Source organism: Heloderma suspectum, chromosome 7 (assembly GCF_057233095.1).
Source record: "Heloderma suspectum isolate Gila_16-S chromosome 7, 16-S_ref, whole genome shotgun sequence".
Taxonomy (NCBI): domain Eukaryota; kingdom Metazoa; phylum Chordata; class Lepidosauria; order Squamata; family Helodermatidae; genus Heloderma; species Heloderma suspectum.
The window spans coordinates 44,255,929-44,326,350 of NC_139464.1; the positions used below are offsets into that span (position 1 = coordinate 44,255,929).

At 44.2% G+C, this 70,422-nt stretch overlaps 4 protein-coding genes and 1 long non-coding RNA gene across 6 annotated transcripts; 3 read left to right on the forward strand and 2 right to left on the reverse strand.

Annotated features, from left to right (window-relative positions):
* The first annotated feature begins 13,646 nt into the window (after positions 1-13,646).
* MIURF (mitochondrial elongation factor 1 upstream open reading frame) lies at positions 13,647-15,825 on the forward strand. 2 transcript variants are annotated; one of them, XM_084809887.1, is made up of 2 exons: positions 13,647-13,777; positions 15,593-15,825. In XM_084809887.1, exon 2 carries the CDS (start codon positions 15,613-15,615, stop codon positions 15,823-15,825), a length of 213 nt encoding a protein of 70 aa, XP_084666013.1. In that variant the 5' UTR covers positions 13,647-13,777; positions 15,593-15,612. The 2 variants fall into 2 exon arrangements, with proteins under 2 accessions (XP_084666013.1, XP_084666011.1); XM_084809885.1 differs by having other exon boundaries at positions 13,647-13,727.
* Positions 15,826-17,068: 1,243 nt separating this feature from the next.
* On the forward strand, positions 17,069-23,395 carry MIEF1 (mitochondrial elongation factor 1). The gene is made up of 4 exons (XM_084809882.1): positions 17,069-17,212; positions 17,349-17,529; positions 19,149-19,411; positions 21,162-23,395. The coding sequence occupies exons 1-4, from the start codon at positions 17,069-17,071 to the stop codon at positions 21,966-21,968; spliced, it is 1,395 nt and encodes a 464-aa protein (XP_084666008.1). The 3' UTR covers positions 21,969-23,395.
* A 10,416-nt stretch (positions 23,396-33,811) lies between these two features.
* LOC146339656 (uncharacterized) lies at positions 33,812-41,803 on the reverse strand. The gene is made up of 3 exons (XR_014784293.1): positions 41,432-41,803; positions 38,556-38,616; positions 33,812-34,438 (listed from the first exon to the last, which is right to left on the reverse strand). It is a non-coding gene; the product is annotated as an uncharacterized LOC146339656 (long non-coding RNA).
* Positions 41,804-42,192: 389 nt separating this feature from the next.
* Positions 42,193-45,328, forward strand: ATF4 (activating transcription factor 4). Its single transcript, XM_084809883.1, has 3 exons — positions 42,193-42,405; positions 43,811-44,125; positions 44,378-45,328. Exons 2-3 carry the CDS (start codon positions 43,909-43,911, stop codon positions 45,232-45,234), a joined length of 1,074 nt encoding a protein of 357 aa, XP_084666009.1. The 5' UTR covers positions 42,193-42,405; positions 43,811-43,908; the 3' UTR covers positions 45,235-45,328.
* A 1,203-nt stretch (positions 45,329-46,531) lies between these two features.
* On the reverse strand, positions 46,532-55,704 carry RPS19BP1 (ribosomal protein S19 binding protein 1). The gene is made up of 4 exons (XM_084809884.1): positions 55,619-55,704; positions 55,102-55,245; positions 52,303-52,400; positions 46,532-50,115 (listed from the first exon to the last, which is right to left on the reverse strand). Exons 1-4 carry the CDS (start codon positions 55,668-55,670, stop codon positions 49,975-49,977), a joined length of 435 nt encoding a protein of 144 aa, XP_084666010.1. The 5' UTR covers positions 55,671-55,704; the 3' UTR covers positions 46,532-49,974.
* Between the last annotated feature and the right edge of the window lie 14,718 nt (positions 55,705-70,422).

Here is a 70,422-nt window from a genome sequence, read left to right on the forward strand (position 1 = left end):
TGACCAGGGGCATAGTTCTGCTCCCCTTCATGGATCACTGCCTTGTTGTGGTGAAGGGGCTTGCGTAACTCAGTGAAGCCATAAGCTATGCCGTGCAGGGCCACCCAAGACGGACAGGTCATGGCAGAGAGTTCTGACAAAATGTGGTCCACTGGAGAAGGAAATGGCAACCCACTCCAGTATTCTTGCCAAGAAAACCCCATGGAACGTATCACAAGGCTAAAAGATATGACGCCGGAAGATGAGCCCCTCAGGTCGGAAGGTGTCCAATATGCTACTGGGGAAGAGCAGAGGGTATTTCCAAGTAGCGCCAGAAAGAGTGAAGCGGCTGGGCCAAAGCCGAAAGGACACTCAGCTGTGGATGTGTCTGGTGGTGAAAAGAAAATCCGATGCTGTAAAGAACAATATTGTTTAGGAACCTGGAATGTCAGATCAATGAATCAAGGTAAGCTGGAGGTGGTCAAACATGAGATGGCAAGATTGAACATCGACATCTTGGGAATCAGCGAACTCAAATGGACAGGCATGGGCGAATTTAATTCAGGTGACCATCATATCTACTATTGTGGGCAAGAATCCCTTAGAAGAAATGGAGTAGCACTCATAGTCAACAAAAGGGTGGGAAAAGCAGTACTGGGGTACAATCTTAAAAATGATAGAATGATCTCAGTACGAATCCAAGGCAAACCATTCAACATCACAGTAATTCAAGTCTATGCCCCAACCACTGAGGCCGAAGAACCTGAGGTTGATCGGTTCTATGAAGACCTACAACACCTTCTAGAACTAACACCAAAAAAAGATGTCCTCTTCATCATAGGGGATTGGAATGCTAAAGTAGGAAGTCACGAAATCACCGGGATAACAGGCAGGCATGGCCTTGGTGTACAAAATGAAGCAGGACAAAAGCTAATAGAGTTTTGCCAAGAGAACACGCTGATCATAGCAAACACTCATTTCCAACAGCACAAGAGGCGACTCTACACATGGACGTCACCAGATGGTCAATATCGAAACCAGATTGATTATGTCCTTTGCAGCCAAAGATGGAGAAGCTCCATACAGTCAGTAAAAACAAGACCTGGAGCTGACTGTGGCTCAGATCATGAGCTGCTTCTTGCAAAATTTCGGCTTAAATTGAAGAACGTCGGGAAAACCACTAAACCATTCAGGTATGACCTAAATCATATCCCTGATGAATATACAGTGGAGGTGAGGAATAGATTTCAGGGATTAGACCGGATAGACAGAGTGCCTGAGGAACTATGGACGGAGGTCCGTAACATTGTTCAGGAGGCAGCAACGAAATCCATCCCAAAGAAAAAGAAATGCAAGAAAGCAAAGTGGCTGTCTGATGAGGCTTTACAAGTAGCTCACGAAAGAAGGGAAGCGAAAAGCAAGGGAGAAAGGGGAAGATATACCCAACTGAACGCAGAGTTCCAGAGAATAGCAAGGAGAGACAAGAAGGCCTTCTTAAATGAACAATGCAAAGAAATCGAGGAAAACAACAGAATGGGAAAGACTAGAGATCTCTTCAAGAAAATTGGAGATCTCAAGGGAACGTTTTGTGCAAAGACGGGCATGATAAAGGACAAAGAAGGCAGGGACCTAACAGAAGCAGATGAGATTAAGAAGAGGTGGCAAGAATACACAGAAGAACTATACAGGAAAGATCTGAATGTCCCTGATAGCCATGATAGTGCGGTCACTGAACTTGAGCCGGACATCCTCGAGAGTGAAGTCAAGTGGGCCTTAGGAAGCATTAGTAACAACAAAGCTAGCGGAGATGACAGTATTCCAGCCGAACTATTTAAAATCCTAAAAGATGATGCTGTTAAAGTGCTGCACTCAGTATGCCAACAAATCTGGAACACTCAACAGTGGCCACAAGACTGGAAAAGGTCAGTTTACATTCCAATTCCAAAGAAGGGCAACGCCAAAGAGTGTTCAAACTACCGCACAATTGCGCTCATTTCACATGCCAGCAAGGTGATGCTCAAAATCCTACAAGCTAGGCTTCAGCAGTATGCGAACCGAGAACTACCGGAAGTACAAGCTGGGTTTAGAAGAGGCAGAGGAACTAGAGATCAAATCGCCAACATTCGCTGCATCATGGAGAAAGCAAGAGAATTACAGAAAAATGTCTATTTCTGCTTCATTGACTACGCTAAAGCCTTTGATTGTGTGGATCACAACAAACTGTGGCAAATTCTTAAAGTGATGGGAGTACCAGACCACCTTACCTGTCTCCTGAGAAACCTGTACGAGGGTCAAGAAGCAACAGTAAGAACCAGACATGGAACAACCAATTGGTTCAAAATTGGGAAAGGAGTACGACAAGGCTGCATATTGTCACCCTGCTTATTTAACTTATATGCAGAGTACATCATGAGAAATGCCGGGTTGGATGAATCAGAGGTCGGAATTAAGATTGCTGGGAGAATTATCAACAACCTCCGATATGCAGACGATACCACCCTAATGGCAGAAAGCGAAGAGGATCTAAAGAGCCTCTTGTTGAGGGTGAAAGAGGAGAGTGCAAAAGCTGGTTTGAAACTCAACATTAAAAAAACTAAGATCATGGCATCTGGCCCCATCACTTCCTGGCATATCGAAGGGGAAGAAATGGAAGCAGTGACAGATTTTACTTTCTTGGGCTCCAAGATCACCGCAGACGGTGACTGTAGCCATGAAATTAAAAGACGCTTGCTCCTGGGGAGGAAAGCTATGGCCAACCTAGACAGCATAGTAAGAAGCAGAGACATCACCTTGCCGACAAAGGTCCGTCTAATCAAAGCTATGGTTTTCCCAGTAGTAATGTATGGCTGTGAGAGCTGGACTATAAGGAAGGCTGAGCGCCGAAGAATTGATGCTTTCGAACTGTGGTGCTGGAGAAGACTCTTACGAGTCCCCTGGACTGCAAGGAGGTCAAATCAGTCCATCCTAAAGGAAATCAACCCTGAGTGCTCATTGGAAGGACAGATAATGAAGCTGAAGCTCCAATATTTTGGCCACCTAATGCGAAGAGAAAACTCCCTGGAAAAGACCCTGATGCTGGGAAAGACTGAAGGCAAAAGGAGAAGGGGACGGCAGAGGATGAGATGGCTAGATAGCATCACGGATGCAATGAATATGAACTTGAGCACGCTCCGGGAGAGAGCGCAGGACAGGAAGGCCTGGCGTGCTATGGTCCATGGGGTCACGAAGAGTCGGACACGACTGAACGACTGAACAACAACAACAAATAGTTCTGCTACCCTGTAGTGTTCTGGAATTAGGAAGAGTTTAACTTCCAAAACTATGACAATGGCCCCCAAACATTTTAAAAATATTTAACTCTGATTTGCTTTCTTGAAGTTCCAGTCTTTGGGATTCCTGTTTTCAAGATATGAGAAAGGTCGATGGGTGGGGGAGAGAGAGAGAGAGAGAGAGATGGAGTGGAGTGGAGTGGAGTGGAGTGGGAGAAATGAGTCCCATACAACTATATGATTTCATCAACTGGGAACTTGAACATTCAAAACTATTTGATGGTTACTCCAGTTCCCTTAGCAGTTACCAGTAGTCAGACCTATTGAACTATAGAAATCAATGGTGATTGGATGTGGTGCTGACTTCACTGCTTCCTTGTGTTCCATAGGCTGAAGAAACGGATACATGCTAGCTAGATTGGCCACAATATTAATTTGACTTGATTTTGAATTTTTAAAATTTCTATATGTGACTTACAAAATAAATGTGCAAAGTTTGTAAAAATAAGAATCGCATTTGAATGCTTGCGTAGCTTTATGGTGCCTATCCCCCAGAATAATAACAAGGAAATAAATTATGAAGACTGCTTTAGCTACTGGGGTTCACCAGAAGGTAACTGAAACTGTGTGAGTAGGTGGATCATTTGACTACAACACTGGCTGTGGCAATAATGAGTCACAAGGAGATCTAAAAGGGGAGCTCCTTTTGTAAGGATTTGGTAAGTACTCTATTACAGATCTCTGAGCAGAAATTTCCTAGATTCCCACAGCAACCTTGAAGAAAATGGGAAGTTCAATCAGCCCTTCACCATTCAGAACCTAATTACAGATCTGGAGTACCAACAACAGGCACAAAGAAGGATGGAGGTAAACCTAAAAAACATTGTTATACAACAAGCCAGAAACAACTTGGCAATTTATTACTTCCCACAGTATTCCAGTTTGAGAAATCACATTTACTACACATGATCACAATGGCCACAGCACTTTGCAGTGATAAGTGTGACCATCTTTTGACTTTGCAGTCATTAATATCACATTAATATGGTAACTGACATTCTGGTTCATGACCCAGTCCAGCCAGCATGCTTCTATCTAAGCAAATTCCAGCCCAATGAACTCTTCAGTTTGTTGCCTTGGTTAAGTGCTACCAAGCTGTAGTTCTGTATTTAAGAAGCTCTGGGCTGCCAGTTAACTACCTATACTAAGTTAAACACTCTAGACAAAGAGTACAATGCAAATTAGCATATGTTGGGTTCAATCTTGGTACTGGCAAACAAGAAGATCTTTGGATCCTTTTTCAATTTTTATTAAATACCATATTCTTAATAAAACATGACATCAGAATACAGCAATGCAGGCTAAACAATAGTAATAAGAAATGCAGAAGCTTCCAAGATCTTGCTTGTGTATGATATTAGGAGGACAGCTCTCTAAATCCAAGTCTCTTACCCAGCTCTGAATAGGCTGTCCAGCTGATAGGCAGGCGCACAGCGTGGATGTTAAGAAGCGGATATCTCAAAACATCAGAGCGTATTTATACACTTTCTACAATATTATTTCCTTGTTTACTCTCTCTTGTGTCTGAACTCAGTCTCAACTCCTCAAAAATGTCAATGAGATTAAAACACAAAGAGGTTTAGCATGTGTCTTTCAGGCTAGACAAGATTGATTTTAAATCCTATCTTTGAGAAAACAACTCCCATCTCAAAAATTACTACTTAAAATCTAATTTATAAACTTTCCTAAAGACTTGATATTTCAGATTTGATAGTGTATACCTTATACAATATTTATTGATCATTGTTTATCGACCATTGGCTGATAAGTGAACTCTAAGCACACCTTTGACCTTGAGTAATAAACTAATAATGCCTTACAATACAATGCTTTTCATTTCTTGAATAACCCTTAACCGTGTGTGATGGGCATTAATTCTACATTCTTCCTTAGATATTACCAGATTACTTTGCCAATTAGTCCTTGATATCAGTTACCCATAATTCATTGTGGACCTACTTGTGTCTTTGTGTGTTTTCTCTTTAATGCAATCTCTATTCTTACTTGTTTACATGCCCAAATCCCTACTTAAGCCCCTGAACTCAGAGGCTTTCAAGTTTCCCATGCACAGCCGGGCTGAAGCTGGCAGGGCAGGACATCCTCCGATCTTCTTTATTTTCACTAGAAGGGCTTTTAAGCCTGTCTAGCAAGGGTGGTTCAGAGGGGGAGGGAAGGAGGCTGGAGGAGGCTCAGGATAACTCGTATCCTCCCCACGCTGCACAGAAATACAGGAGGATGAGCTTGGTAGCCCCATTGAGAGCATCTGGGATAAAATAAATGGAGCAAAGAATAAAAGGAACCTGGTGGTTGGAGTCTCCTACTGGCCACCCAATCAAGGAGGATGAAACTTTTGAAAAGCAAATTGCCAATGTTTCAAGGAAGCATGATGTAGTAGTAATGGGGGACTTCAATTTCCCCGATATTTGTTGGGAGACAAATTCTGCAAAACATGGCCCCTCCAGGAAATTCCTGACTTGTGTGGTGGATAACTTCCTCCTACAGAAAGTAGAGGAAGGAACTATCGAGGATCGGTTATCCTTGACTTGATCCTAACCAACAGAGATGACTTAGTGGGTAAAGTAGCAGTTACAGGAACTCTGGGGGAAAGCGACCATGTTATACTTGAGTTCATGGTTCTACAGGAAGCAAAAGCCAAGTGTTGCCAAACCCATACCCTGGATTTTAGGAAACCTGATTTTAATAAACTCAGAACAATGATCAGTAAGGTCCCATGGCAAGCGACTCTAACGAGAAAAGGAGTCCAAGATGGGTGGGAGCTTTAAAAAAAGGAAATTCTAAAGGCACAGTTACAAACAATTCCAACAAGAAAAATAGATGGAAGACAACAGAAGAAGCCAATGTGGCTTCACAAAAAGCTTAGAGATGACCTGAAAAAAGAAGAAAAAAGACAGATATAGGAAGTGGAAAGAAGGCCAAGCAACAAGGAAGAGTACAGGCAGGTAGCACAGAATTGCAGGGATGGCATCAGGAAGGCTAAAGCTGAGAATGAGCTGAGGTTAGCGAGGGATGCTAAAAGCAACAAAAAAGCTTTCTTCAGCTATGTGCACAGTCAAAGACAGAGGAAAGAATTAATAGAAGCTCCATTAATAGAAGCATAGCTTCCAAATCCCAGGAAGTACTAGTTCCCCTCTACTCAGCACTGGTTAGGTATAATCTGGAGTACTGTGTCCAGTTCTGGGCACCACACTTTAAGAAGGATGCAGACAAGCTGGAGAGGGTTTAGAGGAGGGCAACAAAGATGATCAGGGGACTGGAAACAAAGCCCGGTGAAGAGAAACTGAAAGAACTGGGCATGTTTAGCCTTGAGAAGAGGGGAGATATGATAGTGCTCTTCAAGTACTTGAGAGGTTGTTACAGAAAGGAAGGCCAGGATCTCTTCTCGATCCTCCCAGAGTGCAGGACACGGAATAATGGGCTCAAGTTACAGGAAGCCAGATTCCGGCTGAACATCAGGAGAAACTTCCTGACAGTTAGAGCAATACGACAATGGAATAAATTCCCTAGGGAGGTGGTGGGCTCGCCCGCACTGGAGGCATTCAAGACGAGGCTGGACAGCCATCCGTCGGGGATGCTCTGACTTGGATTCCTGCATTGAGCAGGGAGTTGGACTCAGTGGTATTGTAGGCCCCTTCCAACCCTACTATATTATGATTCTATGATTCACCCACAGGAACGCCCCCTTTCCTGAGGCTCCAAGGTTGCCTTTCCAATCTCGGAGAGGCAGCCAGCGCAATTATCTCTGCACCGGTTGCGAGGGGGAGGGGTCTGAGGTCGGATTTCTGACTCCCCCTTCTGAGGTCAGAGCACTGTTGGAGCAGGTTTTACGAGCCATACTATGATCCCCGTATGCTCTCCCAAGAACCATAGGATTGCTCTCTAAGTGTTGTGAAGCATTTGCTGTTGTTCTTCACCTGCCATTTTAAAGAATGAAACCTTAGATTGCTTTGAGAGAGGTGGGTTAGCAATTTTTCAGTAGCATTCCCAGCAATTCCAGTGCAGTTAAAATCAGCCCTTTCCTAGAGATACATCACAGGTTTAATCACATTGTAGCCAAGGGTGTGAATAGGATTGCCAACTAATGAAAAGGAAAGCGGTCTTCAGATGAAGCTTTTTCATGACATGGAAAAAAGTATTATCACCTGCTAAAGCAGCCTTCCTCAACCTGGTGTGCTACAGATGTGGGACTCTTAATTCCCAATGGCCAGGCTGGCTGGGAATTATGGGAGTTGCAGTCCAACACATCTGGAAGGCACCAGGTTGAGGAAGTCTGTGCTAATGTCCACCGATCAAGCCACTGTTAGAGGCCAGTAAAAACAAAAACACAAAAGTTGAGAACCCTCGCTGGAAAAAATGAATGTACCTGAACTGCAAACCTTCACCTCTTGGCCCGAACCTGCTTTTGTTGGTTTGTGATATGGCAATGCAAACATGGTTCAAACTACACACGAGGCAGGACTGTAGGCGACTTGAAAAATCAAACAAAAAGAGCCTGTATTTTTAGCTGTATGCAGTCAGTGTGGCACTGAGATACATAAAGAAAAGCTGCACCTCTTGCACATGCTTGGGAGGCACTTATGTGGGTCATGGTACAGGTATTGGATACTCTGTTTTGGAGGATCTGATCCCCGCAAGCTACACAGTATGCCTGCACTGAGCCAACACAGCCCTCACCCCCACCCCACTAGGCTACATTGCTGATGTGGACAATTACAAGTACAGTGCTTGCACATAAATTACTGATACTAGGAGCATCTCTACACCAGCCTAAAATCTCACATTTAAAATGGGGCTTTCTGCTTCCGTTTTAAATGCAGGATCACCACGGACTCCCTTTACACATACTTCCTTCCTCCCCCATCATTTCCCCCCTTATCTGAGTCTTCCATATGTTTCATTATACAGCCACTAGATGGCACTTCTCTTATTGTGGCTTTTCTTTTTTCATGAGGGAACTCAAGCAGAACTCAAGCACTGTAATTTGATAGCTCATTATCTCCGAACTTTAAAAAAATGGAATAAAGGTAATTCAGGGTGCAATCCTATGCATGTTTAGACAGAAAAAGTCCTACAACTCCCGTCTGGGGCATGCTGGGAGTTGTAGAACTTTTTCTGTCTAAACATGCATAGGATTGCGTCCTTAGTGCGGGAGATGCCCTGGAGGTTGACGACATCAAGGACCTGCAAACTTCCGTGAGTAACCAATCTCAATAGCAGGATAAAAACTCTGTGTGAAGAAGCCCAACGTGGATGTGAACCACTCTGAACACTCTGAAGTGCTGTATACATACTACACATTATTATTATAATCCTCAGTATCAGCACAAGAGTTTCTACATGACACATTGCTCCTGCTTTTGTGGGATGACTCCTTCCCCCCGATATCCTATTTAGCACTGAAGTAAGCACACAAGCACTTCTCGTGCAGATGCTCTCATTAGACTGAGAAAGCGTTTTAAGTTGCAGAATGCAGGAAGTCAGGAATCTGAATCCCATTCCTGACCAAAGAGCAAGCTGCCTACACTTATGTTTACATAGTTCGTTGCAAACTGTGTTTCATAGATCTTAGGTGTTTGGTAAATCTTGTAATCATTCATTAAAAAAAAAAAAGAAGCTTGCATGTCACTACCAATCTTTCACAATTTGCAGCTCCAGGGGAGGACTGGACACATTTTGGCTCTGCCATTGTCCCATAGGGACTTGAGCGTCTGCCCTATCAAAGTTGGAAATAATTCTAATTGTTGGTGCCTCAGTCCCAAACACAGTAATTGGAATTAAGTTCCATTTAACTCAATGAAACTTATTTCCAAGTACACATGATTGTGATGGAGGTATGTGTTCTCATAAACAAGCAGCATTAGGTATTTATTTATTATTATTTATTATTGCATTTATATCCCGCCTTTTTTCCTCTTGCAAGGAACCCAAGGCGGCTTACATTATCCTCCTCCTCTCTGTTGTATCCTCACAACAACAACCTGTGAGGTAGGTTGGGCTGAGAGTCTGTGACTGGCCCAAAGTCACCCAGTGAGCTTCCATGGCCAAGTGGGGACTAGAACCCGGATCTCCCGGCTCCCAGTCCGTCACTCTCACCACTACACTACACTGGCTCTCCTGTACTTACAGGTACTTCTGTAAGGGGGGGTGCCTTCTGCAGGGTCCATACACTCTTTGTGTACAACAGCGCATAGTTAAACTATGGAATTTGCTACCACAAGATGTAGTGATGGCCGCCAATTTGGATGGCTTTAAAAGGGGGTTAGACAAATTCCTGGAGAAGGCTACTAGTCAATGGCTACTAGTCCTGATGGTTATATGCTACCTCCAGTATAACAGGCAGCATGCCTCTGTATGCCAGTTGCTGGAGAACACAAAGAAGAGGGTGCTATTGTGCTCACATCCTGCTTGTGAGTTTCCCACAGGAAGCTGGCTGGCCACTGCGTGAACAAAATGCTGGACTACATGGACCCTTGGTCTGACCCAGCAGGGCTCTATTTATACCAATACCCAAAGCTCTCTGGGCAGTTTACAAAATTTAAAACCACGAAGTACAGCATAAAACAATATAAAATATGAAAGCTTAAAACTATAAAAGTTCTTTTTATATTCTTAACACATTCCCTACAAAGGTATTATGCTATTCCTGATTTTCCAGAGGTGAATAGGCTATCCCAGGTTTTCCATAAATCTGCTCTTTAGAGAGGAAGTAATCCACCTCTCTAGTGTACATACATACACCCTCAAAAGGATTGGTGAGTGCGGACTGGATCAAGTGCTCTGGTAAAATTGACACAATTTAGAAAATCCAGGAGCAGGGTGAAATATACATTCTCCTTAAGCGGGGAAATACATAAACTCCATTCTCTGCAGTTTAACCCAGTAAAAACAGGCTGGAATTAAAACATGTTCAAGGTTTGTTCTACTGAACTGTTTGCATGAATATAACCTTCTCCACAAACTAAGGAGTGAGCAGGTATGGAAGAGTATACCTAAAGGCAGGTATACAACAATTAATTGATTCTCTTCAGTATTACATTCTGGATTGTCCACAATAATCACCACCACCACGTTATGATGTACCAGTGCAAATTATAATTCCTGTACCACAGTGAAATGGGCACTGAGAGAGGGGAGGTCCACCTTTTGGTTCATTTTAATCAACCTGAGCGTGGATGTCATGTCAACCTCTCCTTCCTTCCCACTTCCCAGGAGCAGTGAATAAGGGTTCAATCCTTCTGTATGTTTAGACAGAAAAAAGTCCTACAACCGGCTGGCTGGGGCATGCTGGGAATTGTAGGACTTTTTTCTGTCTAAACATGCATAGGATTGCGCCCAAAGAAGGTTCCACTAAACCCAACTTCTCCCAGCAGGCTCTAGAAAAGATGAGGACTCCGCGATGCTTCTTCGTCTGTTCCTCCTCCAGAAAAGCAAGGATCGTCTCTATACATGTGGGTCTCTATCGTGCCTCTGCTTCTCCCGCAGTGTCCGTTCAGAAAACGAATCCGTGTCGGCTGCGAGTTTTCCACAAAACAGACAGAAGGCGGCGCCATTGTTCTGACTCTACCCTCCAGCTCCTGTGCATACCAGAAGTACTCCCGGGCTTTCTAGCCTACCCTTTCCTATCTCCATGGTCTCTCAATTGTTCTATGGTCTCAAAGAAGACTGAGATTCCCTACAGCGAAACAATGGTTTGCGAACGCGACGTCCGGCTTGCGGTTGCAGCTGGCAGAAGCCTCCATATGCGGGGCAAACCCAGTGGAAGTACGTTGGGAAAGTAAAAACAGAAATAAAGTAGGCAGGATTAAAGGCTTCCGGGTGCTTCGAAATAATCATGCCCTCCATCCGCAAAACTACAAAATAAGCAAGACAAAGATTACATTTTTCTTTCTCATGCGGGTGGGGGGGGGGTCATACTTTTCCCTATGCTTTTAAATGCCTCACAACAAGCAGAAATTCAACAGCAAGAGATGCAATTATGAGAAAAGATTTTTCCCCATTGAATTTCTACCTGTTCATTATGTTGTAAAGCCGTGTTACATTCAGAGGTTCAACAGCTATAGCCGTCCATCTCAGAACTACAGCAGTGTGGAAAGTTGCACCTGTTGAATTTGTTTATATATGTGCACAGCTTTAACCCAGTTGAACCCCACCATTGTATCACTAATGTTGAAATGTCCCAATAACCTTCCTGTTGGCTTCCTCATCCGTATATAAAACCCCCACTTCAATTCTGACAGGTTGCAGCTATCAAACAAGCACCTTACAAACCAATCCTGAACTTCTTTTCTAGTCAGAAGTACCTCTCACTGAGTTCAGTGGGATTACTACTGGCGAGATACTTACTTGGAAGTAACTCCCACTGAAATCAATGGGATGTAAGCACTTTCCACTTTTTACATTGAACGTATGGTGGAAGTGGCATGCACGCTGTCCCTGCTCCGGACTTCAGCTTAATGTGTGAAAAGATCTTGCAAGCATATAATTGTATGCACCTTAGTATCTTTCCATATGATCAAGACCCCTGCTTTTCCACAAAATCAAGACCTCGCTCCTCCACCCCACAAATCTACACATTCAATCTAATATGTGGAAAGTCCTCTTCTTTGAGGTATGCAGGTTTAGAACTGAGTTATAAGTCTCTCACAGATTTGTTCAAGTGTACCCTTTTCACTTTCTAGCCATGTAGGTGCTTATCTTTTTTGCTGTTCTTTCTAATTGCCCAATGACAATTTCTAGCTTGTGTCTCTGGCAAATCATATGACTTGGATCCAGAAGAGACAGGAGCAGTGCTGGAATTATGGGGGAAAGAAGGGGGAGGGAGCTAAATGAAATCCACAAGACCTACCCCTGACTCCTCCCAATTTTATTCAGATCATCCCCTGCCAGAGCCTTCCAAAAGCAGTAGCTAAGAGGCCTGTCAGAAAAGTAACAGGGCAGGCCTCTTCCGTAATTAGAATCATAAAGTGGAGGTGGTTTAGAAGGCCATCTAGTCCAGACTCCTGCTGGATGCAGAGCTAGAACATCCTGCCATGCTGAAAACCTCCAGCCAGGGAGAGTCCACACCTCTCTAGATAACTGGCTGCAATTACCAATTGACCGCACAGCTCTTACCCTCAAGAAGTGTAATCTTCAACTAAAATCTGCCCTCCTGTAACTTAAGATCTAGGGGTTGGACTCGATGGTCTTATAGGCCCTTCCCAACCCTACTATTCTATGATCTAGCACAGCCCTCTGGGGCAATGGAGAACAAGCAGTGAACATGGGTGGATCTGCCTAGACACCTATGTAAACAAAGCTATGTACACCTGGAGACAAGACTGCCCTCCTCAGCCAGGTACATAGCCACAGAGAGATAGGATGGAAAGATCCAGGCGTGGGGATGTGTGTGCATGGGAGACCCTTGCACAAGGGCCAAATCATCTTATCCTACACAGTTTTCTAAAACATTAGGTAAGATGACCAGATTGTAGGGCTTCTGCCACACACCCACACACAATTTGAGCACTGGACAGGAGCATTGAGATTCCAAAATGCTTACTCTTTACAATCTTTGTTTATAAACAAAGTAACTCGTACATTAAGAGTGCAATCCTATGCATGTTTAGACAGAAAAATGTCCTACAAAAAAGGCTGGCTGGGACATACTGGGAGTTGTAGGTGCTGGGGCAAGCTGGGAGTTGTAGGCCTTTTCTCTTTCTAAACATGCATGGGATTGCACCCTAAATGCCTAAATGTAATGTTTCTGCAGCTTATCTCTTTCCTTCCCACGCTGGCTCACCTACAGCAGCCACCAACTACCTTTTTTATTTTCCTTAAAAAGAACTTGCTGTTTTATTAATCTATTTGCTTTTATTGTAACTTTTTGTATTTTAATTTATCGTATAACACTCTGATATCTCTCGTTGGGGAAATAAATGCAATAACAACAATAATACAACTCTATCCCAAGAACCAGTAAAGAAAGGAGGCTCCTCCAGCGAGCAGAACAAGTGCTGGCTTCAGGGCATCCTTTTTTTCCAAGCACAACAACAGAACGACAGCGAGCTTTTAACCCTGCTCGTTGAAATCCATGCATTCGTGTGGAACTACCTGGTGTTTTTTGTTTTGTTTAATTAATTAGGCTGCCACCCTATGCATGTTTAGGCAGAAAAAAGTCCTACAACTCCCAGCATGTCCTAGCCAGCCATGCTGGCTGGGAAATGCGGGCACTTGAAGGACTTTTTCCTGTCTAAAAATGCATAGGTTGGCAGCCTTCATCATCTCTCTCTGAGTTTCCATAGTGATAGAGGTCATAACCCGGAAGGGAAGCGGCCATCTTGCGAGTGACCCCGAGATCAATGCCGGGAGCGGGAAGAGGTGGGGTTGAAGCCCCTGAAACGCAACGCAGCCGCCTCGGTGAAGGTATCGAAAGCGGCAGCTGCCGGGCCTTTGTCCCTCGCCCCTTCCCACCGGTGAGACCCCGGCGCTACAGAAATGCCCTTACCCCGGGACCCTCCTCCTCCCCACCCACCCCCGGCACCCAGCTCGGAGTTAGTAGGACGGTAGAGGTTGCCTTCCCTGGCTCCAGTTTCCTCTCAGGGCCATTCATCTTCCCCATCATGCACTCACGGATACCCCTTTCCTCTTTAGGGTACGTGCGGGGAGGACAGAGAAACTGACTGACTTGCCAAATGCCTCTTAACGTCACACACACACGCACACACCCCTCCCGAGATTCACAGGGTCTTGGTGCTTGTTGGCATCGTTTTAAAAATGCTGGCGGAGCCCCTAAGCGTTCCTGTACCCCCCAATTGCGCTACAGTGACTGGAAGGAGACAAATCGGCCACAAGCTGTTTAATCATATCAACTTGCTTTTGGGGAGCCGTGTTGGGATTTTATACCTAGCTTTGCAGGAGACGTGCCTGTACGTTGTCTGTAAAAAGGCACCCATGTATTTCCTCCTGGAGCTCTTGATTTGAGAGATCCTTTGTTAAAGTATATTAAAAGTGTTAATATGTCAGATGGGGTCTTCTCGCCTCTTCTTTTGGAGAAGACATGGTGAGCAGTCTTGCAAGAGACTGCATTAGGAACATAGGAAGCTCCCTTGTACAGGTCAGACCCTTGGTCCATCTAGCCCAGTATTGTGGACACTGACTGGTAGTGGCTCTCCAGGGTTTCAGGCAGGAGTTTTTTCAGCCCTACCTAGAGATACCAGGGGATTGAACTTGGGACTTTCTGCATGCTAAACAGGTCGTCTACCACTGAACCATGGTCCTTTTCCTATTTGAAGCCATCATGAGGGAGGAGCAGCAGTTAGGCACCCCCCCACCCCCTCCATAGTGCCTAGGTACAGCTTCCAAGTGAAAGCCTCCCACCCTCCAGGCATTAACTTCCAGTGCTGAGGCCATCTGAGAGAGAGGAAGCCATAGCTTCTCCACTTTGCTAAGATCCAGTTCTATGACCTGCTGAATTGCTGCCTGTCATGGTGATGTAAAAGGCTTTGGAGAACAGAAAGTCAAGACCATCTAAACCATACCGTAAAGGGAGTGCTGTTCACATTCTGCACAGGCTTTCCATCAATGGAACAAAGTTTCACAGAGTAAGGCAGAGGACCATCCAGTAGGAGGGAGGTGGAGCCAGGGTGAGGGAACGCATAAGGGCTGGGAACAACTGTGGTGGATAGGTATGATTGAGTGGGTTAGAAGTGTGTCGTTAAAAGGAAGATTATTGGTAGCCTGGACCAGAAGCACTGCAAGTTGATTCATCATTTGGAAGCATATTTATTTATTTATTACATTTTAATCCACCTAATAACTAATGTTTTCTATCATGTGTACAAAGCTAAATTATCCTACTGTGTATATGAAGTTAATTATCTTTTGTAAGTTGCCTTAGGAGGCCTTTGTCCTGTAAGGTGGCATATGAGTATTTTTCATACATACATACAGAAATAATGACCAGAAATATACGTGGATGTATTTCTCTTAGTAGCTACTACACTAGTAAGATATAATTTGGCCAAGGTAAAGACATAAAGGGGACGGCAGAGGATGAGATGGCTAGATAGCATCACTGATGCAATTAATATGGACTTGAGCACGCTCCGGGAGAGAGCGCAGGACAGGAAGGCCTGGCGTGCTATGGTCCATGGGGTCACGAAGAGTCGGACATGACTGAACGACTGAACCACAAAAAAGACATATATACGCACGTGTACACACACACACACGCACTATATATATATGTATGTATGTATATTCATTTTCTCTGTTCTGTATGTCTTCAGTTTACCCTTCACTCTCCTCCATGGCTGCGTGGACCCGTGAAGCAGTGCTGAACCTTTATCGCAATCTGTTGCGTCAGGGACGAGGCCTGCGTTACACCGATCGTGATTTCTACTTCAACACAATCCGGCAAGAGTTCCGCAAGAACCAGCATCTTGAGAGTCTCAAAGATAAGGAGAGACAGCTGGAAAAGGGCCAGGCTTTCTTGCACAGCAAACTTGGGGGTTTGATTTAAAGTCTTCCCTGTCTTCTCCTCCCTCTTTTTGGGCCCCTTTTCCCTCAGTCCCTCTGGTCAACTGGGCTAGATGGTTAATACTGGCTGTCTCTGAAAAAAAGAACCCTGAAAGTGCCCTGCCTAGATCCCTGGGAGTGTTCCCCTTTCTTCTTCACAGATGAATTAAGCCTTAGGTAGGTTATTTATAGCCACGTTGTGCTCTTCTAATTATTCTGTACCTTTATAGCAGGGGTGTTGAACTCAGGCCCACAGACTAATTCTTGCCCTCCTGGGGTCCCAGTCCAGCCCTCCAGGGTTCCCCAGATGACTATGCCATCCAGAAATGGCCTCACCCTTTGCCCAACCACTGATCATTTGGTAGTTTCTTGGCTTTCTTATTTTTTTCTCTAAAAAATGCCTTAGTCACTGGCAGTAAGAGCTTTAAGCTGAAGTATGCTGGTATTTTGGGTGCGTTGGCCTTGCCCTTTTGTCCCCACACTCTTTTGCTTTTGTCCCAGCCTACCACTGTAATGCAGCCCCCAAGAACTTATCTAAAATTGAATTCAACACCCCTGCTTTATAGAGTATTGTAAATCTGTCCTAATTTGAGTATCTAAAAGTAACTGGTCTCAGATTTATGGGAGCAGGGCAGTTCTAGGAAACTTTCAGATGGCATTGCAAGGAATGACCTATATATGTCGATGGTAAGAAATGAAAAATGTATGTGCTGCAGAGGTTGGGGAAACTGCTGGCTAGATTTTGGGGGGTTTTAGTGGAAGGATTTGGCCTTACCCAGTATTGTCAGCTCTTATTATGACTCCTCTTAGGACCTGAAAATCAATTTACCAAAATGAGGTCACGTCATTTAAAACTTCAGCTACTTCTGTCTAGAAGAGCCAACAGCTATTTAGATAACTAGTTGCATTTGCCTTGGGAATTTAGTTGTATTTAGCAGTATTTGGGGCAGTATAATGTGAAAGAGAGAGACTTGGCTATGGATGTTGAGGAGCTAGGTTCAAATCGTCACTCAGCCATGAAGTTCAGTGGATGGCCTTAGGAAAATCTGAGCCTAAGCTATGTCAGAGGTCTTCTAACAAATGACGTAATGATGTGTGGTAGAATAGATAAATTGTGTCAATTAATTATTAGCTTCTTCCTAGTAACAGCCTATGGAACAGAGTGAGATTCAAGCTCAAAGCAGGAAGCACTGGAAAAATGAAATGTGTCAATCATTGTGTTGTTTTTCTCTTCCCATGAAGGAGCGATGGCAGGCGCTGGAGAGCGCAAAGGAAAGAAAGATGACAATGGCATTGGCACAGCCATTGATTTTGTATTGTCCAATGCCCGACTTGTACTGGGCGTGGGAGGTGCTGCCATGCTGGGGATTGCCACCTTGGCTGTCAAACGGGTAAGAGTGAACACAGTGGATGAAGGGCGTGTGTGTGGCATGATTTGTGGGTGCTGAAACGATACAACAGTAGGATGTAGACATGGGGGCTTTTGAATGGATCACACAGTCCATTTTCTGTTTTCTCACATGTCAGATGTATGACCGGGCAATCAGTGCTCCTGCCAGCCCTACCCGCTTGAGCCAATCAGGAAAGAGAAGCTGGGAGGAACCAAGCTGGCTTGGATCATCATCACGATTACTGAACCAAGATATGAAGACTAATCTTAGTCGTTCTCTGCAGACTCTTCCCACTGATCCTTCAGCTTTTGAAATAGGTGAGCAATCAAAATGGAGCAATCAAAATGCCACAAAACAATGTGAAAACTTTCAAGATCTGGAGAACTCTACATCAGGTTAGATAGTACAAAAACCAGGGGATGTGGAAAAAAAGTACGAAGATGAGGCCAGGTGATGTGGCCATGAGGTCTGCAACTTGGTCTAAGTCTTAAAATGGAGACAGGAGACTGATAGGTGTTACTGGTAGGTGTTCCAGGTATCAGATTATACTTAGCATTCTGGGACAAAGAAGTAGTGGCTGACCCCCATTTTTGAAAACATAAAGGCCAGCTGTAACTCAGATCTGTCCCATGCCTTAGGCAAAGCACACAGGTTCCTGGATTAAGAGCGGAAGTAAAGAGAAACAACACTTTTTTATATTGGCAAAACCAGAGATTAATTTTAGGTGGTGCAGTAGGTGATTAAGTCAATTGAAGCAAATTGCATAGTATTACTGGCGTGGCTATGTTCATCCTTTACATATCATATTCTTGAGTTCCCGGCATTGCAGAAGCCCCCAATCAAGACTAGTAACCTTTGCCCTCATGTCATTTCATGACATAAGCCACCCCCTGAAACTTCTGTTTGTCTTGGGAAGAAAAACTTATCGGTGCCTGTATATTATTCTCCCAGGGCAAATAACAGCTGGGGTAGGGGAGTTTTTAGTGAAGAAAATTGCATGAGAGAAAGGGTTAATTCTCATGTTGTAGTCTGGATCAGGCCCCCCCATTGCTGTTCTCTTTAAAGAAAGATCAATGAAACAGAAATGCAGAAGCGCATTTTTCATTTCATCTAGTTTGACTCTTAGGGCACAGTCCTGTGGCAATACCCATAAGGATCCGAACGCAAAGGCTTATGGGCATTCTATGCAGAGTGGAAAGGCCTAGCGATATGTCATATCCCTGCTTCCCCAGTCCCCTTCCCACCCACAAGCACGGTCCCTTTATCCTCTCCCTAAGGTCCTCTTTGCGACCTCACATAGGCAGCTGGTGTGGTTCTTTCTGTACCAGCGGGGACGGGGAGGGGAGTGTGGATTCCTGGATCTGGGGTCAGAGTGCTGTCTCTGACCTTGGATCCAGGAATCTGGATGATCCTATCCCCACCCCACCCCCACCCCGACTCTTGTCTAGGGGCCATAGGATTGTTCCCTTAGTCCGTTTAGAATATTTGACCAGCTGCAGGAAGATGCTAGCTTTATTCTTGGAGGACCAACAAAAAAGTTTTTAATTACTAGAACATCTATCATATTTATCACAAAATGGGCTATTGGAGGACATTTAGGTTATAGCCCCAAATATACATCCTTGGAAATAGATTCAACTAAAATCAGTGGGACTTGCTTCCTAAAAAAACCCTGTTCAGGTTTAAGATGTTACTGGGCTCTGTTGATCCCTAATTGTTGGAAGTAACTTGTCCTGCTTAAATTTTAGCTTTGGAAGTTTACCTACTACATTTCTAATTGCTGACATAGTTGCTAAAGTCCACTTTTTCTGCCTTTCCTGCTGTTCAAAGCAGATTCAATTCATTGCAGGTTATTTGCACCTAACAAGTCATTTGCAGTGAAATATTGGGGACTCTCTCTCTCTTTCTGCTTCTGTCACTAACCTGACCCTGGCAGATTCAATAAAATCCATGAAGCATAAATCATCTGCCAAGAAAAGCCAGGTGGAGCTGAAGAAGTCCCGTCTCCGGATGTCCTTGCAAGAGAAGCTGTTTGCCTATTACCGAAGGAAGGTGGCCATCCCAGCAGAAGAGCAGGCCAGGGCCAAGCAGGCTGCTGTGGATATCTGTGCTGAAGTGCGTGGTTTCCTCCGTGCCAAGATGCCAGACATGCCTCTGCGTGAAATGTACCTAAGTGGTAGCCTCTACGACGATTTGCAGGTAACTTGGATGGATAAGGAAGTGTTCCAGTATTCTTCAGTAAGAATAATGGAGGTAGAGAACCTTCAGGCTTCCCTCACATTTGTGATGTCCCACCATCACGTTGTTGTGGTTACAATTGTCTCTTCTGCTTCTCTTGATTTTTCCTATGATTTGATCTTGCATAGGAAATGATCTGCACTCCCTTTCCCCTTGTTCTGTTTTATCTTTCTGACCAACATCCTCATCTCCATATTCTGTTCCTTTTGTCTCCTACCTCTGTTCCAGAGAATCCAGAGCCCTTTCATATGTTTCGTATCTTCTGCTCTTCTCAGCATATGATAATGGGCATGGGAGCCATTCCTGCGTGTTACCTGGATGAATGGATGGCTCTTTGAGCAATTCAGAATGGGCACATTCAATGGAGGCTGGTGGCTCATATTTTGGTGGGGCTGTGAGTCCATTCTGGGTTTAGGGAGCTATGTATGGTGCTGACCCTTCCTCAAAATAGGTCCAGCACCTTGGATAGCTCCTTTAGAGTTCTGGCTGGTTTTGACTAAAACCCAGAATGGATTCACAGCCCCACTGAAATTGGAGTCACCAGCCTCCACTGGGTGAATTACTCTTGAGTCACCATCACAGCAAGATGCACATGTACAGTATTTTGTCTTGGATAAAAGTAGAATTTGAGGCCGTCCCTGAACACTAGTAGTTTTTAATGGTGATAGTGCTTTCCTCAGAAAATGGGATATTAGCTTTTGCCAACTCCTCTCTTTAAGTTATTTAAATTTCTCTCTGGCTTTAGGCAATTTCAACTTGGGGAAGGACCATAACTCAGGAGTAGAGCCCATGATTTGCATGCAAAAAGACCCAGGTTCATTTTCTACCATCTCCAGGTTGGGCTGGGGAAGCCCCTGTCTGAAACACTCAAGAGCTGCTGCCAGTTAATGTAGTCCAAGGGTGGAAAGTGTGGCCCTCCAGATGGTGATGACTGTAAATCCCATCAGCCTTAGTCCGCATAGCCAGTGGTAAGGGATGATGGGAGCTGCAGCCCAACAACATCTGTAGGGCCATATGTTCCTCACCTCTGGTGTAGACAGTACTGAGCTAGATGAGCCAGTGCTCTGACTCAGTATAAGGCAGCTTCCTATCTTCTTCCATTAAATGCCCTTGGCTATTACGTTGCATTTAGCATAAGCTAGAACAGTTGCATTTTATTTCGATGAAGCAATTCTGATGTATAGTCTGTATGTTCGTCAGGTTCTTAGAATTCTTCTCAGACTTTAGTTAATGCATTCCATTTAAAGAGTTAAGGGTAGGCTACAGCACACTTAGAGCTGAACACAATGACTAAACACAGAGAACCTCAAAACAAAATGTACCAGGTGTCCTCAAAACCTCAGGTAAACCTCACCTACATGCAAGCTTACTCCGAGCTACTAAAAACCAGACAAAAAACAATCTGTCTTTGGTGCAAACCTAACAGGATAGAGCTGCTGAACTGCGAATGCCTGTCCACCTGTCCTCACTGTGGGCATGTGGGTGCAATAGTCAATATGACTCTTGAAGCGTAAACTCTGCTTTTATTTCCTTCTGTTTTCTCAGTGATTTATGGCGAAGTATTTCTGATACAAGCATGTTCTAGCAGGACATGGAGCATCATAGAGATCCCAGCTGAGCTTGTCTTTGCATTCTAGCTATCTATCCCGATGGTTGGTTTAACCTTTAAGGGCCTTGGATGTTTAACCTCTTGCTTTCCTTTCCCTGGCAGGTTGTGACCGCTGATCACATCCAGCTAATTGTTCCTCTGGTACTGGAACAGAACCTGTGGTCGTGCATTGCCGGGGAAGACACCATTATGAACATCCCTGGCTTCTGCTTGGTACGTCGGGAAAACCCAGAATACTTCCCTCGTGGTAGCAGTTACTGGGACCGCTGTGTGGTGGGGGGTTATCTCTCACCCAGGGCTGTGTCTGACACTTTTGAAAAAGTAGTGGCAGGCTCCATCAACTGGCCAGCTATCGGGACCCTCCTAGACTATGTGATCCGTCCAGCAGCGCCCATGGAATCTCTAACTTTAGAGGTCCAGTATGAAAGAGACCGGCGCCTTCTAATAGACTTCTTACCATCTGTGACACTAGGTGACACTGTCTTGATGGCCAAGCCACACCGACTGGCCCAGTATGATAATCTGTGGAGACTCAGCCTTCGGCCAGCAGAGACTGCTCGCCTACGGGCCTTAGACCAGGCTGACTCTGGCTGCCGTTCTTTGTGCCTCAAGATCCTCAAGGCCATATGCAAGCTGAACCCTGCACTGGGTCATCTTTCTGCCAGCCAGCTCACCAATGTCATACTACACCTGACCCAGGAGGAGACTGACTGGTCACAAGATGTGCTCGCTGACCGTTTTCTTCAGGCATTAAGAGGGTTGATTGGATATTTGGAAGCAGGGGTTCTTCCCGGTGCTTTGAATCCCAAGGTGAACTTGTTCTCAGAGCTTACTCCTGAAGAAGTGGATGAGTTGGGCTACACCCTGTATTGTTCCCTTTCGGAACCAGAGGTCCTGCTGCAGACGTAATAGCTGCCTTATGTATGAGAATAGGGTTAGCGCTATCATCCATAACAGGTTCTCTGAACCTCCTGAGTGAGAGATGCACACCCTGCCCCATTATTTTGGCAAGTCCACCTCTGTTTTTTAATTATACTGGAGTAGGGGGGGTCTACTGCATATCTTGGTGCTACTGGTCCAGTTCCACTAGCCTCATAGCAACTGTCTGAAGGGGGAGGAAGTGATGTGGAACTGCTGTTTGGTCTATTATAAAGTATTTGCTGATGCCCCACCTGCCTACCCAACACCTTCCCCCAATACTATACAGCTTGCTGGAGCAAAAGCTCACTCCTACCCTGCAAGATGTGGAATTGGGCCAGTAAATTACTGGCAATTTTTAGAATCACTTAAGTGAGGTGATTTTTCCCTGCCAGGGTTTTGCCCCTATTCTGTTTTTTGTTTGTTTGTTTAGATCCCTTCACACCCAGAGGTACATGGCAGTCTGAAATAAATGTTTCAATAGAAATATTTATAGCAGAGAATGTATTTGTATGAGCTCTGCACATTGATTGAATTTTTTATTATTTGGAAGATGGGGGTGGGGTGGGGGAGTGGTTCCAGAGAGAGAGAGAGCATTCGCACATTGCACAATTTTTCACAGCTGCTGAGTCTAAGTGTAATCCCGTTGCTGGGAAGCTGAGTGTATATTATCCAGGGTATACTTCTCTGCCAATCTGGTGTCCTTCGCTATGCACATGTGGTTCTTTTTTCACCCATATTTGAAAAACTGCTAGTAGATCCCTAATGTGTCTAGAAAAACGTAGGGAGAGTAATTTCCCATTTGCTACTATTGAGATCACTTGTCCACGTGGCAACTGGCTTAGAAGGTAAGAACTGCTAGGGAAGAGCCCTTCCATTGACCTCTCTTGTGGCATAGAACAAGGAAATCTGAATGTAAGAAGCCATCTTCTCCTGGATGGAAATACATAAGGTCCTTGAGCACTGGACCTTGATCTTCCATGTGTTGGCAAACTGGGAACTGATGTGCCTCATGTCTGTAAAATTACTAGCCAATAGGTAGTTACAATGGTAGAGGTTATTGGGGAAAGCAAAAAAGAAGTTTGATTGGAGTATATACATTAAAATTATGCTTCATATACATTTAAAGGGGATGGTATATTTTACATTTAATCAGTTTGACCCTGCTGCTTTTAAGGAGTAATCAGCGGCAGCTTGTCCCATTAAGTTACATTACCCTGCTCTTTATATCTGCCTGCTCCCTGGGATGGTGATACAGCCCTTAGGGAGTGGCCACTTACTCTTAGCTATATCTCCTTCTTTACAGGCATGAAATTGGCACTGACTGTGAATGTGTTATCTCTCAGGAATACTTGTTTGTATTACTGCTGCCATCACCAAAAAAAAAAATTAAGAGGGTGTGTTCTGAGTGGTAAGACTCTGTCTAACCTGCATGGCAAGCATTGCTATAGTTGTATACATATAATTCTTCAGATATAGCTCCTCTGTTTTCACATATAAAATACCCACCCTTGCCATTAAAAGGCAGTGTGGATAATGAGATAATTTGCAGGTGTGGGGAGTCGGGAACAAGTGCCCTTCCCTACTTCTTCTTTTAAAGGCAGTGCTTATGTTAACAAGGTAAACCTTTAGCGTAGTTCCAGAGGGAAGGCTTTAATCCATATTCGCTATTTATGGAGGGGACCCCCTTTATGTTGTCTTTTCAGATCAGATTGTGTGCTAGATGATATTTGTTTGCACAGCAATGAAACTGTGTTGCAGTTATTTAAGGCTGATCAGATTTCTAGCCAAATAATTGGAAGGTTGCTTGTGGGTGTCTGGTAATTTGTAGCCTGGAAAAACACCAGGTTTTTTCACTCAACAGTGGGGCTGCGGTTTTTCCAGTGCTCTTCAATTAATCTTTCTCCCTTCTCAGCCATTCTTGCAGTGGGAGTTTTCTTGCCACCCATGCTGGCAAGGAAGTTTGCAGAATATAGGTGGACAGAGACCTTTCTATGAATAGATAGCTTAGGAGTTATATGAAACCTCATTTTCACCTAATCTGCATTCTCCCTTTTCCTCTTTCCCATCATTCTGCTGCTTGCTTCAAAGTTGCAGCATGTTAGGAGATCCTGAAATGGTGTCTTGGAGTAGGAGGGAATCTAGGACGTCCTGCCCCTCCACTCGTCAAATACATATCATTACATGCTTGTTTTAAAAATAAGCACTTTTACTTATTAGAAACATATTTAATAGATGTTTTGATCTTGTCTTGTTGCTATCAAGCTTTGAATGTAGGCTTAGGCCATCTCTGTTCTCAGCAAGACATTATTTTGTGTTCTTCACTTTCATCACTTTAGCTGTTCCTTTCTAAAAAAAAAAAAAAAAGTAATGAATTGTCTTCCTTTGAAGTTCCTAAAAAAGGAAGGGGGTTTGAGCCTATTTCATAATAAGACAGGTGCTCCTAATTCCACATGCAGCAAATGAGAGACCTTGCCATTGGTACTCAACACGAAGTCCAAAGCTGTAATGTTCAAGAGAAAGTTGTCTGGGTTATCCCTCATTTCTGTAGAGGGGGATGCATCTTGCACAAGTGTTGAGGTGTCAGATTGTATGGGAAAACTATAAGAATCTTGCACTAATGCTGCTGTGTGAGTAGAAAATCTAGTCTGAAGAATTGTTAAACTGAAGCCCATCAGTATTCACTAAAAATGCATGCGAGTATATTTGGTAGTTATAGCTAGGAAGGTTCAGTCTTAAGTATTTGTGGATTCCTCAGAAACATCAGAACAAAGTATAGATGTCAATAGTGTGAAGTGCAGTTTATGGCTGCTTTCCTAAATCAACGGAGAAGGGAGGGCCCTGGCATCAAATGACTGTCACAGGCCCAGAAGCCTGAGCCTGCTCTTGACTTCTTGAGCCTTGGGAAAGCTTTGGATCACATAAACCCATGTGATTCTTCCCTGAACTGCAGGGTGGGGACCAGCTGGCTCAACAGCACATTTTTCTTGCCCTCAAACTTCACTATTGATCTTCCAAGTCCTATGAAATTCTTAACAGGAGAATTAATTGTGTACATGATAATGGGTTTCTTCCAATGTTTGTGTGCCCATGTTATTGAAAGAAAAAGAATAAGATATTGGAGACTCTCTCAAGCCCTAAGGTTATGTAAGGGGGTTGGAAGAGGAAAGTCTCATGCATGGTCTGTGACAGTATGTGGAAATTGTGAAATAAAAAACTTTCCACACCCATGTAGGTTTATTTAAATGTGTACAAGATATGCTGTGGGTTTTTCCACATTCTCTGTGTTGGGTGAGGGGGAAGTTGCCTTGTGTGCCAGTTAGATTGATTAAAATCTTGTAATTTTCTTGTGCTATCAGCTGTTAATGCCCAGGGGAACTCAGAAAAATGTACTTAAGCAGTGCTGTGGTCCATCTACAATTGTGTACAACTCTTTAAATAGCACTTGCTGATTTTTACACACAAACCAGCAAGCAGTAATGGGAAACTGGTCGCCTCATGCTGCCTTGTGTGGTTTGCTTGAATGCCATGCCGTAGCTTTACAACAGCACTTCACCTTGGGCTTCGTGAAGGTTAAAACCAAAGTGACACTTCCATATTACCTTGGAGCAGAAGTTACAAGAGTTACTGCAGAATCTGGCACAGAATATGCCTTTATGTGTGTTCCAGTGTTTACTTCTTAGAAGAGCAGTTCTCTGAAGGATATATCTAACCTTCAGAAAAGGGGAGAGCCAGTGTGGTGTAGTGGTTAGAGTATTGGACTGGGATTCAGGAGATCCCAATTCTAGTCCCCACTTGGCCATGAAGCTCACTGTGTGACTTTGGGCCAGTCACTGACTCTCAGCCTAACCTACCTCACAGGGTTGTTGTGAGGATAAAATGGAGAAGAGGAGGATCATGTAAGCTGCCTTGGTTCCTTGGAGGAAAAAGGGTGGGATAAAAATGTAATAATAAATACTAAAATATCTAGGCAGCTCAGAAGTCAAAAGGGGACAGGGCTTGAGCTGAGATTTCAGAGCTCTCAGCTTTTGAGCCTAGCACAGATCCCTGTCTTCCTGTCCTTCAAGACCATACTTCCTGCCTCATGCCAACATCTTTGCCCTCTTCCTGTTTTGCCATGTTGCTAGTTACCCAAGATTGTGATAAGAACAATATGCATGCTTAATCCTTGACTATAGAATTGATGTTTCTTTCACATCTGGTTTGGAGTTCTTTGTGTATGGAGTTCATCCATTCTTAGGATACCATGCCCCCTATAGATTTGCATTGTGATGAAAGTCCCCCACCATTTCTGTTGGAGAGCAACCAACTTCAAATTACCCTGATGAGTAATGAGAAGAGACACATGGCATGGCATCGTTACTGCCCTGAAGCAGATTGTTCATTATGCACCTTGCTAGAATGTAGCCGCCTGTCTTCCTCTCCCTACCCTCAACCATGAGCTCACACCTCTGGGTGGGTGGATGTCTGCAGCTGCATAATATAGTTTCACATGCATTAAGGGATTTCTCTCCTGCAGGTTTTCTGGCTACCTGGTCTTTCAACTTCTGCTGCATGCCCCATATCTCTGATTTCATTCCTTTCCCAGTTACAGCTTTTGGCTTACTTAACTCATCAAAGCCTCAAGAGAGCCCTTTTGCTAGTTCCAATGGCGAAATGTTTGGCCTGGGCAGCATAAGAGACCTGCATGATAGCAACTTCTTCGGAGACTTCCAAATCCCCCGTCTCACCTCTTTATGGGTATAGCTAAGGCCCATCAAAATGTTGGATGGCAACATCCCTACAGGGGCTTGGGCCGAGTTCTTTCCAGACAGATCTTTTACTAGCACAGCCTTCCCCAACCTATTGCCCTCCAGCTGTTTGGGAAGTTAACCCCCATCAGCCCCAGCCAACATGGTCAGGAGTGCTGGGAGTTGATATCCAAAACATCTGTAGAGCACTAGATTGGGGAAGGCTGAACTAGAGCAACCAGTAATGGGTGAACAAATGAACTATGACCCCTCTCCCCTGGGAATGTGGGTAGGAGAATTCCTGCATCACTTGGACCACCATTGCTCCTCACCATGGTTTCAGTGGGGTGTGGAGTTCATACCAGCTTTTCCAAACCTGTTGTAGCTAGCTGGGCCACACAGCCAATCCCCAGCACCTCCAATTTAAAGGAACAGGTAGGAAGTGAGGTAAAAGACCTCTGCTTAAGATTTTGGGACAGAATCTCCCTGCCAGAGGAGACTATACTGGGCTTGAAGGACAGATTGTCTGACTTGGTATAAGGCAGTTTCCTAAGTGATATATAGAAAGAAGATATATGTGGGGGAGTGGAGAACTATAGTGGGGTGGAAGTGAGGGATTAATGGGAGGGGGTTCAGAGATCTTCCTGATCATAGAGAAAAAGGGGGTAACAGATGGGACATAAGCGAGACCTGTGGTGGGGTGATGCAGAGAGAAAGAAGACATGAGATAGAACAGAAGGGATCAGAGAGACCTGCAGTAGTACAGAGAGAGGAGAACCTGCTATGAGATGCAGAGAGAAAAAAACTGATTTATTTTAACATGAATTAAAGAAAACACTTGAATCAGAGAGCTTCAGCTATTGGATAGTATAGAAATGTAATAAATAAATATAGAAAAATGTGAAAGTCACCCTTAGTTATTTGAGTGGTGCACCTCTACTTTACACCATGACCTAGATTCATGATCAACATTTGTGATGAGAATTCTTTTACAGTGCTGCTGCACAACATGAATGGAATTTAACTCCCTAGAAATATCAGATTTTATTTTTTTTAAGCAGTTCCATCCTATGCATGTCCACTCAGGAGTAAGTAAACCCCATTGAGTCCAATGGGGCTTGCTCCCAAGTGAGTGTGTGTAGGGTTGCAGCTCAAAACAAGTTTCTAGCTCTCATGGTTGCAAAGAATGGAAAGTGTGGAAATCGCCAAATGAAGGCTTGTAAGTCACTTGGCAGTTTTTCCTATGCACCTGCAGAGCAGGAAAAGGTACAACCTGGCCATCCAGGCAGTCACAGGACCTATCTAATGCCTTCTTGGCCCAGATCTGTTAAGGCAACAGGAGCTGACAACCTGATAGAACTGCTGTTCTCAGGGTTGAGTGGAAACCATGACATTAAACCGCCTTAACCTTTGTAGGACTTTGTCACAATTTTGCAGAAAAGGTTGCCCTGTGTGTCAAATGCTCAAATGGTGGGCACATATGTGGACTCTCAAAATTACTTCCAAAAGAAGTTAAATGATTCAATGAGGGCAGTGCAGTGCCGTGGTTAGAGGGCTGGGGTTGGATGTGGGAAGGTTCATCTTCAAATAAGCTCTGCCTGTTCCCATTGCTGTGAACCTATGACAAACAGTAATGGGTAGAAGCTGACCTTAATTACCCGGTGCATCAAGGCAAAGATTGGTCATCTGTATGAATTTATGTCCTTAAAACATGGTTTAGTTCTTATTTTTCCATGGGATGGATGGGTTGCTGAGTTGGCCATCAGCAGTGTAGTAATTGCCATCTAATAATGGAAGGCAAAGTGTGGGTGCCCTTGGGTTCAGTGAGCTCACCGTAGCACAAGACACAGCCTACAGCTGTAATGACAATATTTTAATGGTGATTCAGAAGAAAATGAAACACAAAAGAGGAGAAGATGGAAGGTTGTGCAGTTCTAGGAACCCCATCACGTGGTGATTGCTTCAAAATGTAGAAATGGATGAAACTGTGTGTGGGAGGAGTAAGAAGGACTCCATTACAATCCTGCAGAACTTGACAGCAATAGTATCCTTGCCTGAATTGGTATTTTTCTTACCATCTTTCTGTATTTAGATAACACAATTGTATGCCTTGTTGCCTCTTGCACTCAAATAATCTGTTATACTTCTGCTGTGTTACAGTTATGCTACAAGAGGATGGAATAACCACAATTGCTGCTGCAGTATGAAGCACAAACTAGAAACGTGGTTGTGACATGAGATATAATCAGGATTTTCATAGTTCCCCTCTGTTGATCAATGGGAAGAATACTAGACAGTGCCTGAGTTTCCCCAAATGTAGCAACACTTCCTTTTTCCCCAACAGCCCAAATCTGCCTCCAGTTTGATAGGTGGGAGTGGATTGTAGCAACAGGGTAGGTTATAGGAGACAACACTGTTCTGTCTTGCTTGTTGTTCAGTCGTTCAGTCGTGTCCGACTCTTCGTGACCCCATGGACCATAGCACGCCAGGCCTTCCTGTCCTGCACTCTCTCCCGGAGCATGCTCAAGTTCATATTCATTGCATCCGTGATGCTATCTAGCCATCTCATCCTCTGCCGTCCCCTTCTCCTTTTGCCTTCAGTCTTTCCCAGCATCAGGGTCTTGGTGAAGAGAGGCAGTTGATAATCTGCAAATTAGATCCATTGTGTGCACTGTGATGATTTGGTTCCTAATCTCTGTTCTCCTGTTTGGTTCTCATGTCCAAACCCCTGTGCCAGTTAAGGCTGTTTGTTCATCTGACACTGGTTTTCTTCTTGAATTTGGGCCCCTCTTCTAAACTTACTCCTGTTTTCTGCACTGCCCTCCCCCTACTCAACATCAACTACCTCTTCCACAGGAAAGTGTGCAGACGTCTCCATGCGCATTTGTGTTCATGCAGCCAGCTGCTGTATGTGGGAATCTCAAGTCATGCACAAGGAACCAAGTGTTTCTTAATGTTTTCTCTGGTTTTAAGAAACATATAGAGCAGTATCCAACGCGACTACTGCTAACATAAGCGACATCGCACTAGCATATTGCACCTCTAGTGCAATAGCATTAGTGCCTGTTGGCATGACAGGTTTTGGGGGGAAATGCATTGCTCCAGCAAGTGCTGTTAGTGTGTTGCTAGAGATGGCTTATGCTAGCACGCCATTTACATTAGTGGTAGTGTCACATTGGATACTGTCGGTTAAACCTATCTCTTCTTGGGGGTTTCTGTTTTTCCCTTCTCAATTTATCCCCCCCCCCTTTAGCTTCTTGTAAACTTATTTCAAAATTTATTTTACAAAAAAGAGAATTTATTTAAAACTATTTACTATGTCAAGTTTATATAAAGACAATCACATTGCTCTTTACTGCTGCCTCCTAAGGGGCCTGTCTGTCCCAATTATGTCTTGAAACAGTAGATTTTATATTGCTCTGGGTTTCCTATCAGATTTCTTTGAATAGGGCTGTCTGTGAGTTGCACTTGGGTAATAACTGGACTTGACAAGAGTGTCAATAGCCCCGTGATGTGTTTCCATGAGAACTAATTTTAGACCTATGGTATGCCCTGCTTGTGGGTTCTCAGTCAACAGCTGGTTGGCCACTGAGTGAACAGAATGCTGGACTAGATGGACCCTTGGTCTGATCCAGCATGGTGTTCTGAATAAACAGGAAAACCTGTTCAGAGAAGGGGACAGATCTTCTCCCTCCCAGTTAAGGATGATGTGATCTATGTCAGAAGTGAGCAGAAGTTATATCTGGATCTACTAGTAGATCTCTGGCTGATTTGCAGTAGATTGGCAAAAATTTTCTCTGCATTCTTGCAATCTCTGTGTCTCTGACTACTCTCTCTCTGCCAATGTTTGATGGATGATTTGCTATGATGTCGCATCTGATGTCTGACTGCCACCCTTCCCCAACCTGGTATCCTCCAGATGTGTTGGACTACAATTATCATCACCCACACCCAGCAGGGGAAAGCTGGAAGGGGATGATGGGAGTTATAGTCTAATACATCTGGAGAACACAAGGTTGTTCAGAAGACTGTTTTACAATCTGAATTCAGCACAACCTTTGTGAAACTGAACCACACATCTCTGTCAGTATTCTGTGGCATTTCAAATGTCATATCAGTTCAGTCTTGTGGGTCTTGCAAACGTCAAGAGAAACAGTGTTTATGTATCTGACAGCAGGGGAGGGGGTAGAGGGAGGGAAGAGAAAAATTGTTAATTTGTGGAGCAGGTGTTGGGCATAGACTTGGAGAGACTTTGTTAAAATTCCTCAGTTGTCTAGGACAATTCACTTGTCTTCCTGCCTGACTTTTACATCTGTGAAATAGTAGTAATGGCAACCACACAGGGATATTGTGGAGACAAATGAATTAGAGAAATGTTTCTACTCTCTCAGATTAAGAGAGCAATCCTATGGCCACTAGACACTGTCTAGTGGGCCATAGGATATGCTCATTTCCGGGGAACGACCTTGGAGCTCGTGCTCCGAGGTCGGTTCCAGGAAAACCGACCACCCCTCTCGTCTGCGCTGTCCCGGAAGCAGCGCGGAGAAGCCCATCCTCTGCGCTTGTAAGAGGAGCGCGGAGCGACTGAAAAAGGGTGGGGCTGGGGGGCATTCTGGAGCGGGGAGAGTGGAGCTGCGTGTACGACACATCCAATGTTGCACCTTCCTCTCCTGGTTGGCCCCCCTGCTGCTAGACAGCCAAAACTGTCTGTCTAGCAAAAAATAGCAAGGCAGGAGAGGCGTGGAGGGAACAATCCCCCCGTGCCTCTCCTGCCTTGCTTTGGATAGGCGGTTGCCTCTGAGGTCGGAGGCAGCTGTCTATCTAGTTAGGATTGCGCCCTAGGTATAAAAGTACGTGCCCTGCAGAAGGATACTGAAGCAATGGCATTTCATACAGTCAGGGCCAGAAATATCGGAACAAGGATAACTGTTTTGGGCAGTTGGCCTCTGTACACCACCACATTGAAGTTGAAAGGAAACACACCCAGATGGGAGCGAAGTCAGGACTTTCAGCTGTAATTCAAGGGGCTTGACAAAAGTGGGGCACTAACCATTCAGGAAGTACAGCCGGTGGCATACACCCCCCCCCATCATTGGTGTCTTATAAGTAATGGAACAAACCAACATCATTTCAAACTTAAGGATCGCCTTTAATACCTGGATGAAAATCCTTTGCAGCCTGAAGTCTGGAACCCATGGATATGACCAAATGCTGAGTTTCCTCCCTCGAGATGCTTTGCCAAGCCTTTACTGCAGCTCCCTTCAGCTGCTGCTTGTTTGTGGGTCTTTCTGCCTTCAGTCTTGTCTTCAGTAAGTGAAAAGCATGCTCTATTGGGCTGAGATCAGGTGACTGACTTGGCCATTGAAGAACATCCCACTTCTTTGCCTGGAGAAACTCTTGGGTAGCTTTTGCTGTATGTTTGGGGTCATCATCCATCTGCAATACGAAGTGGCGTCCTATCAGTTTGGCAGCATTCGGCTGAATCTGAGCATAAAGTATAGCTCTATATGCTTCAGAATTCATCCTGCTGCTTTTATCAGCAGTCAGGTCATCAATAAACACCAATGACCTAGTTCCATTGGCAGACATACATGCCCATGCCATAACACTGCCTCCACCATGTTTGACAGATGATGTGGTATGCTTTGGATCATGATCTGTTCCTTTCCTTTTCCATACTTTTCTCTTCCCATCATTCTGGTACAAGTTAATCTTGGTTTCATCAGTCCAAATAATCTTATTCCAGAACTGGGCAGGCATTTTTAGGTGTTTGCTGGCAAAGGCTAATCTGGTCTGTCTGTTCTTGAGCGTTACCAGTGGTTTGCACCTTGTTGTGAAGCCTCTGTATTTACATTCATAAAACCGTCTCTTGACTGTAGATGTTGACAATGACATGCCTACCTTCTCAATAGTGTTCTTGACCTGGCTAGATGTTGTGAAAGGGTTCCTCTTCACCATGAGCAGAATTCTGCGGTCATCCACTTTAGTTGCCTTCCGTGGTCTTCCAAGCCTTTTGCTGTTGCTGAGCTTGCCAGTTAATTCCTTCTTTTTCAGGATGTTCCAAACTGTTGTATTGGCCATTCCCAATGTTTTTGCTATCTCTCTGATGGGTTTATTTTGTTTCCTCAGCCTAATGATGGCCTCCTTCACTTGCATAGGCACCTCTTTGGACCTCATGTTGGGAGTTCCAGTGAACACCTACCAAATGCAAATGTCTGCTTGATTGGCCATGGGGTACCCAGGAAACAGGCCACACCTGGCCATGCAGCTCCTTGTCAGCCATTCGTTCCATTACTTATGAGCCACCAACGATGGGTGTGTGTGTATGCCACTGGCTGTACTTCCTGAATGGTTAGTGCTCCACTTTTATCAAACCCTTGAATTACAGCTGAAAGTCCTGACTTCACTCCCATCTGAATGTGTTTCCTTTCAACTTCGATGTGGTGGTGTACAGAGGCCAACTGCCAAAATCCTTGTTCCGATATTTCTGGCCCTGACTGTATTTGTTTAAAAAACAAAACAAAAAAGATAACAAAGGTATCGAAGCTCAGATTTTTGAATTAACTCATTTTGGCATGGTGATAGGGAATTTCTGTCTGGAGTCTTTCACCAGTACAGATGCTATGGCTTTATTTTCTTTGTAACACAGGGCAAGCCAGTTCATATTACTTATCTCAGTTGTGTTTTGTGTCCAAACCCACAACGAGCAACTTCATAGAGATGTATTAAATATTGGTGGGGGAGAGGGTAAGATCTACATTTCACCTTTTTATTTTCACTTAAAAGAAAATGCTATGTGAGGGTAGGAGGGAGAGGAATGATATGGTGCCTTTTATGCCAGCCAGTCACCACTCTGTGATTATGTCCACCCATTTGCCCAACCAATCACACAATGAGGCTGCATCCACAATTATGAACTGAAATCTCCTAGGTTTTTAAAAATTTGTTTTGGGGGTGGGGAGTAAATGCCCTCTGCATTATTAAAGTGCTTTTGTGGATTGTTCTTTGTGGATGACAAAACTAAAATAGGATTTTGTTTCTTTGAATCCTGAGTGGAAAATTCTGGCACACTTAACCCCTACAAGTATTTTTCTATCTTGAAATACTGCAGATAGTGACTTTACTGGTGATAAAGACTTGATTGCTTTTCTTGCTGTGTTTGAAAACATAACAGGTAAAATGAGCAAGGTATTCCTAATGTGCACCGGTTGATTCTTTAACTATGGGTTTCTTTGTCTTTGGAGGGGGTGTCATTCAGTTGTACATACACAAACGTAGTTAAGGCTTCAGAGCTGAAAAAATACTGATAAACTTGTAAGTCAAAGTCAATGAGACTATGGGTGCCATGTGTAAAACTGAGCATATGATCTGGGCTAGCAAAATCTATTTTGGAACGTATGTGGTAGAACCTGGATGCAACTTGTCTTCAAGTACTCAGACTAAATTTGTAGAAATAGCAATAGAAGAAATCTAATTAATCTTTGAAATGCACACATCTGATACTTTGTTACATAATCAGTTGTGTTCTAAGGACTATGTTTCAAAACTATTACTGTAACATGTTGATCTGCATAGCCAATACAATCTGTTTGACCTTTAAAGCAAACAGGAGAACTGCTCCTTTGTCAATGAGATACACAGATGCTGACGTGTCCATCTGGTGCTTTTTTTCTCCCCTCTCCACTCTTGGGCAATGAAGTTCCTCTTTCTATATCCTGTTGAAGATTTAATCTAATTAAGGGGAAACAGAAGAGGAGTAGAATTTATTAGGCAGGAAATACAGGTGGCCTTAGAAATTGGTTTAATATTTCTAAAGAGCAATCATGCTCCATGGGCTAGGATCCTGACAAATGCTCAGCTTTAGTTAGTTCTGGGCAGGCTAACAGGTCCAGAGGACGAATTTGAAGATTATTTATGACCTTGTTAATTTTGAAACCCCAAAGTGTTTAGGGCCTGCATGACTTTAACACAAGTTCATAATAGTATGACAAAATTAGAAAGCCACAAGCAGGTATGGGGTACATCAGGGGGTGGCAACCTGATGTCCTCCAAATGTTTTGGATTACAACTCCCATCATCTTTCACAATTGGCTATGCTGATGAAAGTTGTAGTCCAAAATATCTATAGGTTCACCAAGTTGCCTACCCTTGGTATATACTCTTGTAAAAATGACCCTGCCTGCCTTCAAAAAATTGTGCCCCACACAAACAGTAAGAACTGTCTATATATAAATAGGTCAGCCTTCCCCAACCTGGTGCCTCCAGATGTGTTGGGCTACAGTTCTCAGCATGTCCTAGCTGGCATGCTGTGAGTTGTAGTCAAACACATCTGGAGGGCATCAGGTTGGGGAAGGCTGTAATAGGTGATGCAATGGAGTAATGACAACCAGCTCATGCAAAGGGTTTCATCCATGCATGTCCAAAGAGATTTTCAATGAGAGGCTAACAAAGTAATCTTATTAGGCAGTAACTGCTACAGGTGTTATTGGGCCTCGTCTTTCTCTGGGCTAACAGTCCTGTTGGTTAGGCAGCCTAATCTGAATTGCTGCCCAGCTATAATTCCAAAACTATTTTGATAAGGCTCAGTGGAGGCAATATCATTTTATCTAAAAAGAGAAAACTGTAATGTCACAAAAGACAGAATTAAGGTCAATGTGTGTGGGCCCTGGACTGTAGAAAATCAAGATCAATGTTCTACACAAACATGCTTGGTGGATGATCTTGAAGCTAGCCTATTTCACAGGGTTCTTGTGAGTATAAAATGGGATAGCTCCATGTACACTGCCTTGAGCTTCTTGGGCAGGGGCACTGCTGGGTCTGGGTCCATGGGGCCCAAGCTCAGAATCTATTTCCTACAGCCCTGTCACTCCCAAACCTGCATGCATTGACCCCCACAAATGCCCTCCTCCATGTAGTAAATGACACTTTTTTCTAAGCATAATTGTGTGGGGTAGGGGTAATTTTTTCCAGGAAGGGGGGAGAGGGGGAGAGAAGAGAGGGAAGGAACAGATGAGTGTAGGAGAAAGAGAGGACATGTGTTTTGTCCTCCTAAAAGGTTAATCTGGGCAGGAGTTCTTTCTCTGAGTACCCTGATAGATCCTGTATGTGTATAATGGTTCCTCTTGATCTTTGTGTGGCTCCCTGCCCTGTGTTGTGGGGCATGAAGAGGTCACACTAAGTTCACAAGTCCTCACCACAAAAAGACACAATCCCAGAAACTGTAGAGCAGAGAAAGGGAGACAGCCATCTTTCCAGCCCTCTGCCTCCTCTTTCTCTTTCCAGACTCCCTCTGTCTCTTCCAAGCTATCCAGTCCTTGCTCCATCCTTCCCTACCCTCCGATCTCCACCCCCAAACCTGAGTGTTCATTTTGTGCATCCTCTCCCTCTGCTCTCCTTCCTAATCTTCCTTGCCCCCTTTCCTCTACCTCACTGTCAAGTCCTCATACCTCCCATTACCCACCTGGCATTTTGGACTCTGCCCCCCATAGAATGGCACCATTTTATTTTATTTTGAATTAAATTTATGAGATAATGATGACTGATGAAGTTCTGGATGGAACTGGGAAATTAATTAAAAGTAACCTCCTGATTTGGTTTTGGGTTGATTTTGGATTTGTGTTGTCAAACTTTTAAAACTCTATTTTGGTGCAGAAGTTGCAATTTTTAGGTGTGGGTGTGTATATGTGTGACAGGGATGGTGGAAAAACCTACAGCTCTTTCTTTGTGCATTATTTTCACAGCCATTGAAGATCAATTGCAACTGAAGAGGAACTTATGATTTGGGATGAACTGGGGATGGGTTGCAAATTAATTGAATACTTTTATTTGGGGTGATTTGGATGGGAAATTGGCTGGATTTATCCTCTGTATAATTTAATTACTATATGCAACTTTTATGAAGATTTGTGTTCTATGGGCCTGAGCCCTGAATCTTTTAAATACCTAGCAATGCTCCTGTTCTGGGTGGTGGTGGCAGAGAGACAGAATACAAATGTGATAAGAAAAAGAGTAATAAATGGTTGGATTGCAAAGAACTATGGAGCACTGTGTGTGTGAATAGAAGCAGGAGCTTGAAGCAAGATCTATGTCTTTTGTTATTGATAAAGGCAGAACTGGAACAGGAGAGGTCAAAGGTTTTGTGCAACTCTTCGGCCACCCCTCCCACCATTATCATGCATCACTCTATACTGTAGATCAACATAGATCCTGGTATCATGAATTCCTTTGCACATGGATCAGTTGTGGGTCAAAACTGTGGTCTCCAAAAAGCAAAATAAAACCAAGACTGCCCCTCTTTTTAATTTGTTGTCGCAAACAATTATGTTATTTATTCACAGCCTAAACAACACAGGCTTGCATGTTGATTCCCATCAACAGGGGTCTCTACTAAAAGTCATCTTTTCCTCATGGTAGAAAATACAATGGTGAACCTATGCAGAGAACATTGGCAGAATGAGGATGGATTGCCAAACACAAAAGGTCAAATTTATGTTAAGTATGCTTTTTTTTAAAGTGTATGTAATACTGCTACTTTTATTTTGAAGGAAAAGCAGCTAACCAGCAGCAGCAAAGGAGAGGCGATCAAACAGTAAACAGTAGTCTTTCCTTACCCTTGTACCCTAACAAAGGTTGGAAAGGGGTGTGCATGCATGCGTGTGTGTGCATGTGAGGAGTTCCCCCAGCTAGGAAGCCCCTAGAGCAAACACATGCAATGAAATGGTGCTGCCTCCTGTGAGCATTGGTACTTGAGGGGGCAGGTGGGGGGAAGCATGCAAGCAAGTGAAGGCAGATGATTGGGGCCATGGTGCTGCCTAGACTCTAGAGAAATAGTATGGAGAGCCATCTCTGCCCACTTGCTCACCCACCCCCTCTGGCCAGTGTACCATAGAGGGTTGGTCATGGAGGGAGCAGCCACCTTCTCCTCTCACTTATTTGAATTCTCGTTCTAGATGGCGGTGCAGTGGTGAGTATTCAACCTGTGCCTGGTCAGCCATGCCACTCAGAGGGATAGAAAGGGGGCAGAGGGAGGGGAGTGAGAGAACGTAGCAGCTGCAGAACCAGCCACTGCCTCCACATGATTAAGGGTGCAATCCTATGCATGTTTAGACCGAAAAAATTCCTACAACTCCCAGCATTCCTCCTCCCAGCATGGCTAAACTTGCATAGGATTGCTCTTTTTGCCTTTCTTTCTCTCAGTGGCAAGGATTGGGCATATGATAATTGCAGCTGTCCTTAAAAGCTCACCTGCCTTCTCCATCTAGAAAGCTCTTCCTGGTCATACACCTTCATCCTTTGGGCAGCACAGCAGGAAGGCCTGGGCCCAGCAGAACCATCCAGACAGAGAAGAGAGGAAAAGGAGGCAGTGGGTGGCCGTTCCTTGGAGGAGCAGCCTCCTTATCCTCTTGGTGGGTGGCATGATGGGGAGGACTGGGCTTGTTGGGCCTATTCCTCACCCCCACACTCTCCAGAGGAGACAGCACAGGCAAATGAATGGATAAGATTGCTGCTACTTCCATGGCCAGCCCTCTTATGCTGAGCTCCACAAATGGCAGATGAATTCCACAGGAGAAGCAGTGTTTTGTCTGTCACCATACAGAGACCTGATGTCAGCGACTGGCATACTCAGATAGCTACTGGGGCCCACAGGTCCTGGCAGCCAGAAATCCCCACAGCTGTCATCTACTCCTGCCCCCTCTTACAGCAGTGGTGCTGCTTTTGGGCAGGAATCAGAGTCAGACAGCCAGAGTCAGTGTGGTGTAGTGGTTAGAAGAACAGGTCTCAGTCCCCAATTGGTCATGAAACCCATTGGGTGACTTTGGGCCAGTCACCGACTCTCAGCCTTACCTACCTTGCAGGGTTGTTGTGAGGATAAAACAGAGGAGGAAGACCATGTATGCCACCCTGGGTTCCTTGCAAGAGAAAAAAGGTGACATATAAATATCATAATCATCATTTTGTATCTCCCAAAAATGCATATTGTTTGGCATTGGGCAATATAAAATAGCAGTTGCTCTGCTCCCGTTCAAAAACAGAAGTGGGATGGGGGAGGGACTGCCAGGCCTAACTAATGACTGCAGGTGGCCATGCTAAGAGGGGAGGCCAATGGCAGTGGGGCGGTATGCTGGGTGCTGACTTTGTGGTGTTGTTTCTAGGACATGACAGCCCACCTTAGATTACTTAACCCATGGTAAGGCTTACAGCACTTGCAGACACCATTTGGAATATGCAAACAATGACTTTATACATGGACTTCACCAGATGGTCGACACAGAAATCAGAGTGACTACATCGTTTGTAGCCAAAGGTGGCGGACATCTATACAGTCAGTAAAAACAAGACCTGGAGCTGACTGTAGTTCAGATCATGAACTTCTTATTGCACAATTTAGAATCAGACTAAAGAGAATAGGGAAGACCCACAGATCAGTTAGATATGAGCTCACTAATATTCCTAGTGAATATGCAGTGGAGGTGAAGAATAGATTTAAGGGACTAGATTTAATAGATACGGTCCCGGAAGAACTATGGACAGAAGTTCACAACATTGTTCAGGAGGCGGCAACAAAAAACGTCCCAAACAAAAAGAAAACCAAGACGGCAAGACGGCTGTCTGCTGTCTGCTGTGACAGTGGAAGTAGCCCAAGAAAGAAGGAAAGCAAAAGGCAACAGTGATAGGGGGAGATATTTTACATGCAAAATTCCAGAGATAAGGAATATCCAGAAGATAAGCCAGAAGAGATAAGGAATTATTTTTAAACAAGCAATGCACAGAAGTGGAAGAAGATAATAGAATAGGAAGGACAAGAGACCTCTTCCAGAAAATCAGAAACATTGGAGGTAAATTCCAGGCAAAAATGGGTGTGATCAAAAATAAAGATGGCAAGGACCTAACAGAAGCAGAAGAGATCAAGAAAAGGTGGCAAGAATATACGGAAAATCTGTATAGGAAGGATAATATCTGGGATAGATTTGATGGTGTGGTTAGTGAGTTAGAGCCAGACATCCTGAAGACTGAGGTTGAATGGGCCTTAAGAAGCATTGCTAATAACAAGGAAGCAGGAGACGATGGTATCCCAGCTGAACTATTTAAAATCTTACAAGATGATGCTGTCAAGGTGATGCATGCCATATGCCAGCAAATTTGGAAAACACAAGAATGGCCATCAGATTGGAAAAAATCAACTTATATCCCCATACCCAAAACGGAAAACACTAAAGAATGTTCAAACTATTGAACAGTAGCACTTATTTCACATGCCAGTAAGGTAATGCTCAAGATCTTGCAAGGTAGACTCCAGCAATTCATGAAACGAGAATTGCCAGATGTACAAGCTGGGTTTAGAAAAGGCAGAGGAACTAGAGACCGAATTGCCAATATCCGCTGGATAATGGAGAAAGCCAGGGAGTTTCGGAAAAACATCTATTTCTGTTTTATTGACTATTCTAAAGCCTTTGACTGTGTGGATCATAACAAATTGTGGCAAGTTCTTGGTGGTATGGGGATACCAAGTCATCTTGTCTGCCTCCTGAGGAATCTGTATAACGACCAAGTAGCAACGGTAAGAACAGACCACGGATCAACGGACTGGTTTAAGATTGGGAAAGGAGTACGGCAGGGTTGTATACTCTCACCCTACCTATTCAACCTGTACGCAGAACACATCATGCAACGTGCTGGGCTTGATGAATCCAAGGCTGGAGTTAAAATCGCTGGAAGAAACATTAACAATCTCAGATATGCAGATGATACCACTTTGATGGCTGAAAGCAAGGAGGAGCTGAGGAACCTCATGAAGGTGAAAGAAGGAAGTGCAAAAGCTGGGTTGCAGTTAAACCTCAAAAAAACAAAGATTATGGCTACCAGTTGACTGATAACTGGCAAAGAGAGGGAGAAAACATGGAGGCAGTGACAGACTTTGTATTTCTAGGCACAAAGATTACTGCAGACACTGACTGCAGCCAGGAAATCAGAAGACCTTTATTTCTTGGGAGGACGGCAATGACAACACTTGATAAAATAGTTAAGAGCAGAGACATCACACTGACAAGAAAGGTCCGCATAGTTAAAGCAATGGTATTTCCCGTAGTAACCTATGGCTGTGAGAGCTGGACCATAAGGATGAGCGAAGGAAGATAGATGCTTTTGAACTGTGGTGTTGGAGGAAAATTCTGAGAATGCCTTGGACTGCAAGAAGATCAAACCAATCCATACTCCAGGAAATAAAACCAGACTGCTCACTTGAGGGAATATTAAAGGCAAAACTGAAGTACTTTAGCCACATAATGAGAGGACAGTATACCCTGGAGAAGATGCTGATGCTAGGGAAAGTGGAAGGCAAAAGGCAGAGGGGCCGACCAAGGGCAAGGTGGATGGATGATATTCTGGAGGTGACGGACTCGACCTTGGGGGAGCTGGGGGTGGCGACGGCTGACAGGAAGCTCTGGCGTGGGCTGGCCCACGAAGTTATGAAGTGTCGGAAGCAACTGAGTGAGTAAACAACAAAAACCTGGGGGTTGTCCTGTTGTGTGAACCTGGCCAGCATGGGTTAAACAACCCTCACATAACCCATAGTCTGTTTTAGGGTTATGCAAGGGATTTTTTTAACCCTCCCATAACCCACGCTCACTGGGTTCCCATGCCATGAGAACCCCTGAGCTGGGGTTGGATATGCAACCTGACACCCGTGGGCATTGTCCGAATCTGGTCAGTGGCCACAGTAACAACCTGAACACAGCAGCACCTCTGGAATCTGACTCCCCTTTGTGGAGCTCAGCCACCACTTTTCTTCTGAGAACATGGCGAAAGGAGGAAGGAAATGTCGGCCAAAGTAGAGAAGGTAGAGCAGAGCTTTCCACACCTTAAGGCAACAGCACCTAAGAAAATACAGCAAGGCACCCTCCCCAGCCACCTCGGGCGGCTAAGCTTTTAACCACCGTGTAACGACACAAATAAACGTCCCGTCACATCCCATTTCGCCACAGCTTACGTAGAAATATATTAACGTCTTTCCTTTTTAAGCCAATGGCAGCTCGCAGTCCACGTGAACACGGTACTGCCGGCCAATCAAGTTGTTCATGTTCACGTGCTCTCTCGAGTGCGGGAGCCCGCCTACTCAGCCCGCAGGCCTCCCAGCAATCTCAGGAAGCCAATAGGAAGCCAGACGGCCGTTTCTGCGTCACGTGGTCTGACCTTAATTGAGGCGCCAGAGACCGGTATTGGCGTGGGATAGCGTAGTATAGTGCGTGGAATCCTTCCGCGGTCTTTGAGTAGGACTAAACGGGTCAGGATGCGAAGGCTCGCATAACTATTCATGTGGTCTCTAGAGCCTTGGAGAGGTGTGTTTGAGGAGCGAAGATGCTTGACTGAAGCTATTTTAACTCTGGAGACAACTGGCGGAAGGATTGTTCTGGAGCGCTTGATCTTTGAGAGGGGCGTCCTGCCGGATCTCGTTGACTATATAAAGAGAAAACGCGAGCGCCACCGCCCTCGTTGTCTGCAAAAAGGGGGGAAGCTGCCCTTTGGAGACGCCGCATTCCGCTCTCCGGCGCGGCTCTGACCGACTAAGCGAGGAGGGGTTTTGGCTACCGCAGCCGCCGCCATGGCATGGTAGGGGCGGTAGCGCAAGCGGCATCGGCCACTGCAGAGGCGCAGCAACAGCGGCCGCGGCCTCGGCACCTCCAGGCGTCTGCAACCATGGCGTGAGTATCGCCGAGGGCGGGTGGGGAGACGGGGATATGCGGGAGGACGGTTTGGGGGCGGAGGTTGGGGTAAAATAGAGCTTAAAACAAAAAGTGGCGGAAGGGAAGGCGGCAATGGTATCACCAGGTTTGGGGTTAAGATCCTTGCGGGAGGAACTGGCTGTTACCTCACGGAACTTATGAGAGAGCCTTTTTAAGGGTCTCCAGAGAGAAGTACAAGGGAGGAACGGCGTGATAAAATGAGACTGGAGTGACTCGTATTCGCAACAGCAGGCTACTTGGAGGGAGGGAGAGGAGAGATCAGGGAGTGGGTGTCGCAGTGGATGCGAGACTACTCCTGGGGAAAGAGGGGCGACAGGTCTATTTGCTGAAAGCAGATGATTAATGAGCCTCTGGGTTTCCCAAGCCAATTAGAGGGCAGACTGATTTCCCTTTATGCCTAAGAAGATCCCCTGGGATTTAAAGTATTGTTAGCTTTCTGCTCTTTTCCGGCCACAAATAGGGCAAGGATGGAATTTCAGGTAGGGCTCCTAGACCTTTTTTTAGTAGAAGTGCTGTCCCTTTTTAGCAGCAGCTTGCTAGGCAGAAATTGATCCTGTAAAACTTCCTGGCACAGATAAACTGATGGGGAAAAGCTCAGATGCTAATTTTAAACTGGTATGTAGCTGTTTGAAGAACTAGGAGCCTTGTTGTGGGCAGGCGGGAGAACATGGCTACCCTACTTACATACCTAGTTATTCTGTGTTATCTATAGTGTGTGCTGGGTTGGAAGTGGTGTTGCACTTTCAGGAAAGAGTGGAGATGGTACAAGTTCCCTGTTAACCTGAAGTGGTTTTTCTGTTTGTGGAACGTGTTTCCCATTTTTGTCACTGGATGTGAATTCAAACTATTTGGCACCTCTTCATGCCTACTGCTCAACCTTGTTTAGAAAGATACACAGGATGTTAAGTCCAGTCTGACTAGATAGGAAACGTGGCAGGATACAAAATGGCGGCTTATTTATAGGTTGGGGGCATGTACAGCAGGCAGATCATGAAATGGCTGCAACTTGCTGCTAGTGAATGTGTGAATCAGACTGAGCAGGGCAGTGGGTGGAGCTGTAGTTGTGGCTTTGACCATATATGGTTATGAGGAAATCAAGTAGGCTGCCTCACAGAAGTGAGACTATTTTTTGACCAATCCTAGTTGGCGCTGTTGTACAGTAGAGCTTGTTAGTATTCATAAGCATTATCCCTTGAATAGGATCCAGATGAAGCGATGGTAGCCCATAAAATTTAAAAGTTGTACCCATTACTGCAGTACTGTTGTCACGTATAGTCTGTTTTGTGCCATGGTTGGGATAATGGGAATTCAGCTCAAATGGCCATTTTTGTAATAACAAATAATTTTTGGTTGTTTCTTCCAGGTTTTTCAAGGCATCTCACAGCAGCCTTGCTGTAATCGACAAAGACACCATCTATTTGTCTACACTTTTCGACGACAAAGTACTAAAACTTGGCCAAAATGAGCTTCTCAAACACAGAGATGTTGTTGGGGGATTTTCTGTCCCCCTTCAACCAGCCGTGTTTGGTGGCTGAGGAAGGTTTGGGACTCTTAGATGACTACCTGGAGGTGGCCAAGAACCTCGGTTCGAATGGGTTCTCCAGCAACAAGGCTAAAGTGGGCTCCTCCGATTGGCTGGCTGTGGATAGTTTGAATAATGCCACAGACAACAGCCAGGGTAAGACAGTGATGCAAATTAAGAACATTCTGGAAATGTTGGATGGCCTTGTGGGGTTACAGTTCTGTGAAAATAAATGTGTGGCATCCTTAATTAAAATACTAAAGGATGTGTACTATAATGACTCAAAACATAAGCTCTACATCTATCTATTGAGTATATTGAAGGAGAGAAAAGTAATGGAGAAAATATAACATCCTTGCCCTTAATGAATTTTCAATTTTCTTAATGAAATTATCTTTTCTGTAACAGAGGATGCCTTCTCTGGCATGGATTGGATGGTGGAGAAGATGGATCTGAAGGAATTTGACTTCGATGCGCTGTTAGGTATTGATGACCTGGAAGCCACCGTCTCCCCAGATGAGCTCATGGCCACATTGGAAGACACAAGTGATCTTTTTGACCCTCCCATCCAAGAAATTCCCAATAAAGAAACTCCACTGATAACAGAACCAATTATCCATTCCCTGAAGTCTCCCCCTGGGGCAGACCAGGTGGCCCCACTGACCCCCTTGTTACCACTTGCCCTCTCCACAGAGTCACTGACTTCCACTGCAGACCATTCTTTAAGCTTAGAATTAGGCAGTGAAATAGATGTTCTTGAAGGAGATAGGAAAACTGAAGCCCATATCTTAGTGGTGGTGATTCCCAAGTGTGAGAGGGAGGATGAAGCACATTCTGACAATGATAGTGGAATATGCATGAGCCCAGAATCTTACCTGGGGTCACCCCAGCGAAGTCCTGTTAGTCCTACTTCTGTTAGTTCTCTCGGTGATGGCCAATCAGTTACACCTCTGCATGATAGTTCCATACGGCCCAAACCTTATGATCGCCCTGCAGAGAAGGTAGTGACATTAAAGGTGAAGGGAGAAAAGAGAATAGACAAGAAACTGAAGAAGATGGAACAAAATAAGACAGCAGCTACCAGGTATAGGCAGAAGAAAAGGGCAGAGCAAGAGGCCTTATCAGGAGAGTGTAGAGAACTTGAGCAGAAGAATGAGGCTCTGAGGGAGAAAGCAGATTCCCTCAGCAAAGAAATTCAGTATTTGAAAGATCTGATTGAAGAGGTCCGCAAGGCCAAGGGTAAAAAAGTTAAAGTCCCAGAATAGGGTAGTCAAAAAGAGTAGATGTTGCATGCATGTATATATAAGAGCTAAGTGCAAACAGCTGTGTTTTACTGCTTAATAAATTATTTTCTACTAATTTGTTTATATGTGGAGTGGAGATTTTCTTGAAGCATTCATAAAATAGGGTTACTTTCCTGAATGTAACACTTTAAAAGCTAAAGTAAACAGATAGGCCTGAACTATGGGAAAAGACAAGGATGGGCAACTCCTTAATTTTACAAGGCTAGGAGCACTATAAAAACTGGGAAGATGTATTTGGAAGTCTTCCACACACATCAGTCTAGTTGTGGAAATTACTATTGGTGCTTGTTAGGGTAAATTTAAATGTGTACATTGCAGGTACAACCAATAAATAGTTCTGAGATGAATCATGTCAAAGCGGGCTTTACTGGTACAGGCAGCTTCAATTGCAGTTTTCCTATAACTGGTGCAAATGGCTACTTATACATGGCTAACAAAATGCTGAAGCGAGCAGCTGTTACTTTGGACAAAAGTATCTAATCAGATTTATTCGGCCACCTATTTTGCAGGCCTCTTGCAATACATATTACTATCACTAGTGCATGAGTGAAGAATTGAAACTGCCTTGTGGACTGTGGCATGTTATGTAGTACATACTAGGCTGAGAAGAAAGTAGCGTTTGGCTCCACTTTCCTGTAGAGTCCTTGGCTGTTAACATTGGATCCCTACTCCACTTTATCACATTTCTATACTGCCCAATAGTCAAAGCTCTCTGGGCGGTGTACAAAGATTAAAAACATTAAAAATACACTATACAGAGGTTAAAAGCCATTTACATAAAAAACATGAACAGATAATACAAGACAACCCATCTAAAACAACTTCACGCAATCAATCATAGCCATGAGACAAATCCAGGAACGATTAAAAACTCATGCTGCCAAATACCAGGGAGAAGAGAAAGGTCTTGACCTGGTGCTGATAAGATAAGGTTGGTGCCAGGTGGGCCTCATCAGGGAGATTATTTTGTAATTGAGGGGGCGGGGTTGCCACCAAAAAGGCCCTCTCCCTTGTTTTATGTGAATGTGGCAGATGTAGGTGGTGTGTCATCTAGTCTGGTCTCAAATGCTACCCTGTGCAGAAAGATAAGGGCACTTTAACTTGTTTTGGTAGGAAGCCGTGAGGATGTGTGGTATCTAGTAAAACAATGTTGTGCCTACTTGGGAATAAACTTGTGAACATGCAGGGGACAGCTCCTTTTCCAGGTATGTTCCCTGCTCGCATTTTCTCCCTTTCATTCTCATTTCTACTACATAAATTTGAAAGTCTAGTGTGACAAAATAGGGTGTCAGGTAGAGTTCTGAACCATTTCCAGCCCAAAACAATTAAACCTCAAGTGCTCCGGAGATAAATTCCTAACATTTCTACAATATTCCATAGTCCTGTTTCTAAAATGGCATCTGGCATTCCAAATTGGGAGGAATGAGAAAATGTCTTCGCACCTCTGCTTCGCTCCCCTAACTCACATGGGTTGTAGATGCTTCACCCCCCCACCCCCCCCCCCCAATGTATGGCATGTTTCCTTTGTGCAAGATGTGCTGGTTTCAGAGAAACTGGGAAAGGGATTGGACTAGAAGCTTTCCCTGAGCCCACCTACCTCTACCGATTTCTTGGACACAGGATAGACCCCTTCACCCTCCACTTGTATATATTTCAAGAGAACTAGCCACTAGCATAACACAAGATGTGTTTAAAAACTTGTTTGTGTAGACTATTCTGCAGTTCGTTTACAAACTAAAATTGAATGCCTACTTTTGTCAAGCATGTAGTAAATACTAGAATAATTCCATCCCGTAAGGAATTATGTGTGTCAGGGACACGCTAGAAACTTTATTTGCAGGCTGAATGGTTTTGCCATATACACCGCCTTTCCCTGTGGTGGACATCGCATATTTGAAAAAGAGCTTTCATCTTTACCCAGAAGAACATGCTCTGCATTGCTGGAGGTTCCTTTTTGTCTTCTGGCCTTGGACTACAGAGACATTCTATCCTGAGAATTTGGTATTTGGTAGCAAAGTAGCACCATAGTTTGGATAAAAGACTAGTCTACCCCCTACTCCAAATATGTTTGCAAAGTGAGACAAGAAACAGTACCTGAGCAGGCAAATTACCAACATGGATACATAATTTTAATATTTCCTGTGGAGTGGCTTTAAGGAAGAAACATTTTTCTTCCCTCTATGCACTGCCCTGTTTTGTTACAAGATTTAATTGCCTCTTTAAGTTTCTGCCCTCTACATCAGATGCCAGAAAAATAAGATACACAAAGAACCCAAGAAGCTGCAGAAACACAAACACCTAGTGAAAAAGTGAACACAAGAGTCAAAAGATTGTTTCAAACCTGCCTTATGTCTGCAAAAGGGATGGTTGACATAACTTCTTCCACCTTTGGGGCAAGTTATTTACTATGCCTTCAGGCCCATTTAGCCCAGTGAGTATCCGGCCCCCAAATTAATTAGAAAACTAATGGTATTTTCATCAAAAGGTGATGGAGAAGTTGGTAGAACTACGTTAAGTGGAAAATGGATTTTGGAATATTTTTCACATTATTGGGGAACTGCACTGTTTTGACCTGTGTGTATAACAGGTCAGATCCAACATTCAGGCAGCAGAATGTAATTTCCCTCTCCTTGCAGCCCTCTACATGCCCTCCAAATCAGAGCAATTTAAGGCGCAATCCTATGGCTGCTAGACAGTGACTAAATGGCCATAGGATTGGTCAGTTCTGGGAGAACTGCCACTCCACTCCCTCCCCTGCTGCCTCATAGGCAGCACAGATAGTCCCTGCACTCCACGCTTGGAAAAGCAGCACGGAGTGGGGGGAAGGGGGCATTCCCGGGGGTGGAGTGTTTGGAAGTGCCGGTATGACACTTCCTATGTGCTGTCTGGCCTCTCCACCCTGAGCTCCTGTGGCTGGACAGCTGAAATTGGCCATCCAGCTGCAAACGCAGGGTGGCTGGAGCACAAGAGGAGATGATCCCCCCCGCGCTCCTCCCACCGTGCATTGGATAGGTAGTCGCTTCCATGTTTGGAGGCGGCTGTCTATCCCCATAGGACTGCCCCCTTAGAGGGTGTGCAGCGTATTGCAGAAAGCAGGGATGAGGAAATCCTGCTCCACCAGTGGTATCCATTCTGCTGCCTGAATGTAGGACCCAATCCCAGATATTTCCAGGCAGATCTTGTCCTTTTATGAGGCACACTAAAATTCACTTGAATTTTGCTTATGCTGATGAATAGGTTGACTGAAGATGATACAGATGTACATATGCTAATAATGAGCTCACTGTTAGCAAGGGGTGTGCGGGGGGAGACATGAAGAAAATAAATAGTTGAACAATGTTTTGGACTGGCCCAGGTCATGTGGAATTTTTTTTTAGTAAAGCACATATGCATGGGTTTGGTGTAGCAACTCTTAACAATCCAACGGTGCGCCGTTCTACTACTGTACACTTTTAGAAATGCATAAATATGTAATTTTACCAGCCACTCTCCAATACTTAACTTTCAGCAACTCTCCCAAATACACCAAGCACTCCTGTGTTAATTAGTTTAACAGAACAGGGTGTTTGGTGTTTAAAAAAAATCATAACCTGCTATGTGAGAGCTCAGTAGTCTCTGCTCCAGCTTTCTGATCAGGCCTGCCCATTCCTGTTCACCTTCAGAAGCACTGTAGCGTCAGCTGTTCCCAGACTGTTCACAGTGGTTCCTGGTACTTTTTCAGTCAGAGGTGGGCCACTTGTAGCCCCCCCTCCAGATGTTTTGGCCTACAACTCAGCCTTAGTGAGCATAGCCCATGGTGAGGGACCAAGGGAGTCATAAGCCAAAACATCTGGGAGGCTACAAGGTACTCACCCACTTTAAGTGAATAAAAAAAGACCAACTGTTGGTGAAGCCTCACAAATGATTACAGAAATAGTCAGCAGGAGATCCTTTTCATTTACTAATAAAAGCAGTGCTAATATAGCCTGACATACATTACAGAAACTTAAGATACATTTGAGAGATGATTGCACAGGATATAGTAGGGAACTATATGTAAATTGCTGCAATTTGTTTTTAGAAAATGTAACAAATAAAATGAGTCACATTTCTAGTTTTCCTAGTGGTACTGCTGTGGAAATGTGAAGTTGTCTTCCACACTACTTTTGCTGGTCTCAAGCTCTTAGTTATATACAAAAGATGATGACTGAGGCAGACAGATACTTGTGAACTAAACCTAGATTTCCATATTAATCCTTTCCAGAGGGTTGGTCTGTTGCAGCAAAAACAATGCATCCTGTGCTTGTCCTAAACAGCACTTTTCCCCTTGCTCCAACATTTACATTCAATTTCTCTCCCCTATGCCAACAGGAACTAGCAGTTTAAGTCACAATAGATACGCCCATTAACTCCTGGAGGGATGGGGTTGGGGATGACTGTCAAGCCAGACTTTCTCTCATACAGCAGGAGAAGTATCTAAGTGATAGAGCTGCAAGTCCAAAGTAGGTAATTAGCGAGCATTCAGTTTTCTTTGTGATAAGGAGATCTGGATTCTTTGTCTGGAGAACAGACTGACATTCTGCATGAAATGACAAACAAGTCAGTAGTAAAAAAGCTGCACCTTCATACAGTGAATGTGGCTCCAGTCCTAACCACTTAGAGAAAGGAAGCATTCTGATATTTGATGTCTTCTGTGTAAGAATGAGACAACAGTTTCTTTGGTCAGACTGCTCCAGCTCCCCCAAAATACTCTCTCTCAAATTTCTGGAAGTCTTCCTCGGTGAATACAGTGCCTTCAGGCTTCTTCTTTGCCTTCTCTTGAGGGTGATCTCTAGCTTTCCTCCCTCTGTTTTGCGCTAAAACCTTCGGACACAATATAAAGGGAAATAAAAAGTTACGCCTAACTAATCTTTACTAATGTATCACAACCACTTATGGTCACCAAGTCTTAATCCAACTTGTTCCAGCCCAAACCTCTGCTGAAAGAAGCATGGACTAGTGTAAATCAGTGATAAAAAACAGCCAAGGAAGTCTGCATTGTGACAAATGGGAGGAACTAGGTAGAGCAGATGTTGTTCAGAATCCTCTCCTGAGTCCAGCAGATCTTGATGCTGCCATCTGTTACTCTGATTCTGCTAATCATAGGGAGAGGCATTACATTCCCAGTGACTGAAAAGACACTTGAGTGGACTGCACTAAGTTGAGGCATCAGGGAAAGAGAAGAACATAGATTTTTGCAGGGCTGGGTAAGGCTGAGAAAAGATCATAGGGCAGAGAAGTAAACTGTAGTCAGTTCCAGCAGATAATGGGTGATGGCCCTGACGTCTGCTTTGCCCCTCCTCTAGCCTTCGAGACTTCAGTGGGCATTGACTATCCACTTGCAAGTCTATTTTGACATCTACAAGGGGTAAAAAAAAATGTGTTTCCTTAAAACAAAAGTTTCAGATTCCATACTTTCATGGTGCTTGTGCAGGATCGCAGGAAATATATATTCCTAGATCCCCCAGTGTGTTCCTCCCACACCTGTCTGGCATTGCTAACTGCCACTCGTTCCTCCATTCCCAGTCATTCTATTCACAGTCAGTTTTCAGAACACATTAAACAGAAATCCTATAGATTTAGGGATAGAGTCCAAAGCCCTTTTGAAAACTGGGCCATTAATGGATTTCTGTAGGTACGTAGCACTGCAGAGTACAGACTTCTTGGAGTAAATTGACATGACTTACTCTGTTCACAATTGCCTTTGAGGAGAGCAGAGCCAGGAGCTACATCAGGGATGGGGAACCTCTTGCCCTCCACAAGGAGAGGGGTAGGAGAGCTGGAGAGCCATGGCTCAGCCAGCTTTGCTCTTCCCGTGCCTTCCCCATGTGGGGAACATGGAGGAGCTAACTCGACAAGTCTGCTTTGCTCTTCTGTCACCTTCCCATCCCTGCACAGAGAAGGCTATGAAAAAATGAAGCTGGCTCCCTGACCAAGGTATAAGCCAAGGACCTGATGATGTCAAGGGGAGGATCCCCCACCCCTAATGTCATCTGGCCCACCAGGTGTAGGGAGGGTCCAGGGGGGCAATCGGATCCAGGCCTAAAAAAGTTCTCCACAGCAGAGGTACAGGATACCATCCTTTGAGACCACTGGCAGCATCTCTTATTCTGAAAGCAAAGAGCTGGCTTATTTTTCTAGCCTTAGATATTCTCTCAGACTAGCAGGATAACAATATTCAGAAAGTATCTTCTCTAAGGCCTTGACAGGGTTTACAGGATTCCTTATCGTAAAGGCAATATGATTTGCCTATAAATGTGATTCAGCTGCTCTGATAACTGTTATGGCTGAAAAGGAGTATACAAATAATGTTAATATATATATTATTAATTTAAGAAGAAGACAATGCAAATAAACAAGTATATATTTTTGTTTAATTAACATAATTACCTAGATTGTAGAATTTGGGTTACCTTTCTACTTGTAATTTTTTTTAGTGCAAGGCACACACAGCCCCATACTAGTATTTCCAAGGATTTTCTAGCAAAACATATTGGTTTCCTGTTTTCATTGGCATTTAGGAAACAACCAATACTCTCTTTTGGGGGCCAAAGGACCCATATAGTAGGTGAGAATCTTCTCTCTCTCACACACACGCATACAATCAGATTTACATTCCATCGCAATTATCACTAGGGTAGGCTCTTGCAAAACATTTAGATGATTATTTCCAAATAGACAGCAATCATAAATACTTTGTTCTGAAAATACCATTTGACTGTTGAGGATCTGAAGTAGTTTGGCAAGAATGGTAAAGACAAAGGCAGAAGGAACTGAGACATGTAGAAGAATATGGAGTCACACAGGGAACATGAAGGCCCTTCTCTACATACTGGGATTCATGGTCTAACTTTCTGAGGCTTCATTTCAATTGATACCTTGCAAGTAGAAGTGTAGAGATTTTCTAGTTTTTCCATACCCACCTGTGCGCACATCCCACACCCCCATATATAGCCCTAGTATGCTATATTTCCCACAATAAGCTATGAAGGAACAGAATAGAAGGCTGACCTTTTGAATGATGGTGCTGTCTGCAATGAATTGACTACTTGTCATGTACTCCATATTCTCCTGAAAGTGATCAACAGCCTGACGTTTCTTATACTCTTCTGGGAAAGATGAGAAAATAACTGAGTATGTTTATGCATAGGTTAAAACACACAGCAAGGTGAGTATGGGAGCATTCTGCTTGGGTGTGGTATAACATTATGCTGCTAAGCTCAAATCTTTCTGTCTTCATCAAGTTTGGCATTAATGGTGCTGCTTGTGGACAGGAATAAAAAAATGTATTCTTGCCTATCACATGGTATAGTGTGGGCTATACTCCAAAAACTACAGATAAATTTAGTAAGATGGCCTTTGGTTGGACCAACTAGAACCATTTATGAGGCAGAACAGAAAGCTTGTTAACTTTATGCAGAGAGCAGAAAGGTATACTAATGTGAATAATCACTGTAGGCTTAAAATGGGCTAATCACAAATCTTATGATATAGTGCGTTGACTAGGCTAAGGGCCTAGGGTAGCCACCCCGAACCTGAAGACTTCCAGATGTGTTGGACTACAACTCCTATCATCCCCTCCAGATGGGAGTGTGAGTCCAACACATCTGGAGGGCGCCAGGTAGGCTGGACTAGGGAGTGGAGAGCTACAATATTAAATAATCTTGCAGAATGTTCACATATTAACAGTTCCCCTTGTATATAAGAAATACAGAGTTTTAGACAAGCATCAGTTGGAGTAAAATGCTGTTGATGTTTTGCCTGAGGATATGAACTTCCACTGGGATTTCCATATGCCCAAGCTGTGAGCTGATACATATTTATTGTTTATATGAATTCAGTTGTTCAAGGATAGACAACTCCTGGTACATGTGCTACAAATGATACAGGTATTAGGGGCAGGTTGTATGCCTGGGCATGAGCAGGACACCTATGGGCCTGGCAGTGCTCAAAGCAAAGTCTACATTCTTGACGTACACTGGAGTGACATGATTTCATAAAATTAAGCAGCCACCACTGGAATAACTCAAGAGTTGGTAACACTAAGGCAAGCTGCTTCTAGCAGAATCGTATCTTATTTAATAATTTTATTTTTTTTCATTTCAAGTGCTACTTTGATTTGCCATTTAGGAAGCACATTTTATCTCATATACAGGAAATCTGAACACAGATCTGTGCATCATAGAATCTAGCTACACCATACTGTAATACTTAGAATGTTAAAACCAAAACCCACAATATCTTGTGAGAGCTGCAAATAACACCGCAGCATGTTAAAAGATAATTTATGGTGCAAAGTTATATGCATTTCCTCAGATGGAAGCACCATTTTGTTATTTGGGCTTTGTCCAAAGGAAACATGCACAGGATGGCACTCTAAAGTTGACTTGAGTACTCTTATGCGACAGCCTGTTTTTGTCAGGTTTCTCAGGAGGACTGAGGTTGCTAAAACCACATATCAAAGCCAGAAGCCCAGTAATCTACTCAGTAAACATAGGTAAAGTGAGGGAAAACCAATGGAACCAGTTACCTACGGATGTAGTGGGCTCTCCTACACTGGAGGCATTCAAGATGAAGCTGGACAGCCATCTGTCAGGGATGCTTTGACTTAGGTTCCTCCACTAAGCAAGTGGTTGGACTCAATGGTCTTATAGGCCCCTTCCAACCCTACTATTCTATGAGTCTAAAACATTTCAGGCTTAAGTACAAGGTAACCAGCTCTACCTCTCCTTCTCATCAAACCCAGGTGAGGCAGTGGTTGTTCTGAATCAGTGCCTGGGCACTGTAACGGATTGGATGAGGGCCAATAAACTGAAGCTCAATCCAGACAAGACAGAGGTACTGTTAGTGGGTGGTTTGTCTGCCCAGCTGGGTGATATTCAACCTGTTCTGGAGGGGGTTGCACTCCCCCTAAAGGATAAGGTTCGTAGTTTGGGGGTGCTCTTGGATCCACTACTGCCACTTGAGGCACAGGTGAACTAAGTGGCACGGAGCACTTTTTATCAGTTTAGGCTGGTATACCAACTACGCCCTTATCTAGACAGAGATAGCTTAGCTACAGTTATCCATGCTCTGATAACTTCTCGTCTGGATTACTGCAATGCGTTATACGTGGGGCTGCCTTTGAAAACGGTCTGGAAACTTCAGCTGGTCCAAAATAGAGCAGCAAGATCGTTAACAGGGACTAGCCAACGAGCTCATATTACGGCAGTACCTTTCCAGCTGCACTGGCTGCCAGTCCATTTCCGGGCCTGATGCAAAGTGCTGGTATTAACATTCAGAGCCCTTAACGGCTTGGGGCCAGGTTATCTGAAGGATATGTGCCTGCTCGGACCTTAAGATCATCCCCAGCTGCCCTTCTCCGTGAGCCCCTGCCAAAGGAAGTGAGGCAAGTGGCTACTCGGAGGAGGGCCTTTTCTGCTGTGGCACCCTAGCTGTGGAATGAGCTCCCTAGTGAGGTTTGCCTGGCACCTACACTGTATTCTTCCCGGCACCAGGTGAAGACCTTTTTATTTTCCTGGGCATTTTAGTTTTCTAATTTTTTAGCTTTGCTGTTTTAAATCTGTATTTTAAATCTCTGCATTGCTGCTAGGTTGTATTCTGGTTGTATTGTTATACTGTGGTTTTAATGTTTTATATATTTTATATTGTCTTATTGTGTGCTCTTTGGTTTTAATTTTTGTGAACTGCCCAGAGAGCTTCGGCTATTGGGTGGTATAGAAATGAAATAATAAAGCACACACCAGGAACCGATAGACAGTAAAGAAAAGTGAACTCCAACAAAATGGGCTCCAACTCCACAACTCTCACCTAATGCAGACTTGGTGACTTTGCCTTTGACTGTGGCTCTGTCTCTTTTGGACCCCGAGAACAATTTCTTCTTTCTCACCCTTTTCAGCGGCTGCTTGTTGGGTTGGGCAGTGGTCGCTGCTCTCTTGGGCCGGGAAGTGGACACTATCCAGCAGAGAGAGAAAAAGAAGAGGGGCAGGGGAAGCAATCAACTAAGGATACAATCCTGTGCACGTTTAGACAGAAAAAAGTCCTACAACTCCCAGCTTTCCCCAGCCAGTATGGCTGCGGGCTGCTGGGAGTTGTGGGGCTTTTTGGTCTAAATTTGCACAGGATGGAACCCTAATTAGACTAAGGCCACAATCCTATGTATGTACAGACAGAAAAAAGGCCTATACGGCAGGCTCGGGCATGCTGGAAGTTGTAGGGCGTTTTTCTGTCTAAACAGGCATAGAATTTCGCCCTAAAAAAACTAATTAGACTAAAGAGCGAAAGGATTTTGTCCCTTTCTCACAGCCACCCTACTGCTTTCCGTTACCTCCCGTCGTCTCCAGCAGTTCCAGACCCTTCCTCAGTAGGGAAGCCGACATGTTTTCTCTCCTCTCCTTTCCCCCCACGTGAATTGCACTCTTTCCGCCTTCAGCTCTATGGTCTTTTCTGTGACTAGGCACACTTCCGTGTCTGGCCCCGCCACTCTCCCGGCTTTGCTCGACGGCGCTGAATTTGGCCGCGCCTCCGGTAGTTCCGTTCCCGCTTAGCTTCTTCCTGCGCTTGAGCTTGATTGTTAGAAGGAAGGCTAGGGAATGAGGAAAGGAGCGGTCGCGTTGGGTAGAGTCCAGCTAGCGCCCTACTTAGAGTAGACCCATTGAAATGAATGGGTCTTAGACCGAAGCCCCATTCATTTCAATGGGTCTACTCTAAGTAGGGCGCTAGCGGGATTCTACCCCTTGTTTTTGGGAGGAGAGGTTGAGTGAACACGGCTGCAATTTTTGTGAACCGCCCAGAGAGCTTCGGCTATTGGGCGGTATAGAAATGAAATAAATAAGTAAAAATCCTATGCACACTTACGTCGGACTTACTTCTGAATAGGTATGAATAGGATGGCTCTCTCAGCCTCATTTCTTAGGCTAGCAACATCTCAAACTAATATTCGTGGGCCGAAGATGGCTGCTCATTTTTATTCTTCACTTAGCAGTTTATCTTCCACCTAATTTAAGAGAGTTCTGAGCAGCTAGCAATAATAAATTTACAAAACCTAAAATCATCAATTAAAAATGATAAAACTTGCAATTATTTTTTTTTCTAGTTAAAATAAAAATTTCATTCAACTAGCTCTTAATTCTCTAGTGGCCTAAAATAAAAATGTTCTACTTATGGCACAACCCTATAATACCTACTTTTGTGCAACTGCTCTCTACCTCCTCCTTGTTATGCACAAGCTCTCATTGTATCTTCCTCCCCATAACTTCATTTGTGCCAAGACCCCACCAGGATTCAGCCAATGAGTCTGTTTTCAAAACTAGGGCTAAGTTATGGAGAAACTCTGGGCATGTACTAAGTGCCCTTCCCTCACCACTGAAGCTAGAGTTCATGCAAAAAACAACAACAAATGACAAAACATTCATAGGACTGAGCTGAAAGGGTAGTCAATTTATTAGGTGGAATTGGTAGGCACTGTATTAAGCCTGGAATACCATGCTTACAACTCAGGACTTATTTCTGAGTAAACATCCAGAACATCAAAGTGCAAATGTCCCTGCAAAAGTAACTTGTGCTGGAATCCTATGCACACTTTCCTGAAGGTAAGCCTCATTAAACATAATAGGGCTTCTGAGTAGGCATACATAGAATTGTATAAATGAGTGGCATTTATCTCCCCTCCACTTAGAAAACAAACCAAAACCTCCTGTTTTTATTAAAGCTTTCTGTTCATAGGAACATAGGAAGCTGCCTTATACTGAGTCAGACCCTGGGTCCATCTAGTGTAGTATTGTTGACACTGACTGGCAGCAGCGGCTCTCCAGGGTTTCAGGCAGGATTCTTTCCTAGCCCTACCTGGAGATGCTGGGGATTGAACCCGGGACCTTCTGCATGCCAAGCATGTGCTCTGCCTCTGAGCTACAGCCCTTCCTATTGCTGGATAATGGCAAGTGACAAACAAAACAGCCCCAGATTTGTTTCTCTGCAACCATGTGAACCTACTCTTCTCAAAGACTTGAGTGAGGAGAAAACCCAACCCTCTTGTCTGTTTGTATAAAGTCAAATACAGTTCAGAACTTCTCTTGTCCACCGAAGATAATTCTCTTTAAGAATTCCTCAAGGTAGAATAAAGAAGAGAAAGAAAGAACAGGATAGGGAAGGGAAGAAGAAAAGAACGGTGGCTGAACTGCGGGGGGGGGGGGGGAGTAGAGAGAATTCCCTAAGCCAAGTGGCTCCTTTCAGAGAGGTAGTACTTCAGAAGAATTTAGGAGGCTGTGCAGGGTGTGTAAGGATTGCACGTACTTAAATGAACTTTATGAGGTGAGGTGGCTGAGGGCTTTTTCTAGCTTTTTTAAAACTGTAGAACCTGTTTAAAAGCCTTAGCAGTTCCTCGATCATGATGCCACATAGTCCTAACCCTCCTTTTGAAATTGAGTCCTACCGCTATTTAGGAGAAATTAAAGTGGAGGGGGATAAGCAAGTTTGTGGAGGCTGATTGGATCCTTTGCTGTACTGAAGCTGCTAAACTTCTGCAGAAGCCAAAAGTTCCACTTTGGGGCAGTAAAATCAGGTGCTGTGTGAAATACTAGTATTTCACATGAAGCTCTTTCTTCCCTTCCTTCTCCCTCTTCAAAACTTCAAGCAAGCTCCCAACAGTGGGCATGAAAGAGCAGAAAAGTAGGGGGAGAGAGGTTTTTTGCACTTCAAAAAAACCTACACCAGAGATTAGGGATAGTGACCTCCTAATGGTCACCTTAAATACCTTCTGATTAGGATTTCTAATCTCCTGTGTAGCTTGGCAGTTTTTACTTTTTGTTTTAGCCTTTGAGAAAAGGAAACTACGCATGGCTAGCACAAAGGCCACTGGACCTAACTGTCTGAAATTTGGCAGGTTCAGTCAGATCCATAGGGTCCCCACATTCCATGCATGTATGTGGAAGCACAAAAAAAAAATATAGCTCTTTGCTTTGACAGATTTTCTTGAAAAGAGCAAATTTTACCTGTGACTAGCATAAAAGCCACTACACCTAACTGCCTGAAAATGGGCAGGTTCAATCAGCTCCACAGGAGCTGCCAGATCCCCAAATTCCATGCACTTATGTGGAAGAACAAAAAAAATATAGCTCTTTGCTTTGACAGATTTTCTTGAAAGTAGCAAATTTTACCTGTGACTAGCACAAAAGCCACTGCACCTAACTGCCTGAAAATGGGCAGGTTCAATCAGCTCCACAAGAGCTGTCAGATCCCCAAATTCCATGCACTTATGTGGAAGAACAAAAAAATTATAGCTCTGGCTTTGACACATTTTCTGGAAAAAAAAATCAAATTTTACCTGTGACTAGAACAAAAGCCACTGGACCTAACTGGCTGAAATTTGGCAGGTTCAGTCAGCTCCACAGGGGCTACCAAGTCTCCAAACTCCATGCACTTATGTGGAAGCACACAAAAATATAGCTCTTTGCTTTGACAGATTTTCTTGAAAATAGCAAATTTTACCTGTGACAGGCACAAAAGCCACTGGACCTAACTGCCTGAAAATGGGCATGTTCAATCAGCTCCATGGGGGCTACCAGGTCTCCAAATGTCATGTATTTATCCTATAAAAGAAAAACGTTATGGCCGTTTCTGTTTTCCAATGCAAGTCAATGGGAAAAAGTAAAAAAAATGGCAATTAGGACAGCTCAAAAGATCTGGGGCACAACTCACAAGACCTGGGGCCCGTGCCCAGGTGGGCTTGTTATTAACGACGCCCTTGCTTTGCAGTGCAATCCCGTGCATGTTTAGTAGAAGGAAGTTCTGTGTTCAGTGGAGTTTACTCCCTAGTAAGTGTATTTAGGATGGCAGCCTTAAGCCTATGCACTGAGCCTACCAGCAGTGTTGAATCCAATGCTTGTGGTACACTTGTGCATGGTCCAGCTCCTTAACTGACTGGGACCAAGGCAGATCACTTATCCTTCACTGCATGATTATAAGTCAGCAAAGGCTTCTAGAATCAAGAATTCCAAGGGAAATGTGCTGCAGCCACATGCGACCCACGTTTACTTGGAAATACGTCCCACTGATTTTAATGGAAGTTATTCTAAATAAGTGTGCTGAGAGTTGTAGCCTTAATGCAGTGATCTGTCCTGCAAGAGCTAACCACATTCTGCTGTGCGCCTGCTGCTTCAAGGCAGACAAGCTTCTGTTTTTGTTTTAAGTTCTTTTAGATTAAAACACACACACACACACCAAAAAATGTAAATGAAACAAAACATGCAGGTACAGATTGTTGCTGCATCAGTGGTACTGAGACAGACAAGCTTTTAAGATAGTTTCAGCTGTTCATCTGGCCCAGAGTGAAATCTGGCCCTCTGGATTCCCCTGAAAGCAACACCCCTTTCCCACAACCACCAAGGGTTGGATGGTTTCCCAGCTTTTGTGCAGTTTCTTCCCTATTCTAAAAGGCTCCATTACTGTTGTGCAATTTCTTCCCTTTTCTCCCATGGCCTGATTACTGACAGTAAGAGCTTTAGGGAGCAATCGTATGTCCCCTAGACAGCATTTGGGGGACACAGGATTCTTTGGTTTCCTAGATACAAGGCTGGAGACATGGCTCTGAACTCATAGCTAGAAAATCACACTCCCCTCCCCTCCCCCTCGTAACCGGCACAGAGAGAATCGTGCTGATGTCAGGGTGGACACTGAGCCCATAGAATCCCAGAGTAGTTCTGATTCTGAGGTAGAGCAGCCGCTCCTGGGAGAGGAGCGTGCTCATCCTTCCCAGGGCCAACAGCTGGCAGAGATTCCTCCCACCGGCATTCCTGGCATAGATAGCAGTCCCGGGAGTGAGAGAGCACGGGAAGAAGACTTGCTGGACGCGCGACGCCGATGCAGGGAGTGGCGCCAAATGGAGGGCGCGGAAAGGAGGCGTAGTGCCCGGTTGGCGCGCAAACAACGGTTGTGCCCAGAGGATCCAAGGGAAAAGGGGAGGGACTCTCCCTAGCCCATAAGTTCAGGGTATGCCGGTTATTCTCCTTCAAACAGGGACCAACTGTTCCAAATTAGGGCATAGGTACTCTCCTGCTCATAGCTAGTTGCTAACAGTAGAGTTGTTAAGTTGTAAAAGAGGAATAAAGCTTTGAAAAGAATCCCTTTGTCTGTGTCTGGACTTGGCTACTGGATTAGACTGAAAGAGGCCGCCAAGGAGCCCTTGACAGCTGGCTACCTCTCCGCACTTGCAAAAGGAGTGCGGTGGAGATGGGGGAAAGGGGGTGGGGCGGGGGGCGGGGAGGGGAGGAGTCTGGGCAGCTGGCTTATGCCTTTTCCTATCGCTGCCCCAGCCTCCTTCCCTCCCCCTGCCTGAAGCCTCGGCTAGACAGGTGAAATTACCTGTCTAGCTAAAATGCAAAGAGGTGCACAGGATACTCATAAGCCTCCAGGTACGGGGGTTACAAGTACCCAGGGCACAACCCATAGGACTGCACCCTTTTGCTAACATACGCTGATATTTGTGATTATTTGGCGTCACCCCTTTTGCTTTCTGCCCCATCTATCACGGCACTGTGGCTCCCGAGAGCTTCTCTAAAATGGAATTTGGCTCTGGAGTTGAAAGAAGTTCTGCACTCCTGTTTCATGGACTGTTAAAAAAGTTTCCAGAGGGCAGCCGTGTTAGCCTATTGCAGCAAAAAACAACAAAGTGTCTTGTGGCACCTTAAAGACTAACAAATATATTCTGGCATAAACTTTTGTGGATGAAGTGGGCCGTAGTCCACGAAAGTTTATGCCAGAATAAATCTTTAATTTTTAGTATTTAAGGTGGCACAAGACTTTGTTATTTTTGTCAAAGAAGTTAATCCCTTCTTGAGAAAGCATGTTAAAACTAATAGAAATAACTTACCAGGGAGGGCAGTGAGTGGATCTAGCAAATATTTTCCAATGAAATTTAGACTGATCAGTCTGGGTTTAGTTCATTCAAGTTACAATCAGTCAGGTTTTCTTGGACAATGATAGCGAACACCCCCTCATTTAAGGTTCTATTCTGTCACTCATTTTGTTTGATTTCAGCCTACTTGGCAGGCATGTCACATTGAGCATTTGCAATAAATTGGTGACTTTGGTAGCCTTTGTCCTTGTAGTGCTAATGCTGGCACTATTAAGAGATTTTCCTCATTACAAATTCTGTTCATCAAGGAATCAAATTTATCTCAGCCTTGCTGGTGCCAGGCAGCATCATTTTGTGCCAGTTCTATTAGGACTTTATTGACCAAAGGTTTTGAATTAATTTGGCTAGATAGTTTATTATTCCTTTAAATGCAAGCAGGGATGTATTTTAAACGGGGTAGTGTGCTTTTCAGCTGTCATGTTATTTTATCTGAATCAGCAGTTTAAAAATAGCACTGCTCAAATTAGATTCAATACTTGGTAAGACTCTTCTCTAGTTTTTCACTTAAAAGTCTTCCTTCTGCAGAACAGAGCCTTCATCACATTCAGTGATGCAGCTAGCTAATTTTAGATCCTGGACTTAAAGCACAATCCTGTGCATGTTTAGACAGATAAAAAAAAATGGTCTACAAGTCCCAGCACGTCCCAGCCAGCTTCTGTTCCGCGAGTGGCCAGCCCCGCCAATTCACTTCCAAAAGCAGCGCCCACTGCTTGCAGAACAGATATTTAGCACTTCTGGGGGCAAGCCCTGAAACAAGTGGAAACACTAAATTCTGGAACTCGGAAGGTCAGCGGAGTTCCACTGCCCTGCCCTGTAAATCTCCATTCTGCAAGTGATGGGTGCCATTTGCAGAAAGGAATCGGTGGGGCTGGCTGCTCGCGGGCAGGCTCCATTGGATACTGCCCTTAATGATTTTATGTGTGTGTGTGTGTGGGACTTTAGATGGCCATGTGTAGGAATGGGCAAACCCCCAATGTCTAGTCCAGGGGGGTTCCACCGCGGGGCAATTGGGACTGCTTAGAACTTTCTGGATTTCCCCGGAGCCCTGGTGCGGTCTCCACAGATTTCATTTGGGGCAACTTTCCAGCTCTAAAAAGAGCAGGATATGCTAACGGCGGCTGCCATTAGCCTATTGTGGGAAAATTATTTTACACCATTTGCAGCTATAAAGTGCTGACTTTTATGTACATTGCGGCTGTAAAGCACCGACTTCCACATAAATTGCAGTCGTAAAATGCTTACTTTTACGTAAATTGCAGCCGTAAAGTGCTTACTACTACATAAATTGCGGCTGTGAAGTGTTTACAGCTGCAATTTACATAGAAGTAAGTGCTTTATGGTCACAATTTACGTAGAAGTATGTGTTTTACTGCTGCAAATTGCATAAAATACGCAAGTTACGGCCATAAGTTTCTCACAATAGGTTATTGGCAGCCACCAGTAGTGCATCTTCCCTTTTTTGAAGCGGGAAAGACGCCCCGCGTGAAATCTGGAGGATGCGCAGGTAAGAGGAGGGTGGCCCACTGCAGACTCCGCAGGTCGGATGCTTGGGGATCTGGGCCTCACTGGAGTCTGCAGCGGATTTCTCCAGCATCCCTAGCCATGTGTATTACTTCAGTTGTGAAGCAAATAACTAACATTTCTCTTCTTATCGCCATTTCATGCTTCACAACTGGTTCTACGTTCCTGAAAAGTTAGAGCAAAATAATGACAGAAAAAACTGTTCGCCAAAAAAGAAATACTCTCAGTATGAGCAGTTATTTTTTCTTCATTTTAAACTCATTTAAATCATGGCACCATCATGATTGCAGGAATAAAATGGAGTTTGCTTCTGCTGGCCTGATGCGAAACACATTTACTTGGGAATAAGCATAATTTTGCTGTAGAAAAGTGTGTGTGTGTGTGTGTATCTCTCTCTAATAAAATGAGCATCTGTGACCATGTACGTGCCCAGTTGGCTGCCCCCTAACTCTACAATGTTTAAAAATAAGAAGAAATGATATGATGGCAAGAAGTGGCAGCCCTGGTGGGCCCCGGCATGACCCTGATGGGACCCGGGTTTTTATACTGGGCCTTCTGACCACTGCCCCCATCTGCTGCCACTTTCCGTATGGTTATTTGGGGGCCCTCTGGGCTGCGGGAACCAACCTGAGCTGCACCACTGATGAAAGCCAACATTTCTAATATGTCTATTTTGTTTTCCTTTGAACTTGTAGGTCTTGAAAGCTGTTTGAGAAATCTCCTTCATTATATCAGTTCCTTTCTCTTTTCACTTCTGTGCCAAATAGTCAACATTTTTAAAAAATATAGATTTATATTTTTAAAAGTGTTCATGAAAGCCAGTTTTTTTTAAAACAATTTGCATTTAACCTGCTTAAAATAAAATGGAGCTAGTTAGTACCTTCGTTCCTCTTGTATGGGGTGATGCATAACCTGAGTGAAACACAATTTAGTCTGGGATCTGTACAGTTCCATTAGTTGCAGTATTACACAATTTCACTGGAATAACATTGCATTGTGTGGCAACATCCAGCTCTGTCATTATTCATATTTATCTGTATTTGCCAGCCTGAGGCAATTTGCTGTGCAGTTGCTCTACATACAAAGAGATAGGGATCGCTGCCTTGCTGTTCTGCAGGCGTGTGCTGTAGACACTTTTGGCTTTTAACTGGTGACATTACTTTGAAAAATGATGTTTTCCTCCCTGGTGTTTATGGCTGGCTGGATGCAAGCAAATGGGAGGCATCTGCTTGGCTTTTGCTCTTGAACGTATCTAGCGTGTTATTATTTTTGACTGTCAAGAAAAAAACACCCTCTCCCCCTTATTCCATCAGTTATTTAGTTCTTTTCTCATTTTTAATTTTATCTCTTCTCCCTTCTTTAGAGAATGAAAAGCTCATCAAGAGGTAAGAAGACAACCAGGCAAACAACTGGATTCCCTATTCAGCTCTTAGAGATATTTTTATATATGTCTTGTGTGTCCTGTGGCGGTAATAAGACATTTGTCTTCAAGGCTTGTCCCTATTCTCCTATTTCAAGTTTAGCTTTCCAGGGCACAACACACAACGACAGGAGTCCCCAGCATGGCACCCATGGGTGCCATGATGCCTGGAGGCATCTCCAGTGGCACACATGAAGGGGTCCCCAACGTGGTGCCTGTGGGCAACCGAATTAAAAAAAAAATCCTGTTTTTAAAAAATATATGTACATGGATTTGTATGAAATACATACAACTTTCTAGCAATTATACATGCACATCAACAAAAGCAGACAAAATAGCCAAATATGTATCCATTTGAAGGTAGTGTCTATATGCCACCTGATCAAATATTGGAAGTGTTGTAAGGTCCGCAATCCATTGCATTATAGGATTAAAAAATTATAGTTTTATGTTTCCAATGCTGTAACATCAGTCTTTTAGCTCTCAAAAGGGCACAGAGAATCCATGTACACTGACCATTTGTTATTTTCCATGAAGCAGGTAAATCATTTAAAAGAGCATGTTCATCAGCGAATATTAAAGACTCCTCCAGTACAAAATTTTCTGTGTAATAACCTCTCCACAAAAAGAAGCAACAACTGGAAATTGCCAAAACGTATGTTTAAAAGAAGCACTGCCTGCAGTAACCGAATTAGACAATCCCTTATGAAAGAGACATAGCAATGTCCAATAGACACAAAACAAAAGTTTTTGCTGAGTAATCGACACAGCCTAAGATCCATAGACGTGACAGGTAGACGCCAAAGCAGCGATCCACTGATTAGGCATTTTGTGGAGGTGGTGTCCACAGCAGTTCTTCAAATTCCCAAATGTGCCCACAAGTCCAAAAAGTTTGGGGACACCTGCACTAGGAAATTTTCCTATACAAGCCCCATTGAAATGAATGAGATCTTGTGCAGGAGAACTTCCTGGTGGATTATGCCCCACCAGGGCTTTTTTTGGTAGCCCAGCCTGGCACCTACTTGGTGACTTTCAGCACCAGGTAAATGCCTTTTTATCCTCCCAGGCCTTAAAAAATGTTTAACTGAGGCTTATTTTATTTTTAATGATTTATTTAAAGTTGCATTTAAAAATTACCCCTTTCCATGTTTTAGCTGCTTCCTTTTAAAATTATTTAAAATTATTGTCGTTGCTGCTTTTAAATTTTGTTGGTTATGTGTTTTGTCACTGGTTTTATTGTACTTGCTTTTATTATGTATGTTGCCCTGAGAGCTTCAGCTATAGAGTGACTCATAAATTGAATAAATAATAAGAGCAATCCCACAATCCTGCTTGTTCAGGGTATGTCACGTTACCTTTGTAATATCTTTGGCTTCTTAAAGATGCAGTCCTATGGCCCAGATTTGCTTCCTCAGGATACAGCTTAGGAGAGGGGTCCTCAACCTTTTTGAGCCTATGGGCACATTTGGATTTTTGAAAGTGTGCCATGAGTAGTCTCACAAAATGGCTGCCATGGTGGGTGAGGCCCATGTCACAAAACATCAGTTTCCCAGAAGGCAAACTGGTGAGACTTAAAAAAAAGCAACTTGCCTAAGAACCTAAATTCAAGGCAGAGGTGGGGTGAAATATTTTGTTCATGGGGAAATGCAACCCTTTCCCCAAATACATCTTCCATTGCAGTTGTGCTTGCCGCAGCGAATGTAGTTCTGTGGATGTTGCAGGTTCTTGCTGGATATTCTGACTAACACTGCAACTCACCCCACCCCATGCCCACAGAACACCAGTGCATAAACTTCCTTTTAAAAGGCTTAAAAATATATGTTTTAAAATATTTTTGGCCATGTGCTCTTCCGCTGCCAAATGCCATCATTGGATCACCCATCCAGGCATTTTTGTGCATGTTTAAAAAGTGACAGAAAGCAACAAGGCTACTGTCCCCTTATCCCTATTAGCCCACAGTTCTGTGAATCATTTTGTAAACAATTTATAAATAGTTTTACAGCCTGTTCAGAGGTTGTGCAGTTTCTCTTTTCTGCAGTGAATATGCAGTCTATTTTTTTACGGGAGCAAACAGCAGCAGCACATGCCTATTGCCCTCTCCCCTGAATTACACACAGGTGGGACATTTCCTGTTATTGCTGGATTGGAGCAAGTACTACTCAAAGTAGAAATTGATGTGTCTGGGAGGTTTTTTCTGATAGAACATTAAGTCCCTCAAGTACACATAAGCCAGTCTAGTTCCCAAGGCTTCTTTAAGGTTGTACAATCCTACGCAAACATACCTGGGAGTACATCTCATTGAACTCAGTGGGACTTCCTTTGGAGTAGATATGCATAGGTTTACACCATAAATCTGTAATGATCAAATAACCAAAGTTCCTGGGCATCCTCTCCTAGAAAGCTAGGGAGACTGGTAGAATGGGATAACGGAGAAGTGGAAGGGAGGTTTTGGAAGCCTATTGAAGCGCAAGCCGAGCAGGCTAGGAAGCACCACACTAAGACACGCTTGTTGCTATAGAAGTTCTCCCACTATTAATTGATGATGTGATTTTTACTTTCTCCCTCTACATTGGGTTTTAATATGAGACCAATGATTTATAGCAGGGGTAGGCCAGATGTTTTCAAATTCAAATCCAAGAGGTGCCTGCCAGCATGGCCAATGGTCAGGGATGCTGAGAATTGAAGTCCAGAACATCTGGAGATCTATTTTCTGCTCAACCTTGATTTGTAGCCCTCCAACAGTAAAAGAGCACGTACCCAAAAAACCTATAACTAAATCAATGTATGTGCGTACAGCCTGCTAAAGTTGGGGGCCTTTAACTTACGTTCTCAAGATGGCTGTCTGGGGGATGCTGGGAATTGTAGGACTTATTTCTGTCTAAACATGAAAAGGATTGCACCCCAAAATATTACCCTGGGCTGGTCCATGTTGCCATTGCTTCCTTTCATCACAAGATGTCGCCATCCCATGCTAGACTGAATGTTTTACACAGTTGGCCTTTCGAAAGACAAGGGAAGAGAAGGGTGGTGGAGGAGACGACTAGCAGCATTGACCCAAGGAGGGTTTTGTGTGTCTCATGCACGTGCCAGGGTGAGCTGAGCTGGGATTATGTCTTTCTCTGGCATATTGATTATTATTACCTCTTATTTCCATAGCAACATGCAAAGTGCTTTATAGCAATGATCTCCTTCATCCTGTAAGGTCGGTCAGTAATATTCTCATAATACTAACAGAGAACTGTGGCTGATGGAGCATGATTTGCCCGTGGCCAAAAAGAAAATTCATGGCTGAGCAGCGATTTTGAGCCCAGGCCTTGTTGATTCAGGTTCTGCCTTGAATCCTCACTGTTTCTTTGTGCTGATGTTTTTTGGGTGTCCAGATGAAAATGCGGACAGGGCTCCTGTATCTTTGTCTTGTGTTGGATAGGGAATTTAAAAATGTTCAGCTTCTCCTGCAGGGGTGAGAAAAACAACACCTGCTGAAACCCTTCCTCTACATGTCCTAAAGGTACGGGAGTCCTATCCTGCTTTGCTGTTTACCAGCTTCACCCTCAATGTGATCAGTGACACTTTTGTAATTGTCACAGTATACTGATTGAGAGCCACCTGTGTTTTTCCAAAACTGCCTGTGCCCATCTGTAAAGTACCTCAGAGCAGCATCTATCTTGTATAGACTTTTTCCATAGCACTGATCTTTCAGTACAACCGTTGTCAGTCGTAGCAGTGTCATCAAGTGATGCTTCCAGTCCGCACTCCTTTTTTCTTCCTGGTACGTGGTTCAGTCTGACAGGCCACACTCGTATGCCTTCTTTTTCTGCTGCACTGCAGTGGCTGTTCTGCACGATCTGTTGAATGATCTCTTATGGTGGTCCCCCTGTAAGCCACTATAGGTGCTGGGGTTTGCTGTTCAGATGTGTTCAGGTTTATTGTGTCATTGATCTTTTCTACATGAAGCATTTATTGTGCATTCATCCTTCCCTACTCACAGTTTACAGGTTTTTCAGGTGATTTCGTGACCCTCCAGTTTCACTTCTGTTTTTAAACAGCAATTTCGGCGAGGTTTTTTAGAGCAGGGGAAATGTGGCATTATTTCTGAAAGCGAAAGAAAAATGCTTTTCCACTTATGTATTTGCACTATTCCACTATACTACAGTGCCACCTAGAGGTTATGTAATGGAAAACCAGGAAAGGAAACGTTTGTTGTGTAGTGCTCAGATCTCAGTTCAGCAACAAAACCAAAAGTTGATACAGCAGATTAACAGCCTTGTGTAGAAAAGCCCATTGTACCATGCTCATTTGCCTCTTTTCCATAGCACTGACATTAAACAAAAGGTGCAATCGTGTTCTTCATCTTGCTACAAGGGCATTTCTGGTGGTCTGTGTTGCCTTTCCCCTACTGCTACAATTACAAACAAATCCTGTTGCTCAGTAAGGCTAACTTAACTGATTTGCTTCACCATTTTTCTTCTTTTCTACCACTGTCTATCTGTTAGGAGAGCCAGTGTGGTGTAGTGGTTAGAGTGTTGGATTGGGACTTGGGAGACTCGGGTTCTATTCCCCACGTGGCCATGAAGCTCACTGTGTGACTTCGGGCCAGTCACTGACTTTCAGCCTAACCTACCTCACAGGGTTGTTGTGAGGATAAAATGGAGAGGAGGAGGATCATGTAAGCTGCCTTGGGTTCCTTGGAGGAAAAGGGTGGAATAAAAATGTAATAATAAATAATAAAAAATACTGCTGCCTTGGGCTGTTTGGAGGAAAGGCAAGATCTAAATGTAACAAATAAATGATTAAAAAAATAAACACACAGTTTGCAGAAGTAGTTTTTCTTTTTTAAGGAAAAAGAACCTAATGAGCATGCTCAGCGGCCACATAATGTTGAGTTTCTGTTGGTGTGGGGTTAGAAAACTGAGGGTGGGGGAAAGAAGGGGCAATTGAATGCAGTATCCTGAAAAAAGGCACAGCTGGATGGAACCCTGAACATGAACACTCTGTTTAAAGTTTTCTTACAAGTCCCACTTGTTTATTTCAAACACAGTTTATCTTTTAGTGGGCAACTTCCTAGAGTCTGGGGGCCAATTCCCACCACCCTCACCCCTGCGCAACTCAGCAGGCACCGCACCCCTCCCTGCCACAACTGCTGCCACTGTGCTGCGGAACTTGCCATCGAAACCTAGCAGCATGGCAGCAAAAGAGCACCTTGTTTTAAAAAAGAAATTGCCGTTCCCCCCCCCACCCCCTGCCACCATGCTACTGAATTTCAGCAGCAAATTTAGTGGTATGATGGTGGGAGCCACAAAAACGGCTAGGAGGTGCCTGTGGCCTGCATGTTGCCTGCCAGGCCTGTGGCCAGGAGTGGGCTAGGGGGGCCTGCCCCCTAAATTTTCTCTGCCCCCTATTTTTTCTTACAAATAAGTAAAAATCAGTGTACAATTTTGCCTTTAAAAGGCCTGCAAACCAGATGAACTGCCCCCTTACATCCCCCCCATGACATTTAGGTTGTCTACAGGCCTGTTGTCCACCCTTGGAGCTGTGCAACGGTATGCGCCAACTGCTCTGCACCCACAATAACACTCCATAGTCCCAAGTGTTGCTTGTTGTTCACCTGGGTGCAGGTACCAGCTCGACTTTCCCCACATCCCAGTTGTTGTTTTTTAATTGCTGGTGAAGTTTAAAATGGCATTGGGTGGAGAAGGTCTTGTGGGAGAGGTCCCAGGACCTATAACCTGATCCAAAATACATGGTGCCATTATCCCTGCCAGAATTTACACCCCAATACAGAGCACAGCGACAGCTTTCCTTGGCAGGTGTACAAGTGACGCACCCTGTAATGCTGTCATACTCTGGAAAATTGGATTATGTCTGATTTGATCAGAAGCCTCGCAAAACGAATAGTGCCACGCCACAGAGAGTAACTACATGTGGCGCATCAGCCGGATCGAGAGGATCCAAGCAGTTCCGGGATTCAAACCCCTCATCTTTGGAAAGGCCCTAATGCAGCTTTTCTTCTGTGTCATGGTTTCTGGTCGATGGCAGGCCGGGAAAAGGGAACGAAGCATCTACAGCCGGAGCAGTGGGTCTTGTGCTTGTGGCTTGGCAGTGCATTCTGTGCCCATGACTGTCCTGCCCTGCTGTATTGCTGAAGCCAGAGCCAAGCGAGAAGCGTGACACTCTGTCTCTATTAGCAAACAAACAGTGTGCGATTAGAGGGATCAAATGCGCAGACCCAAATGCCCATTTGTATTCCATCTCACACACAAGCGCAGAAGGGTGGCTGTCC

Bases quoted from the DNA above. Each gene is read 5' to 3' on its own strand.
- ATF4 (XM_084809883.1), top strand. From the start codon at position 43,909: ATGAGCTTCTCAAACACAGAGATGTTGTTGGGGGATTTTCTGTCCCCC. The intron at 44,126-44,377 runs GTAAGACAGTGA...TTTCTGTAACAG, and splicing joins TGCCACAGACAACAGCCAGG to AGGATGCCTTCTCTGGCATG.
- MIEF1 (XM_084809882.1), top strand. From the start codon at position 17,069: ATGGCAGGCGCTGGAGAGCGCAAAGGAAAGAAAGATGACAATGGCATT. The intron at 17,213-17,348 runs GTAAGAGTGAAC...CTCACATGTCAG, and splicing joins CCACCTTGGCTGTCAAACGG to ATGTATGACCGGGCAATCAG. The intron at 17,530-19,148 runs GTGAGCAATCAA...TGACCCTGGCAG, and splicing joins TCCTTCAGCTTTTGAAATAG to ATTCAATAAAATCCATGAAG.
- RPS19BP1 (XM_084809884.1), bottom strand. From the start codon at position 55,670: ATGTCGGCTTCCCTACTGAGGAAGGGTCTGGAACTGCTGGAGACGACG. The intron at 55,246-55,618 runs GTAACGGAAAGC...TCTGCTGGATAG, and splicing joins ACTGCTGGAGACGACGGGAG to TGTCCACTTCCCGGCCCAAG. The intron at 50,116-52,302 runs GTCAGCCTTCTA...TTGTGTCCGAAG, and splicing joins ACAGCACCATCATTCAAAAG to GTTTTAGCGCAAAACAGAGG.
- MIURF (XM_084809885.1), top strand. From the start codon at position 13,664: ATGCCGGGAGCGGGAAGAGGTGGGGTTGAAGCCCCTGAAACGCAACGC. The intron at 13,728-15,592 runs GTATCGAAAGCG...GTATGTCTTCAG, and splicing joins ACGCAGCCGCCTCGGTGAAG to TTTACCCTTCACTCTCCTCC.